Below are 70559 nucleotides of genomic sequence, written 5' to 3' on the forward strand. Positions count from 1 at the left end.
AAAAACCTGGATCCAAAATATGGATGAATGGATTTGCGAAGCCATTGTATAATCAAGTAATTATGGTTGATGCAAAATAGGAAAAAGTAATTATGATTGTGCAGGCTGACGAATTAGTGATGATAATGATATATATGGTTCACCTTAGAAAAGACACATGTGATACAAAATACGATTGTGTTATGTACAATTGCATCTCCTTTTAGTTTGTATTGCCCGGTCAATTACTACTAGAGTTGCACTCGGCTGTATTTAATTGAGGTCAACTTCAATTACATCTCCTTCACTTGTTTTGAAGAATATTGATTTGTAAAATTGTTCAAATGCTGATGTCGGCATTTAAATTTTCAACTCACGTGTATTTTTGTATTTGATATGTCTATTCTATCATTCTATAATGTTTATTACTCACTTGCGTACACGTGGATGATTAATTGTCGTATTTAATAATCTGTAATAGTTGTATATTTGTCAAAAAGCAGATAGTATTTGCAAATCTAATAGTTCTTTGAAGGGTTATGATATTGACTTTAGGTTTCTCAATCTTTCAAGATGCCCATCAAAATGGAAAGTCTAGCAAATGGAATGAGTTGCTTCATTATTGAGGAGCCGTCAAAGAGAGCATAATGATTCAATAGCTGAGGCCCATTACCATGATTTCATCTAGAAGATATTTACACATCACCTTAGATTGAAAATTGGTAGGTAATTAAAGGGCCGTAATTAAAATGTCATCATGATGAAGCTTTATGGAGGGTCAAAAGTTTAGAATAATTGGATTTGCTTTTTTTTTTTTATTGCGAAAAAAAAAAATTGTTTTCTAACTTTAAATTATCTCTTCGTGTACTTTACCAATTGGGTGACACATTATCCTTTCTTCTTCTTCTTTCCACTTTATCTTATTTTTCCCCACATCTCCAAGTCCACTCCAATATTAATTTTCTTTGATGGTGGTGGTGGAGGGGGGATGATTGCAATTTTAACAAATCCTTGCTAGCTAACTTAGTTTCGTATTTACGAGTCTTTTTATAGTAAGGATATTCTGGTTAAAGAAAAAAAAGTATTGTTATTTCCATCTTTTTTTTCTATTTCCCCACTCAACTTATTTTCCCATCCACCATGTCAATTTGAAAAAACTCAACTTATCTTTCCACCCACTATTATTCCTAAAATACCCTTTAATTGAATTTTCATATTTGCCATTACAATCCCCACCCCAAGTTGCCCTTGCCTTTCCCCCTCCCCCACCCCTCTCTTCTTAACCTCCTCCTCTGGCATCCACATCTCCTTCTCCCATCCGCAGTCATCCCCACCACCAATTTGATTTTCCCATCGCAACCCTCACTCCTCCTTCGCTAGATGAAATCCAAAATGAATAGATATATATCATTCCAACGCCACTGGGGCCAAAGTACAGAGCATTCAAAAGAGGAGTTTTCATCTGGAAGCGCTATGCCCCAGCTAAGAGAAATTCCCCACAAAGCATTACAATTAAGGAAGTCCAGGAAGACCATCCGAAACCAACACCTGAACTAGTGACAGAGGTTGCTGTACCGCCCCCTAAATTGATTGGAGATGGTGTAGGTTTTAGGACAAAAAAAAAGGGTGTGGTGGGTGCATGTGAGAGAGAGTTGTAAATTTGTCCTCAGAAGTCATTTTACAATGAGGTAAATGTCATTAAATTTTTAAAGATAAGGTGAGTGGAAAAATAGGAAAGGTGGGTGGAAATAGTAGTACTCAGAAAAAAAAAAATGCACGCATTCTTTCTAGAGTTATTCTATAAGATAAATTAACGATCGGAAAAATTTATATTTAAGGTCCTCTTTCAATTCTCTTTCAATGATCATCTCTAAAGAAAATTATGCAACCAGCAAATCATTATTTCAGCATAGAATTTTTCCAATCCGCAAGTCACATGGAACAACTATTATTTTACATGTTGGAAAGGAATTACCCTTTTGTTCCCCTCAATCTTTGTTGGGCCAGTTGGGTTGTTCACATATTTCATTTGGTTCCAAGGTCAAACTCAATTTTGGCCCGAAAAGGTATAGAATCCAAGATTGGGTTCAAAGATGAAAGTTCCCCCTCGCTGGGCCAATTTTCCCTTCTATTTCTGGAAACCACTTGGGAAGTGTAACAAAACCCAAAAAGGTATGTTTTTTTGATCTACTGCTAGCTGCTGTACCGGAGCTGCCAAATGAAACAAAACAAAAACACATATCTGCTCTCGTATGCATGAGCAAAAGACGTTACGCTACTGACAACTATTTGCACCAATAAACCGACCAAAAATAAAAAATGAAAAACACATCTCATCAATGAGTTTAATAATGTATCCAACATAAATTCAGATCACAGCTTTTCGAGACACGATGGCATGTTCACCCACTTGGAACCAGAGAAGTAAAGAATCGAGTAATTACCTCTCCTAGTTGATCCAATTTTTGAGGATATTGAAATAGTGATTTTAAAGTTGGACGCACATATTTCTTGATCTTTTATATTTGTAAATATTTAACATGCAAGAAAGTGAGACTCCTCTTTACATGAGTCGAATGATACCTTATAAGAGTAATGAATATAAACGAGCAAAGTAGACGTGGGGAAATCACGAGTTGGAATAATTCTGTTTTCTCTCGTACCTATTTATGATTAGTAAACATGTAATGTATAGTGGTTTAGATTATGTAGGTGTTATTAACTCATAGTATAAAGTTGGAACTTCCAAGAATATATGAGGAAAAATTCAAGTGCAGCAGTTGAATACTGTTCCCCAAATCTAATTTTATTTTATTTCAGAAAAAAAAAACTCAAATCATATCCTTAGGAAAACGTAGGGAAAAGGATTGGGGGATGATCTTCCCTGTTTCGACTTATAAAAAGCCGTTCAAAGGACCGGTCTGCATCTTCTGTTATTATAATGCTGGCAAATATTTTCAGGAACAATATTTTAAATTTTAATGGATGCGAGAGAGAGAAGGTGCATATGGATCTTGTAGTATTATTAATTCAAGTATTTATTTCAAATGAAATGCAAATCCAATGGAAAGCTTAGTGGCTGCACACAGTGTGGCTTGAGTTCAGGCATTAATTTAGGATCATGTTGCAGCATCATCTATGTTTTGTAGTTTCTTTAAAAAAAAAAAACACGACTCTTCTCTCGCTCTCTCAGAAAATGGTTGTATTGTAGTGTTTGAAATTTCGAAGGTCCATGGAATATATAAAGTTGAGGGCTTGTATTGCAGTCTTTGAAAATGGCTGTATTTCAAAGGTCGATGGAATATATGTAGTTGCGGGCTTGTATTGCAGTCTTTGAAAATGGTTGTATCTCTTCGTCGCATTGACTGGTCAATTGAAGCTGCAGTTGAGAGTGACTCTTTTATTTATTATTTTTATTTAAGTACCACGAGGTGTCCCCACACTCGAAGAATGGGAGTAATTTAATTTAATTAAACTGTTTAAATCGTAATCTGATATATTTGCGGGGCCGGCGAGGGGCCTTGTATGTTATTATATAATGTGGTGTTTGATGCAGAATGAGAGAAACCAGCAATTGGTAAACTCACAGGTTTTGCCATTGGGATGAGTAGTTTTGGCTGCAAGGTATGTGTTACAGGAGGTGCAGGCTACATTGGTTCTTGGCTTGTCAAGAAGCTTTTACAGAAAGGCTACACTGTCCATGCAACACTCAGAAACTTGGGTATGTCTGTATTGCTACACAGAAAAAGAAAAAAATAAAATAAAATTTGTCAGTTGTTGATTAAACTGATTCTACCACGAGTATTTTAGGTTGTCAAACTGTGAATTAGAACTATTGATTAAGCGCAAGCACGATGCGGTCTTGATTCACTGTTTGACAACACAGTATGTGTTTCCTCTCTATTTTCTCTCTGTTTTTCTGTTTCTCATAAAACCAAATTGCTTTGAATATATTTGTGAAATATTCACAGATGATGTGTCCAAAGTGAGCCTTCTGAAGAGCCTTCCTGATGCAGATGCAAGGCTTGTGCTGTTTGAAGCTGACATTTACAACCCAACTGAGTTTGAGCCTGCAATTGAAGGCTGTGAGTTTGTTTTCCATGTAGCAACTCCCTTACAACACACTGAAAACTCCCAGGTTGGCCCCCTTCATGATCACTTATACTCTTATTTAGTTTCACACACACACACACACACATATATATATCTGACAAAATTACAAAGCAGTACAAGAACACAACTGAAGCTGCTATAGCTGGGGCAAAGAGCATTGCAGAGTCTTGTCTGAAATCAGGAACAGTTAAGAGGCTAATCTACACAGCTTCTGTGGTTGCTGCATCTCCACTGAAAGAGGATGGGAGTGGTTTGGGGGACTTCATGGATGAAACATGCTGGACCCCTCTCCATCTTTCATTTGCTTGTTCTAATGTTCATCTCAAGGTATACAAATCTCCTAGCCCTAAATCAGATCTGTTTGCTCCTTTAAATTCAAAAGTTATGCCAACTGATAATTTAATGGTTCCTTACATTGGTAAAGTTTTATGATCATTATCAGTATAATTTCCCTTCTAGTAGTCCCTCAATTAAAAAAAAAAAGTTTAAAAATTGAGTCTTTGTGGTATATAATTGAAGGCCTATGTAGATTCAAAGACATTGGCAGAGAAAGAAATTCTGAGCTATGGGAACAGCAAAAATGCCGGACTTGAAGTTGTGACCCTGGCCTGTGGCCTTGTGGGAGGGGATGCACTTCTGTCATTCACACCCTTGAGTGTTGCTGTGTTTATTTGTCAGCTTACAAGCAGTGCAATTGAGTACCAATCACTGAGATTTCTAGAGGAATTACTTGGGAAAATTCCAATCATACACATCGATGATGTTTGCGATGCTCATATCTTCTGCATCGAGAATCCTTCGATAAATGGTAGATTTTTATGTGCAAGCTCGTCTGTTTCATCTGCAGAAATTGCTAGTTACTACCAGCAACATTACCCCAAACTTCAAGTGAAGCCAGAGTAAGTAGCTGATCTTTTTACTTTATTTTGTCTTAGCTGTATCAATTTTTTAAGATTAAATTTCAAGCTTAAACAACAAGAATCTGGAATTGGGTTTCAGGTATTTGGATGGACCAACAAGAGAAATTGGCTTGGGTTCTACAAAGCTTATTGAGAAGGGTTTTGTATACAAATATGATACCAAGACGATATTAGAAGATTGCATCAAATGTGCAAAGACAAGGGGTGTCCCTGGCCTCTAAGATCAACTGGTCCAAGAAGGCCTTGTAATTTATGAGTTTTTTTACGTGTACTATTAGAATTGAATCTCAAATTTCAATTTAGGTTTTTGTAACTTACCATCCTGGTTTTTGCTGCTCTGCTCAGCTGTGTTTGTAAACTAGTTGGAACCTGCGGTTTGCATTATTTGCAGGTACAAATTAGTTTAGCTATCCATCACCTTTCAAAACAGGACAACCACCCATTAATGGGTTCATTTATCTACCCCACAAATGCATGAATCATTTATCAAAAGTACAATACATGAACTTTCTTGAGAAATACATGAATTTGTCGGGTCTTCATCTCCATTCAAAGAGACAGGTTGCGCTGTATTTAATGATTATGCAGGAATCATTTTTTGATTATGTGAAAATCAGTACTAACGCCATCTCCAACCATGTTGGGGCTAAACTCAAATTTCCACCCTCCAAAATACAACTATTCATGTATTTTTAGGACTCAAAATTTTTTTCCCTTCGACCTTGCAGGCACAACTTTATTAAATTGTTTAAGAATGATTAATCCTTATTTTTTTTGTCATTAATTTTTCTTGACATTATTTTTGTTTCAACATTCGTGAATTAATTTTCTAAACATTTTAATCTAAAAAAATTAAAATTCCATAAACATAACATTTTTTTTCCGCTTAAAATTAAAATGAGAATGATTGTAGAGTTTGAGAGTGAGATCTCATTTAGAAAATTTAAAAATATTATTTTAACCATTTGATTTTAATTTTGATCATTGGATCTTCTTTTTCTCGTTAAAAATCAAGTTGAAAAAAATATGGGCTGTTTATATCTATTTGAGAAAGCTAGAAAAATGACAAAAAGTTGGTTCCCATTGCTTTACACGTGGTCAGCTTTTAAAGGCTCCAAAAGATTATATAAAGAATTAAAAAAAGAACAAGTAGATGCATAATTGGTTTTCAAAAGGAGCTGTTGTATTCCAACGTCCCTTTGATGTGAGCCTTTCACGTGTCCAGCAAATTTGCTTTGTCTTGTCATTCCTTCACATGCTGCACAAGTTGGCTTCAACTTGGTGCCCATAGAAATTCCACCCGGACTGGAAAGTTGGGCCAAATTCCACCCAAGATTTCAGTCCGAGCCAAATTACCACCCCTCATTATACATAGTTGGAGAAGGTTTTGGGGCTATAATCCTAAAATTTAGGTTTGGCCCTCATGGTTGGAGATGGCCTAACAATACTCTCTTAACAAAAAAGTTTACCAAATGCCAAACTGCTTTCTCTCACAGCAAATCTGACATTGATTATTTTCACAGCACAGCAATGCCAACCTGGCCCTAACAATACCAATATTATTCCCAACTTAATCACTTACAAAGCCTAGTAGGTATGAGGTTTTATCACAAAAGGTCTCGGTGATATTAGTAGTGGAACCATTCATTATATCTTGTATTTTATTTAGTTAAGTTTCCGATGTGAGACTTATATTATTCAACACATATATGGTAATTGATGTCCTGTCTTTCAATACTTTATAAATGCATTATTATTCCTTCATTGACATGTGAAACTCACCTAAATGCCACTGAAAACATGTGAATACATATAAAGCAATACATTTGGTCATCTCCAACCATATTGGGGTTAAACTCAAATTTTCATCCTCCAAAATAAAACTATTCATGTATTTTTAGGACTCAAAATTTTTTTTTTTCCTCAAACCTTGCAGACTCATAATTTGAGTCCGCAACTTTATTAAATTGTTTAAGAATGATTAACCCCTAATTTTTTTTTCTCATTAATTTTTCTTGACATTTTTTTTGTTTCAACATTCATGATTTAATTTTCTAAACATTTTAACTTAAAAAAATTAAAATTCCAAAACATAATAGAATTTCACTTAAAAATAAAAACAAGTACAACACCATAAGTATGTCCGGAATAATTTGAACCCTTCATTGAAGCCATTGCCATAATTGTCTTGTATTTTTACTTTTACTTTTACTTCATTGGATTCATTTATCCTCATTCAATGATGTTCTGAACTTTTGCCCACCTCCATTTGTGTTCTTCAATTATTTTCTGAACCCTCATCCCCTCTTGTCTTGTTTAAATCATGTTTTGAACCATTGCTCAACTTTGTCCATATCACTTTATTGGATTCCCTTATCTTCCCTATCTTTTCCTATCTTCATTAAATTATTTTCTAAACCATTTCCCATCTTGTCTTGTTTCAATCATGTTCTGAATCATTGCTCATATTTGTTCATCTCACTTTATTGAATTCCCTTATCTTTCCCTGTCTTTTCCTATCTTCATTTAATTATTTTCAAATATGTAGGTCATCTCATTCTCTTGTCTATTTAAGAAGTGTTATTCTACCGAATTGATCACACAATCTCCTTCAATCTCATTCTCCTTCTTACGTGGGAAGACTATACGAAATTTCTTCAATGATGATGACCTTCATCAACAGAGGGTTGCAATGGCCGTTCAACAGCATACGTTTTTGTTGGAGCAAAATGCTCAACAATCCAAACATGGTGGTTCTGTTGTAGGCCGTGAATACAAAAATTGGAAGAGAGAAAAACATCATAAGAGTCTCATGGAGGATTACTTTAGTGAAAGACAACTTTATCCTCCAGTGGACTTTCGCAGGCGGTTCCACATGAGAAGAGAGCTTTTCTATCGCATCTTGAATGATGTTGTTGCACATGAGCCATACTGATCGTTGATGTAAAATATAGCTGTTGGAATTTTAAAAAAAAAAACACAACTTTTGAATTTTTAGCATTTGGAATCAACTTGCATAAGGCTACCAGCTGTGTCGCATCACTCTGCTAGACAGACAGCAAAGCTGTCATGTGGGGCCCAGCAACTTTTCTTCTTCACATGGGCTTCCAAGTCAAAAAAAAAGAAAAAAAAAGCGAAGTTTGGGCCCCACATAAAATACCAGTCCAGGCAAAACTTGGACTGGAATTTCACCCCAAATTTAACATTTCTCAAATTTTCACCTCCCAAAATACATAAGCTGAAAATTTGGGTTTCCACCTCTTGGGTTGGAGATGACCTTAACATCTTGATTGTGAATGATAGACTTCATTATAGGACATGTTCCATGCTCTGCTTGCTAAGAGACTTGTAGCTTATTATTAGTTTGTGTAAAACTCACTAGGAAGGGCACTATTGACCACAAGTAAAGGCACTAGGTATATTACCGGCCAAATGAAGGCAGTGTAATCACTTTCTTGCATTCGAATTTGAATTCATTCCTCGTGTATTTAGAGCAGTTTAAAATATCATACACTTCAAAACCCAAAATGGTGCCAAAGCTTTGGCAATAATGTTCAGTATTATAAGTCTAAACAAACAGACAATCTTTAAATAAAAAAAATATCCTGTGATCATAATCAAGAACATTGTCTGAAGTTTTGTGCAATTCCACGTGTCCTCATATACCCCTTGGAACATTTGCCGGCCTAATAGCTTAGATTGTCCTATAAATCACAACTTATAAAGTCAAACTATAACATCAAACATAGCAGACTAGAGCCACAGAAATAATCATTGGATTCGATTGGCTAAGTTGCTCTGATTTGGAAATGGAGAACACCAAGGTTTGTGTTACAGGAGGCTCAAGCTACCTTGGCTCTTCTCTTGTCAAAAGGCTCTTAGAGAAAGGATACAGTGTCCATGCAACACTGAGAAATCTGGGTTATCTTCTCTCTCTCTCTCTCTCTCTCTCTTCCCTCCTGCCTCTGCTTCTCTCTAACTTCCATATATTTATGGTGAATATATTTGTGATGTGCAGGTGATCCATTTAAAGGGGGGCTTCTCAAGGGTCTTCCAAATGCACAGGAGAGATTAAGATTGTTTGAAGCAGATATATATAATCCTTATGAGTTTGAGCCAGCAATCCAAGGCTGCAAATATATCTTCCACTTGGCTACCCCTTTGCAGCATGAGCCCAAGGACACTCAGGTTTGCTTGTTCTTTAACTAGAAACTCTGAGAAGGGGTCAAAGAATTGTTAATTTCTTATGCTTCTGCCATCTGATTCAGAAAGTACTAGTGTTTAGATTGAGATTGCATCAATGTTGACCAAATACAATCACCTTAAAATAGTGTACCAGCAGCCGTTTGATTGAATCCAACGGCTGCAAACTATTGCAATGCAGACTTAAAGAGTTCCCTAATGCCAGAGTCTGTTTTGTTTTGCTATTGAAATAGTTCAAAAACACTTCTGAGGCTGCAGTTGCTGGGCTTAACAGCATAGTAAGGTCTTGCATCAAATCAGGCACCGTAAAACGACTCATTTACACAGCCTCTGTGGAAGCTGCAGCACCAATCAAAGACTCTGGAAACGGCTTCCAAAAATATATGGACGAGTCCTGCTGGACTCCTCTCAATCTCTTATATCCTCTTGCCAATCAAACATTGATGGTAAGCATCAAAGTTATTAAAGTTACGAAACTTTAATGGTTAAATTGAGTTGCGTTATATTGCCAGCCGTATATGTATGTGGGCGTGAGAAGAAATCTCAGCCATTGATGAGTGTGAGACTCACTATATTGCGTCACATGCCCATGCACGACTGACACTAGCGTATTCGTTCTTTAAGAATGCAATTATCAATTATTTGTTTAGCACATTACTTTTTTAAATAAAATAAAAAATAAAAAATAAACAATCTAAAAAGTGGGTAATATCTTAATATGTATTGTAGGATTATACACACTCAAAAGACCTTTTCTGAGAAAGAAGTGCTGAGGCACATTAGCAGTGAGCTTGAAGTAGTCAGCATTGCCTGTGGCCTTGTGGGAGGGGACACCCTTCTCTCTGTTATGCCTTAAAGCATGGGGTTGCTCATTTCGCAAATCGCAAGTGATGAAAGGAGTTACCAAATGCTTAGATTTTTGGAGGACTTGTTGGGTAAAGTTCCAATTGTGCACATTGAAGATGTTTGTGAGGCACACATACTATGCATAGGGAAGCCCTGCATCAGTGGCAGATTTCTATGTACCAGTGCATATTTGTCATCTGCAAAAATAGCATCTCACTGGAAAAAATATCACCCAGATATCAGAATAGCTGAAGAGTAAGTTATTAATTTACTATACATACAATTATTGGGAAGGTTTACAAGATTTTGGCCTCTATGGTTAAACCCTAACAGAGGATTTTGTTCATGTTTTGTTTCAGGTTTGTGGAAGATTTAGGGAGAGAAATTGTTTGGGGTTCCACAAAGCTAGAGAAAATCGGATTCGAGTACAAATTTGATGCCAAGGTGATATTGGATGAGACTCTAAAGTGGGCACAGAAGATGGGCGAGTTTGGTTCCAGCCAAGAAATTATTGTGTCCAAGTAATGACCATGCCAAAGTGCTTGCCTTTGATAAGTCTCTTGTGCCAGTTAAAAAGATGAAGATTTAATCTTATTATCTCAAGGAACACCAGCACCACTAATTTCAGAATATTGAAAATCTAGAACAGTTTAATTCGATCAGGAATCGAATTTTATTTGTTACAATCAGAAGAACTAATCCTCTTGGACCAAAGAATTTACAAATCAATGAGACTGGAAGTAAGGAAAACGTAAACTAAAGACACATAGAAACAGTAACTAGCACACTACATCTAGAATTTAACTACCTAGGCTGAGGAAAACTCTCTCTTCACAAGCGTCATTTCCTTCTCTCTGCTTTTTTTTCTCCCTCTCTCTTTCTAAAGGGTGAGGGAAAGTTATGACTCGTAAGCAAAACTTTCTGAGTTTTCAAAATGGTGAAAATCCAAATCATCAAGTGAGAAACCAAAATCCCCAATTGGTGAGTTGGTCACTGAAGTTGGGGCTGAGATGATCTCACTGAGACCAGATTCTGAAGTCTGCACATAATCAAGGCCAAGTCCGAAACTGCTCATTTGGCACGGTGACACTGCCTGCAAGTAGTCTGGTTCAAATGTTGCTGCTGGAGATGCAAATGTGGGAGAATAGCCATCCATCAAAGTTGCACAGAAAATATGGTCTCCGACATTTTCAGGTTCAATTGGTGTAGAAGGGAAGGAAAATGATGGAAATATATCATCTTCCCTTGTGTCCAAATCCTCAGTTTTAACTCTAAGCCCTGCCCCAAAACCGAAAGACATCTCTTGTGATGCTTCTGGTTTTTCTGCTTCTCGGGTTGCATTTTGATTTCCTGTTGAAGCTTGTTTAGCTAGGGATAATGCTGATGACCTGGCTAACTGAAGGACTTGGCTACAAGTATGTTCTCCTCTGTAGGTTACCACCATGGTTGATGGGTCTGCATCTGCCTTTTGGACTTGCTTGGTGGCTAAACAACCCTGCGTGCCACGATGTGTGCATCTGTAGTAGCCTCTGTAATGCAAAGAAAACAAAAACCTGTTTTTTGAGAAATATGGGACATGAACATAATTCATATGAATATCTCTGCAAATCTTACATGCAATTTAGACCAAATTCATCAACAGTGAAATGTTACATGACATTTTCTTCACTAAATATCAACATGGTCCCGGTTGAACTAAACCAAACTTAACACAAGATGCCAATAGGACCCGTTTTGGGAGTTGGACCGGTTGCCAGGACATGTTTTTATTTTTAATGCTAAAAGGTACTGTCTAGGCTGAAGAATTGTCAATCCTGGAGGCCAAACAAAAAAACACAAACAAGAGTGAATTGATTTAAAGACTGCTAACTGCTGGAGCTAGATACATTCACCTTTAGATAAGTTCCAAGTACTTTTTGTCTTCATTATGCCAGTTGTGAAAGAAGAAGAAAAAAAAAAGAGGAAAAAAAAGCCTCTTCATCGCAGCAATAATAAGAACTGTAATTTTTCATGCGCTGCATATATTTGAGGACATGAGCTGATGTCTGACCAATGATTAATCAGGCTCATGTGATAAATAGAAAAAGGTATTTTTCACTATGAGCAAAACAGAGACTTCACCGGCGGAGCATCCAATCCAACCACTGGTGGTTTTTGTGTTATTTTATTTGTATTAATTATGTAAATTGCACATGTACTGGTTCAAACTTCAAACTTTAAAGACTAAAAGTTCTCACCTTGGATAGGTAGCTCCAAGGATATCCTTTTGGCCATATTTTCTCCAACTGTAGCCATCATCAAGACTCCCATCTAGCCCTGTTCCAGAGAAAACCTTCACTTCTTCAGTCCACCTGGGCATTGTTTTCCTGCAACACAGAAATCCCAACAGTCAAAATCAGATCAATTTCAACCATAATTAGGCTAATCCAAAATTGCCTTAATTAATAAAATTAAAATCCAAGTTAAAAACTACCTTTTCTTGAAGACATTTTTGTTCTTGCAATCTTGGTCAGAGATCTCACTCATTGGGCTGCCATTGCCAAATGAAGTAGGTGATTCCAACATGGTGTTAGGGATGTGGTTAGACTCTCCATCAGAACCAACATCCGTTTTGAGCAGTGAGAGTGCCTTTTCATAGGAAAATAGTATTTTTGAAATCAGAAAGTCTCTTTTTTCTTGGGATGCAGAAGGGTGAAGATAGTTCATAAGCTGCTTTGCCAGCTCCTTCCCTTGGGTTAGCTCACTGGTTAGAGTCTTTTGCTCCCACTCCATGTTCTTCCTCTTCTCCATTTAGAAATGTGAACCAGAAAATGGTTCAAGTACTATATACTTGAAGAAATGCAAGTATTGAGCCGATGGATTAAAATTGAGGTAGAATTTAGATCATACCAAGGCAAAGTTTCACACTTTGAATGTTAGAAGCAAGGAAAATAACCAATCAGAAGCCACAAACATAGAACTAGCTAGCTGAAAGAAGTAAAATTGGCTGAATGTGAGAGTGGTTTTGATCAGAAACACCAAAGCTCCAATTGAAGATTGATGGGTAGTTTGCTTAAGTAGTAAGAGAGGGAGATTGCTTAAGTAGGGAGAGAGAGAGAGAGAGAGAGTTGTAAATTAATGAAGAAAGTAGAGGGCGAAGCTAAGGTAGCTATGTTATGCAGAGAAGGGAAATGTGTGCCTTGTTTTCTTTATGAAAGTGTGAGGAAGAGGGGGATGGATATAAGGGGCTGGAAAAGAGATGGAAAAGAGACAGATTTGACTCAAGAAAACCAATTAATTAATTTGATTTTTTTTATTCTTTTTTTTCTCACAAGTAGACTAGTTTTCTGGTGATGATCAACTTGGTTAGTGTAGACAAGAGAGAGAGAGAGATGTAAAGAGAAAAGTCCATTGCTGACCAATTCAACCCCAACAACAATTCACTATACTCACAAAAACCATTTCTCTCTCTGTGTCTCTCTCTAGTAGTGATCAGTGAGCGACTACGCGGAAGGAGGAAACGAAGATTCTTGGTCTTATCCTCTGGCCTTAATTAATCTCTGACTTTCCAATAACTTTTTTCTTACGAAAATGAAAAAACAAAACGTGATTTTTCTTTCTTGCTTTCTCTTAGTGTGTTATCAATAAACACTACGTAGAAAATCACTAATCTATATAATTGATAACATTAGAATTATCAATAACATACCGAATTGGATGCAAGAAATCGACTAACTGACCTAATTCACAGATAATTTTGTTACCTGTAATAATAGCGGTTGCAGTCTTATTTATTTATTTAATAAATAGAACAAAATAGAGGGAGAGAGAGAGAGAGAGAGAGAGAGTGGTGGTATCTGACGTAGGGTAGTGGCGTAATGTGAAAAGCTTAAGCGTACGTTGATGTTGATAGATAACGCAGTAAGGGAGGGCCATGTGGGCACGAAAACGCGCGCACACAGATATGAACTGCCCACTTGAACACTACTTTATATCTTCTATCTACTAAATATATTCGACTCTTCATCAAACGATCAAATTAAAATATTACTTGCGATTGGAACACATTCTTAATTTATTGTTATATCATTATCATATGTTCTTGATTTTGGAGTTCTCTAACTAACTGCTGTGTTCACACCTTATATCTTTCTCCAACTTTGTGTTCACACCTTAGATTTTGAAAGTTCTTATATACAACAAATGTATTTATCATCGCTTTAAAACCAAATCTTGTGACTAATACATGAGAAATTGTTGTGAGTTAAACGTCGTTGTACTTTCTGTTTTAGGTAAATCCGGTCGTGTTGAAATTCAATCACGAAGAAACTAACTAAAAACTAATATAAGTTGAGAAATATTATAAAATTCTTTAAACACAAAACAACTCACAAAATTTGAGGTCCAGATCCTTTTAGCTTTTCCTTAAGAGGGTAAATTATGATATGTTTGAGAGTGCTTCTGCTTATAAGTGCTTTTGGATCACCAAAATGTTTTTCAGAGAAGCATCTAATAGATGCTTCTTTAGGAAGTACTTTGAATTTTTAATAATTTTTTTTGACATTCTTCTAAAAAAGCACTTATGAATAGAAGTGATTCATTCTTACAAAAATATTCTCAAACTAGCCCTTATTGTCTCTAACTTAACTACCTAAGTTCATCAAAGTTTCGTCGACGAGGCCCATAAACTCATATGAATAAATATCGATTTAGAGACCATTAGCACAACTCTTCACAAGAAGTTGTAAAAACGTTGTATTTTGGTCCTATATGCATGATTTTTCTTATTTCTTTTTAAAATTGTGATCTCAACTTTTTGTTACCAATCACCACGTCAAAGAACTTTTCTTGGGTCAGTAGAAGATGGAATGTGCACAACTTTTATACATGGGTCAGAGCATGAGTTTATAACTTTGTAATACTTTTACAAATGGTAATCCGTCCAAAGAGATACAGCATAGTGAAAATGAAAGAATGCCATTTTCCTATAAATTATGAGTTTCGGATTTTTCACTATTTTTATTTATTTATTTATCTATCTGCTAGATTGCTGGCATTCTTCCAAAGTTTTGTACTCTTTTATTCCTCTTACATATCTTCACATGCTAAAACCTCTTTTTGCCAGGGCATAAAAAGTTTTTTGGTTTTTATGCTTGTAGGCCTCCTGTGTTGCTCAAATCAGATATGCCTTTTTCTTTTTAGGGAAATTTGGATGTTAATTGGATAGGCTTGTGAAAGTTGGAAAATTGTAAGTCTCCATCTAGCCCAACATGTGCCTTTTTCCCTTTTTACGTCTCAATTATTTGCATTTTAATACTCATATATATATATATATCCACTAGTAAAAAGAAAAAAAACTTTAAGTATATTTTTAATCAAAATTTTTTGTTTTTTTGGTAAAAAAAATTTAGGAGGAGATTGACTATTTCACCACCAGCGTCAGGCAAACCCACAACCTCGAAATAAAAAGTTAGATAGACATCTTAGAAATAAAATTAAAATATATTTATTTTCCATTCATTTATTTATATTTTTTTCACTATTTTCAGGTTAGGGATGAAGATAAAATACAAGATAATGATAACTCCTTCAAGTTTTTAATTTTAATACTTTTGAATTCATAATATTTTATTTTATATATAGAGATGGTATTGTTTACATGACTTGAGATTTGAAATTCTATTTAAGGGGTATTTACAACGCTTTTTTGTCTTTTTGTGACGGACTTTTCATGTTTATTTATTTTGCTATCTGGTTGGTTTCTTGTTTTTTTTGTTCTTTTCTACGTACTGACAAAACGCATTTATAAGATATTCTTCTTTTTCACATTTCTAAGCAAACCACCATTTCATCGAAGAAAAACAACTGAGCCATCACTAACATGAATATCTGAATTAACAAACTCATAAATGAAAAGAAAAAAAAAAAATTGTGTTCTCCGAAGAATGGTTGTTATAACTGAAAAGAAAAGTATCTTCAGAAGAAAATGATGTGAGTTAGAAGCACTGCATTATTTGTCTAACATGTGGTGATGGGAAAGCATGTGGTGATTACTTGTATTTAATTTCTGATTTGGCTTGCAATTAGGGAATCGCAAAGCTTAAGGTAAGATGCCATTGCCAACATTAATGACCCTGTTGCAATAGTTGAACTGTTAACTCTTTCTCTTCTCTTGATACTATTAAATTTCAAATTATCGTTAGCTCGTTGCGAAGAAAATAAGCACTTCAAATTTGAAATTTGTTTCCACACTTACCGCAAAGTTAAGAGTGAGTTGGTAATTTTGAATCAACTTGATCGCGTTGATGTGTGCATCACTTGCGTAATTATCAGGACTAAGTCGCAAGATCTTGACATGATTTAGATTCGGAAAAGATAATCTTTGAATCTACGGACTAGCAGATTGAATGTCGGCTGTCTACATTGCATTTTCTAGTTATTGGACCACATTCAAATTTACTGAGCAACTTTTTCAAAACTTTCCGTTCCTGTCAATATCAAAAAGAGACTAAAACCGAGTGAGTATAAATTTCCAAGAACCTGCCAAGTGATTGTGCAGAAAGAGAGGAAGAGCGAAATGAAGCATGAACTTTGTTGGGTCCCTTACAACTCTCCAGTTCTTTATATTTTGGGTCATGATGCAAACCGTGTGGGGCTTCTTCTGTTTTTTTTCTTCTGAGCTGGTGCTATTTTTTCTTTATTATTATTTTTTAATTTTCTTTGGGTTTCTGGGTTGGGATTTAACCAAGTCAAAAGCTAAAAGCGTTATAATTATGTCAGAGGAGAAAGAGACATAGCCCCGATGAACAAGTTCTGCCACTCGGTTTCAAAGACTCAGTCAGAGTATTCAAGGGGTTCATGTTGGTTCTTTCATCTGTAGGAGATTTGAATGCTTAATTTCATTAATTCATTGAATAGGAAAACGACTGTGTATATTCAACAACCATATGATAACACATGTGCAACTCTAAACCTAGCAAACTATAGAAGTGATTAGGTAAATTATGTAGATCCCAATTTTTTTTGTCCTAGTCTATGTGGTAGTTGATAGGCACAACAAATCATCACATCCAGATATGGGTTTAGCAAAGTTGGCTAGAGCGGATGTGCTCTCCATTCTACACTTGAGTTCGAATCTCACTCTTCATAATTTAGATTAGATTAAAGTAAAATATCACTTGTATTAAAAAAAATCATCACATTGGAAACATAAATGTGTCGTAAAGCCTAAGATGATAATCAATGATGGATCTATAATTTTTAGATTGGTGGTGCACCAAAATTTAAAACTTAGTTTTGAATTGAAAATACAAAGAACTAAAGAAGAGTTAAGTAAAATCAATTTGACAAAAAACAAAAACAAAAAGTAAAATCAAATTATATGACTAGTAATGCAGTATTAGTAATTCCCGAAATTCGATAGAAAAAGAAAGTACCATTGCTATGGAAAAACACAGTAAAATAGACTCTTTTCAATAGTTGCTGCCTTCCTTTCTTCCCTAGTCAATAAAGACACCTTTCCTTCTCCTTTTCTTTCACAACCTTTGGGAAAATGGAAATCACTTTATCATCTTAAATGGAGAGCCAACACAAGCTTAATTGTGATTTTCTTTTTGTATAATATCATTTTTTTTCTTCTTCCCAAATGTGAAAAGGGTGGGTAAAAGGGGCGGGGTGCCAAGGTCACTTCGGGCGTGGCTTTCACTCCTCCCCTAGTGGTAATGCCATTGGTGAAAAGCAAAGTTGAAATATGCAGCATACACGTGTTATAATATAAATAGATGATATCCACACGTCACAATAATTCTCCTGAATGTTTAGCCCTATCTACCTAAGAGCATGAATCCCCCAAATACGCAGACCAGAAAAAGAGAGGAAAACCTACTGACCAATTTGTGTTGATGGATTAGAGGAATACCTATTCTGGGTTCAAATTTTATTTCTCTGTAAGCCCACAACACTTATTGCTATCTCTGTCATCTTGACAGGCCTGGGTTGTGGCCCAGACCTTTCTTATATCATTCATCTGTGTCCTGACCTGCCAACTACTCACTGCTCCGCCGTTTGGCTTCACATAATGGGTTCTGTGCGCCTATTTTTGGACATTGTCTTGAGCCCTTGGGCTCCAAACCCCATGTGGTAAATTTAGTGGTGTAAAAATATCTTAAGGAAATACTAACAATAACAATTCAATTTAATGAGACTCAATCCCCTTTTGATTGAAGAAATCATAAGTTTTGTAGACGATATTTGTTGAGAGGAATAATTTTTTCTAAATTAAACTATATGATTAACAATTTTTATCTGAACCACATATATCATACGATCATTTTCTAAAATGTTACTGTTTAATGAGACTCAATCTCTTTTTGATTGAAGAAAATCATAAGATTTGTAGACGATATTTGTTGAGAGGAATAATTTTTTTCCAAATTAAACTATACGATTAACAATTTTTATCCGAACCACATATATCATACGATCACTTTCTGAAATGTTACAGTGAGATATGATCTGACATTAACAAAACCCATTTAGTTTAAACTTACCCTAACCAACAACCATAACCAGATTTTGGTACAAAAGTGTAAGAGCATGGCAGCATGAGTCAATTCATTTTGGGGTGGGGGTTGTGGTCACAGGCGGTGAACTGTGGCGCACAGTTTCTCGACATGTCAACCTGAAAGCTATAGCTTTACTTTTTGGACTGGTGGATAGCCCAGCCAGGCTGAGGCTTATATGCAAACCTTGGCACATATGGACACCACAAAAGCCAATTTCATTGAAGATCAGTAGGACCACAGCATCACAGCATCACAGCAAGAGCTGCTTCAGCAGCTTGCATTCAAGTTGCATCTTTGTGGCTTTAATTACAAACCGTACGATGATAGAAAATTTGTCCACTTTTACCTCTTAAATTTGAATCAGCAGAATTTTTTTGGGAAGAGATATCACTGAACGCTTGTTTTCTTGATGTTCACACTGAAGTAACTTCCCCCATGATCAAGATAAAAATTGAATTGAATTGAAATTCTTGCATGGAACGATTGTATACAGTGTTTCTTTTTACAACCATCCTTCGTTTATAAAAAATGCTAGGCTTACCACATTTTTCATACCACATTGTCTCATTGTATTGGTAAGCTCAACTTCTATTAGAGAGGTGGTACACAATGTGGTATAAAAATATGGTAAGCCTAGCATTACCCTTCGTGTATTTGTGGTACTGTATGGAAGAATGCTGATGATAAGGGCCAAGTGGTATTTACACATTTAAGTGAGTTCACTGTCAAGGACTTCGATTTGTATATTTAATCAAACGTGGTTATGCACTCTTCGAATAGAAATCAATTTTCTAAAAGATCCTAGCTTTTGTGCTTTGGTGGGTCTCTGAGATACGTTTAATGACCTATGTTGTGTTGAAGGGATATCTATATGATCTGAATGATTGCGTAAAGCCCGCAATAACAACAGAAACAGAGAAAGTATACAAAAAATACAATTCTTTTATATTATATTAGCATTTTCATTAGTATTAGATAGTATTAGTTAGTGATCTTGGCTCAGCCGCGAGTCCTTTCTTGATGAAGTGTTGGCACCATAGCATAAATGAGGAATTTAAGCCAATTTTGATATAACATGAGAACAAATAGACATGGATAAGTTTTTTGGTCCACGATACTTTTGATGAACCCCAATTTAAAGTTGCAAGGGGAAGATAGTGACCAATCATCTGCTGAAAAAGCTGAAAGGGACAAGCTGCATAGGCCAACCATAAATGTGAAGTACATGGGGGGATCTAAGTTCAAAGATCTTTTATTAATTTCAATCATTCTCCAATGTTGTCTTTGCTTGTGCTGTGTGTGTTGTGTAGTTGAGTGAGAGCGTGAAAATGTGTCAGAGAGAGAGAGAGAGAGAGAGAGAGAAGGCAGGCAAGTCTCAATAACTATAGCCAAACAGGTAAGTTACAACTACCTCACCTTGTGACACACATAGGTAGGAGTTAAAAAGGGAAAAATAAACACATGGGTAGGAGTTAAGGGGAAATTAAATTTGTTTAGCCTAACCTACTGGATTGCCGACTGACAAGGGAAATCATCATCAGGAGTTGTATCTCTTGTTGTTACTCTTAAGCTCTGTTCTTCTTCTACTTGCAAATACTTCTCCATGTCTCATTAACCAGAACCTCTCTATTTCTTCTGCTTTCCTGCCTGGAATCCTCCCAGCTATAAGACCCCACCTGAGCTACATACAAGTATTGTTAGAAAACCATTTTCCAAAACCACATCAATGTTTTGCACTGAATAAGATTAAAAATGCATTATTTGGTTGCATAGGATTCTTGCACACCACAAACATTTCTGGACAAATCATGTTCATGTACAATAATTGGTCTAGCTACTTCTCTCTCTCCACTTTGTTGGACCAAGTTTGTATCCCCCCTCTCTCTCTCAAATAACAAAGAAAACTATGAGAAGAGATTCAACAAGAAAAATTATTTGAGCTTGACATGTTATTGACACTCCAAAAAAATCATACTGGCATTCTCCTCTCTAAAAACGTAAAATAAATTTGTACGTATGAAAGTGTGCAACACAAAAGTTCTTCAGTTCTTTTTTGTTTTTAAAACACTTTCCATGACCACTAGAGCATGTTGTGAAGAATTCTTAAATGTGAAGGCTGGCAGACACATGATCATGAACTACATAAATGCATGAGGAGGAGTCACCCGGGACTCACTCACCAACTCAGATAATATCGTATGAGAAACTTTTTGTACTTGGCTATGGTGTGCCCACATTTCAATAACTATTTCTATTGCTCTGCTTCCCAAGTTTGAAGGCACATTTATAGTTTGCCTAAAAATAAAAAATAAAAACCAGTGTTTTTGAATTTGACGTTTTTATTTGTTACCTGTCTCCGACGAGCTTGTACATTCTGCAAATGAGATCTTCTTCTTGTTCAGACATGTTTATAAACTCCCACTCAATGCTGCTCACCTCTGCAAAACACATGCAACAAAGAACACAAAGACTTTAGTTATTGAAATACCCAACTGAAACAAAAAAGAAACCAAGAAGTTAACCCAAAGTTCGCATCTTTTTGGGTTGTTTTCTAAAAAGATAAAAACCCAGAAAGTAAGTTTACAGAGGATGGCATTTGTCCAAGAAAGAAACAAAACAAAAAAAAGACAGCAAAAAATGAAGAAAACCCGTTCAAGAACAAAGGAAAAGATGGAGAAACCATAAGGAGATTTGAGAGAGAGAGAGAGAGAGAGAATGAATTGGATGCTTTGCCTTCAGAGCAACAGGTGCTGGTCTTGGCTTGTTTTCTGCGGCGTTTGTCCATAGCTTGCTTCTCTTTTGCAGCAGTTGGTATATTAGCAAGTGAAATTTGAGAGAAGACAGAGAAGAATCTAGAGAGAGAACAAAGGGAGAGAAACCCAAGTAGAATTTTTTTTGAGTGATAAATTAAGAACAAGAATTGGGTTTAAATAGTTTCCCAAGAGGGATTTCAGGAAATATATAGATTGCTGGGTTTTCAATGAGTTCTGGTGTGTGTGTGTGTGTGTTTTTTTTATAAAAAAAAAATGTTCATTGAGAGAAGAGCTTGAACGCATTGGGGAAGAAAGCAAATGGAAATATGGAATGGCAGGTCCTACCGAACAAACAAATTAAAATTATGTTGACTTGTAGTTGTCTTTGTGGACGTATGTTTCCAAGGTCAAAGGGTTGTTGAATCCACTCTTAGTGAAATGACATAAACACCCTTTGTTTTTGTATGTGTTAGTTAATTTGTCTTCTGAGGTGCCTTGGGGCTTCATTGGTATTTTGTCAAGGGGATTTGTGATGTGTCCACTTGAAGATGGTGATGTGGCACACTCCCAAGCTTAGTGCATTCCTTGGGATGAAAATGAAACATGGAGAGTGGAGTGGAGTAGATAATTGGAATATAATCACAATTAACTAATTAATTAATTAATTAATTAGATGTTAATCCTTCAGGTAGTACTGTGGATATAATCAATTAGCACATAATTCGATGTGACTTCCGACGACTTGCTCCATATCAAAGTGGGTTCTTTCAAATTTTATTTGAGGAAGGCTGAAGCTGTCATGACAACTAGCTGCTGACATTGACTGACACACCAAGAAAAATACACATCAGGCATAGGAGGAGTGCTACAAAGCCTACAACAACAATAGCCATGCAATTTGGATAGACTGTTTATATCTCAGCAATTTGGATCTCTATTAAGTTTTCCTTTGTCCATTCATTCATTTAGTTAGGGGACCTAATTTATTAAGATTGGACAATAAGAGTAGTCTTAAATATAGGTAGGGTTATACTACTAGTAGGAATATTTCTCCACTCATCACATATTAGTCTATGATTTTCAACCGTGCATGCATGTAAGCTCTACACAATATGAAAAATTAGATTCACCAATACGAGTGTTAAAGACTTTCTTTGACCTGTCTCGTAATAGGATTCTCAAAAACAAACCGATAAGTTAAACACATATCCAATTATTAACTGATGTTGTTCTGTCATATCCAATGTCTAGACTATAGTTAGTTAGTTCTAATTGTAATCAATTTGTTAAGCAATGCCAAAAACTTTTACAGTTAAAACTTAAAATCTACTTTTAGTTGTAATGCTATTATGGATAATTGGTTTCCAGATCATTGTTTGCTCATACTCTACTCTCTTTTTTCTTGGGGCCAATCATACTCTATCTATTTTAACTTGCTATTTAGTCACTCCCCTTTTTAGCTTCTTCCCATCACACATTGGGGCTTGAGTGAGGGTGGAAGTCAGACAAAAAAAAAAATATGTCTTTCTTGTTTGTTCTATTTGGTGGTGACCATCACTTTCAAGAATTAATGGTAGAAAATGGATGTGGTTCACAAGATTTTATTCTGAATGCTGGTCATAATATCACATCAGTCCAAAAGGAAAAAATTTAAAAAATTAAAAGGCGATCCAAAGTGCAAGCTAATGTTGTTTTCACTCCTCAAATTTGGACTTTGATCAAAATAGGATGGGATTTTATCCCAAAAGTTGAAATTTGTTAGGGGGAAGTTGATAAAAATATAAATTCTAAGGTTTGTGTATGACTTTACACTAATTGTTACTTACAAAACTTTCTTAAAGGTTAGCCTTGAGAAGATTCTTGCATGGATGAATGTTTGGTAGGACAATTAGAAAGGTCAAAAAAGGAGTGAGAAAAGCCAAATTAACTTTCAAGATTATGTCTTATTCTTTCGTCTTCATGCTGGACCTTTGTGGTTGCCCTAAACCTGAGCTCCCTATAAATCACATTTGACAGCTTTTGCAAGGTTTAATTTAATAACTTTTCTGAGCCTTTCCAAGTTATATAACTTCAAAGTTCCTAAAGCAGGCTACTTGACACATTTTCATGAGCTCAGATCTTGGTTTTTTTATATCTATAGCTGGCTAGCCGACACCATGTTTTTATTTTATTTTTTATCACAGCTCCAAAAGTAGATTAATCGTAAACTCCAGAAGTAAATCATTGAAAATAAGAGTGCTAAGTACAAGATAAACACCAGAATCCCATACACTAGCGAGGACACAAATGGACATAAAATCTTTGGTTAAAAAATATTTCCCTAAATTTGATTTGCAAGACGAGAGACATCTTTCTCAAAAGTTTAAAAAAAATTTGCTAGTGGAGTATATAGCGCAATCAAACATTAATATGATGGCATGATATTACAATGACTTTGTCAAGATTCGGTTAATATATGCTAGTTCAAGCTTTTTAGAGTACATTTGGATGGTATGTATATAAGGTTAATGACGCAGTGTGATAAACGAAAGGCAATCAAACGATTAGCTTAAGAGAATCAAAGTCTGGAATCCACCGAAGTTGAGAAAACTTCAAAGTTTATTGAATAATAATAAGGATAACAACCCGACATCCTTAGTTAAAGTTGGTTTAAATACTACTCAAGTCCCAAAAACCCTAGGAATCCAAATAGAAATTAAAAACTAAAATAACAAAAATTCCAAAAACTAGCTCAAATGCTTCTTTGGGCTATTAAACTACGTCAAATGCCCAAAAAAACCACATAAGTCACAGTAAAGTAGTGAGTTTATGCATCGCTCCAGCTCCTCTCGATTGATTCCGCCATCTGTTCTACATTAGTATCCATTGCATATATTGATAAAATCCATATCAAGTGTACTATGTCTAGTTATTTCAAATATATTCAATGAAATATTTGCTAGTTTTTATAGTCTTCTTGTTAAATCCAAATCCTTTATTTCAAATTTATGTACTCAAATGGAAACTAACCGCAACTAGAACCAAAATTACAACCAAAGGCTTCAAGGTTAATTAGCCTAAGCGATGAAGGAAGGTAGAATTCGGTTAGAATTTAGGATAGATTTTGCCCACAATTGCAGTCTACCATTACAATTACAAAGGCACAAATCTCTTTGATCTCTATATATAGGAAATATGCACCCAGGCTTCTCTTCCGTGAGAATATTATAAATTTTGTGGGTAATTTTTAAATACTTGGTTGTGTGTGTGTGTTTTTTCTTTGAAGTACTAACTTGTGCGAAACCTGACACCCTCATTTTAAGTTTGATTATTTGATGGGAAATAAGAGAATGTCGTTTCACGGAACTCAAATATGTCAAGTTGAATTAGAAAATTGATATATCGCTACATGAGTTGATGATATATGATCGTCAATATCACTACACTGAAATAATATATAAAAATGAATATGTTCTGTGCACAAAAGAGAGAGAGACTCAGAGAGCAAGAGGAACAAATTAAAAGCAACTACAAAATTAGTTTTGACTTTGGGTTTGGGGGGCAAAGCAGAATGGTGGATGGAAAAAGGAAATGAACAGAAGTCATATCTGCTGTAAGGCCTGGCCTGCCATTTGTATTTCTTGGTGACATAGTTTATATTAACTTGGAAGAAAGAAATCCCTGGCTTGGATTCTCAAGGACAGTCCTAATTTTGTCTGCCTTTTTTCTTTTTCTTTTTTCCCAATATCCATACTTCAGAAGATGCTTTTTTGAACAATAAGAACAAGTGTGTGTATGGATTGTACTAGATATACATTTGGTTGCTGCACGCCATGAATGGTAAATTGGAATTTTCACTTTACAACATGCGCATATTCTTATGTTCAAGGGGGTATAAGGCTTAGAAAGTGGAGAGTTGTTGAAGGATATAAAGTCTTACATTGAAAACTTGACAAAATGAAATATGACACTACTTTTAATAACACTGATTTCTTTTGTGATAAAATTTCACACCTACTAAGCTTTGTAAGTGGTTAAGTTCGGAACAATGTCGATATTGCTAGTAGTGAGCCGATGACCTGTCTCTCTAATAGAACGAGAGTTGAACTCTAAATGTGAAAGCAAATATAAGTGCTTAATGAGTATCGCGATGAATTATATATCTTCATATCAACAAAAAAGACCAATCTGCGCCCAACGGTGTTCAGGGCTTAAGTTATGTGGTTCCTTTATAGAAAAAGACTTAATGGACTGCAACAGGAATGTTGTAATTTTTCCATAAAGGGGAACACAAATGTTGACCACAAAAAAAAAAAAAAAAAAAAAAAAAAACACACAACGAATTGCTTTACCCGTATTTTTGACCGCATATGCCAATCAAAATGCTTGATTTTGAAGCAAACCCAACAACTTATAGACAACAATCAAAGCTAACGAAAAATAAGGGGAACCCAATTCGCCCATGCATTTATTGGCTCATAGCTGCAATAACAAAGGCATGGCTAACAAGTATGGGGGCATATGATATGCTATATGTAATTCAATCATTACCAATTCACTGCTCATGTTCCTGCCTTGCCTACATTCAACCAATCATGAAAAACCAGTCACAATTTATGATGGAAGCTCTGGTTGAATTGAAGAGAGATAATTTGAGGGCGCAGTAAAAATCAAACACAGGTCCACAATCTGCAAGCCAACTGTTCTCACTCGCTCCCCTAAAAAGTTGGCACAATCTTCATTGGTTTAAATTCAATGCTCTAAGAAAGTCATATGAACTTACCAAACTCCAAGTACAATGAAATGATTGTTAGCAACCTGGAATTTGAACAGATTCAACATCAATATTGCAGAAACAATAAACCTTGGGCTGGATATTAATATGAACCTGACACAAGATCACCTGAAAATCAATGTAGGTAGGAAATAGGCTAATGAATCTTTTCTAAATAACCAGCTACATATGATTAATCTTTCGATTCGGATGTTGTCAGAATGTTACATATAAGCAACTCAATGGATATATCATATATGTCTTTTAAGTATGATTCAACATTGCCAGAAGGGATGCCAAATATGCAACTCAACACCACAATGCGATAAGGGGCTAACCAAAGTGAGCACGTTACAATCCATTGATGTTTGACGTTCTTTTCGAGCAACGAATAGATGGTCTAAGAAGTAGATTATGCTCAGTAAATAATCATAATATCTTTTAATTCTATAAGTTAAGCAAACAAAAAGCCAGTCACCAGAGTTGACCGAATGTGCACCCTACTGTGTAAGGACCACAACCTAGCAGGATGTTAATAGGGTTGGTTCAGGTTGAAATATACAACACAGTAGTGTTCTGACTTCTGGGACAGAGGCTGTGGTTTCTTTACCAAAATAAAATAAAATTGAGAGCTTGTTATTTTGCTATAAATTGGAACATAAAAAATGAGCTGGGTTTACCCATCCTTGTGGACCTTGTCCATATATGGCAGCCAAAATGGTTGAGACATAACTAATTACAAAGCAGACAAGCAGCAAAGTTAAAGACAAGCTAGTTAGTTGAAACTTGGCACATGGATTTATTATCTCATTGCTGCAATACAATTACAAGCAGTAATTGTTAAGGGCTGGTTTGCAAGAACTATGCAGACACTAGAATTCATGCATAACACCTCATGTTGTTGCCTATGTTCATCAAGGAAATAAAAAAACCAGTCACTATGATAGGGAAGTTTGTTGTGAAAGGATCCGGTGGACCAAAAGGCTTTCTAAGGGTCTATCGATCCATCGAAGACAACCCCGATGAAAATGACGCTTCAATCATATATCACATGGGTGGAAATCCCTGCCTTTCTGTAACATATGGAAGAAGTATACGGTGGGAGCTCGGTTTGAATTGAACGGAAGAAAACCAGCTAGTCTCACCTAAATGATAGCAGAATCTTAAATACTGATTCAGCTCTGAATATATGGTTACCTTGATGCTTTCCCCATCTCAAAATTCTATACCAAATGAACCAAAATCTTATATAGCTCTAATAATTTTTGCCTTCAAAACATATAGCTGGCTTACTTTGCATACACGAAACCTATTTCACCCATTTCCAACTTCAATATGATGTCAAGCTATTACAGCCTGTCTAGGATACTTGGACAAATTCAACCTAAACTTAGGCCTCATGAAACTGCCCAAGATATGATAGTTGGAACTCTTTAGCCCAGCACAACAAGGCAACCAAATAACGCAACAATCAAAGTAACATATAATACCAAATAAAAGTCATACTAAGCTTTCATTCAAACATAATAGTCTACCAAATTCCAACCCTAAATCACTACCAAAAAGGTGTAAGTAAAGTTCTACACCCCATTCCACTAAAAGGAAAAAGAAGAAAGAAAAAAGTTCTAAACCACATTAGAAATAGTAACAGATATCATCTGATCTTAAACGTCACCCCCACGAAGACGAAGTACTAGGTGCAGGGTAGACTCTTTCTGGATGTTATAATCAGCCAGGGTACGTCCGTCCTCAAGTTGCTTCCCAGCAAAAATGAGCCTCTGCTGATCCGGAGGGATACCCTCTTTGTCTTGGATTTTAGCTTTCACATTGTCAATTGTATCGGAACCCTCAACATCAAGAGTGATTGTCTTCCCCGTCAGAGTTTCAACAAAAATCTGCATTCCACCACGAAGGCGAAGGACAAGATGCAAAGTAGATTCCTTCTGGATATTATAATCTGCCAAAGTCCTGCCATCCTCAAGCTGCTTTCCTGCAAAAATAAGCCTTTGTTGGTCAGGTGGGATCCCTTCCTTATCTTGAATCTTTGCCTTCACATTGCCTATGGTATCAGAGCTCTCCACATCAAGAGTGATGGTCTTGCCCGTCAAGGTCTTAACAAAGATCTGCATACCACCTCGCAAACGGAGAACAAGATGCAAGGTGGGTTCCTTCTGGATATTATAATCAGCAAGGGTCCTACCATCCTCTAGCTGCTTTCCAGCAAAAATAAGCCTCTGCTGGTCAGGAGGGATTCCTTGTTTATCTTGAATCTTCGCCTTGACATTGTCTATGGTATCCGAACCCTCCACCTCCAGAGTGATAGTCTTTCCAGTCAAAGTCTTAACAAATATTTGCATCCCACCCCTTAATCGAAGAACAAGATGCAAAGCAGATTCCTTCTGGATATTATAATCTGCCAAAGTCCTGCCATCCTCAAGCTGCTTTCCTGCAAAAATAAGCCTTTGTTGGTCAGGTGGGATCCCTTCCTTGTCTTGAATCTTTGCCTTCACATTGTCTATGGTATCCGAACCCTCCACCTCCAGAGTGATAGTCTTTCCAGTCAAAGCCTTGACAAATATTTGCATCCCACCCCGCAATCAAAGAACAAGATGCAAAGTAGATTCCTTCTGAATGTTATAATCAGCCAAAGTCCTACCATCTTCCAACTGCTTAAGTCCTACCATCTTCCAACTGCTTTCCAGCAAATATAGGCCTCTGCGGGTCTGGTGGAATTCCCTCTTTGTCTTGAATCTTTGCCTTGACATTGTCTGTGGTATCCGAACCCTCCACCTCAAGAGTGATAGTCTTTCCGGTCAGCGTCTTAACAAATATTTGCATCCCACCCCTTAATCGGAGAACAAGGTGCAAAGTAGATTCCTTCTGAATGTTATAATCAGCCAAAGTCCTACCATCTTCCAATTGCTTTCCAGCAAATATAACTTAATAAGCCTCTGCTGGTCAGGCGGAATCCCCTCCTTATCCTGTATCTTAGTCTTGACAATATCAATAGTGTCCGAGCTCTCCACCTCAAGGGTTATAGTCTTGCCAGTAAGGGTTTTCACAAATATCTGCATGCCACCCCTTAAACGCAGAATCAAATGCAGAGTGGATTCTTTCTGGATGTCATAGTCTGCCAGCGTCCTACCATCCTCAAGTTTCTTCCCAGAAAAGATAAAGACTCTGCTGCTCAGGTGGTATCCCTTCCTTGTCCTTAATAAGGGCTTTGACATTGTCTACGGTGTCGTAGCTCTCAACTTCAAGGGGAATGGTCTTCCCTGTAAGTGTCAACCCAAAGATCTGCATCTGTACAGTACAACAGTTAGTAAGAATAATGACCCTTTAGAAGCCAAAATTTAGATTTGATTTTCTTCCACAGATTACAACAAAAAACCAAAACAGAGGCCTAAAATTCAAAGATATATTAATTCTAACTACAATCTTTAATAAGGTAACAAAGGTTACATACTCAAATTATCTACAATTCTTACGCAGATCACAAGCATAATCAACGAGCATGCAGTAGACGACGTACCTTGAAATCTGAAAACCAACAAAGAACAAACCCTCGAAATCCTAGTGAGAAAATTGAGATTTTTTGTTGTTTAGTCTCTGTGATTTTTGGGAATTGAGGGGTGAGAGGTACGTGGTATTTATAGGAACGGGTGGGACTTAAAACAGTTTAGGGATTGGAGCGCGCTAGCGGGAAGTCAGGTTATTTCTTCGTGCCCAAGACTTCTAGAACTTTCTGGACTCTCTCTCTCTCCACCTTTTGATTCTTTTGCATCTACCAAGTATTTTCTGAAGAAAACTGTTTCTGAAAAGGTTTGGTTTTTATGTAATTACATGGATGGCATAATTGTAAAATTCCATTTGATTTGATTATTAACCCAAAAGTGCTTTTTAAATAGCGTAGCTTACAATAGCCAACCCAAAAATAAACTACGCAACAGGAAGTTGAATTTCAATCGAACTTGAAGTCGAAGAGCCAAACAAACAAATGGTTTAGGGTTTAATGATCCAGTAACAATTGCAATAATACGTCCTATTAGGGGTGGCATTTTAAACCGAAAAACCGAAAAACCGCAAAAACCAACCGATATTTTACCGCAATAAAACCGCAATCGCGGTAAACCGAACCGCAATCGCAGTATTAAGAACCGAACCGCATTTACGGTTGCGGTTGCGGTATTTGATTTTCAAAATTTGCGGTTACCGCAAACCGCACACTCTATGAATAATTAAGTAAAATTGTAAACCCTTCTCTTCTCTTGAATTGGTGGAAAGGGAACCAAACAAGATATCCTATTCTTTCACAAGTTGCCAAGGATATCTTTGCAATTCCAAGTTCTACGGTTACTAGTGAAAATGCTTTTAGCCTAGGCAAGAGGATTGTGGATCCTTTTAGAAGCTCTTTGCATCCTAAAATGGTAGAGGCATTAGTGTGACTAGTGATTTGCTTAGAGCAGACGAATTTTCCTTTTATAAGGAACCAACAGATGATGAGGTTGAATTCTACAAGGAAATGGAAGATATGACAACTTGTAAGTGATTAGTTTATTTATGCTAATATTATTTATGCTTCTTCTTATAATAAAATGTATTAAACTATGTTGTTTTATTTGTAGATAGCATTGGTGCTCAAACAACACAAAGGGGTTCTTCAAATCCACTCACCACCAACACTTGAGTTTGTAACATTGGTGTATTGCATTTTTCCTTTTAGTTTGTAACTTTAATTAACTGTGAATTGGATTTTTCTTTTTGATTGTAACTTTAATTCATTTTGCTTTTGGTTTGTAAATTTAAAGGATTTGGAATTGGAATGCTTGAGAAGTTTAACTTTAATTGGAATGTTTGGAATTGTAACTTTAATTTTCTTAGGTTGTGAATGCGTGAGAATTGGAATCGATTGTGAATTTATATATGCTTGAGAAATTGAGGTTGTGTATTTATTTATTTAGGTTGTAAATTTATATTTTTGTGAATGCTTGAGAATTTGCGGTTTTAAACCGCAAATTCGAGGTAACCGACCGCATTTTTGCGGTTTACCGCAAAACGCAGTCGGTTTGCGGTTTCAAAAATCACCAAACCGCAAATAGTCGGTCGGTTTGCGGTTTGAGTAAAAATTCGCAGTTACCGAACCGCAACCACCCCTACGTCCTATTGATCGAAATCTGACATACAGGATGATTCCGAATCACAAGCAGTTTGGAAACAGATTATTTCAACTTTTGTTTTTTCTTTCGGTAACAGTATACATAACTACAGAACTATGAGTCGAGCCTGCTGCCTACTTCCTAGTTCTAAAAATTACAGGTACAACAACAACAATAAAATTGGCTACTACCAGAGAACAAATGCCCATTGTTTTTAAAATTGTTATGATCAGTGATTATGGTGTCGGTTGAGGTCGTGATGCTCTCACCACTGCCTCCCTATACCTCCAATTCGACGAGCCAGCTCGAAATCCTTCTTCACTGAGGAAAAAAAAAGCAAATGAAACGGGTTTGTTACAATATTGTGTGCAATGACCGTCAAAGACTGGCTGAAACTCAAAGTAGAAGATGTAACAGTGCCAACTGATAAAGGTTTGACACATTTAGGGCAATTACAGCAGCTTATCGGATGGTTAATCAAATGATACAGAAAGTAGTACTGCACATCCCTTTTGAGTGCATCAAAACCCATTTTCCATTAGTATAGTATTTAAAATCATGGTTCCAAAAGAGACTAGTGCTGCTGAAATAGGCATATGAAATGCTAAATCATCTTTCATTTAAGGAAGCTCCTCTAACACCAAAGATTCATTAAATTGAATATAATCTGTCCCTTGAAGGAAAAAAACACAAAAGAGTGCAAGCTTTCATAGTTTAGGCAATATCTCACTACAAGCATCAGTCACAACTAGTAACTTTTACATTAGCATTAGGAAAACATCAATTAATTACGCAAATTTCAAATTTACTTACTAAGAGTGACACGCTTTGCATGAATTGCACAGAGCATGGAATCTTCAAACAGATGAACTAAATGATCCTCTGCTGCCTACAAAAGAAGAAAATACCAACAAGCATGAACATGATTAATTTGTCTTCTCATAATTTATAGCAAGTACACAAACATGGTATGCTTGGGATAATGAAAAGAAATTCCTGCAACCAAATCCAAGCAGTTTGTTGGATAGGCTTGATTTGTTGAGTAGAACAATAGTGGTAGTAAACAAGAAACTATAGATTGTTATCAAGAAGAGTGTTCTAGTTTCAACAGAATGAGTAAGGCCTTAAGAATCTTGGGTTGGCAGCAATGCCATTGTGTAATCAAAGCATACAATAAACAGAAAATTGGAAGGAAGTATCCAATGCACGTCCATGATGCTTATGGTACCTACTGCATAGCATCACTCATCGAGTCTGAAATTGGATAAACAAGATGATGGATAAACAAAATTATGCTAGGACTTACTGAAATTGGAATGCAGACATTTACTAGTTTATTAAACAGATTGAAAAGAGGAAGGGAGTAAGACAAGTAGCCTTTGCATGGTTATTCTGTTACATGCAACCACATTCACTTGCCATTCAAATAAAATTAAAATATTTATTCACCTCTTGAATTGCCAATAAAGCATCAGGTGTCCAACGTATAGAACCACGAGACAGATTGTTGGAGACCTCTCTTACCTAAAATTAGTGACAAAATTGTCAGCATTGTGTGATTAAACCTCACTAGCATAATTAGTCCATCAAATTTAATAGGTAATATCAACCTACACAAAGTTAACAAAGAAAGAAAGCATATTCTTTTGCACAATCCAGTGTTAGCCTGACTAACAAAGCTTACTTAACTCTGAGATTGCAAAGATGTAAAGTTCAACTTGTTTATACAAATTAAAATGAGAAAATCAAATCGACATCAGAAGGAGAACAGAATTTGTTAAATCTGCAAGTACACAAACATCATGAATAAATTGAAAACACAAAACTGAGTTTCCATGCCAACAAATAAAAAGTTCTCTGATTGTGCAAACAGATAATTGCCAAAACTAGCTGACTCAGCATTTAACTCCTAGCACTAACACTACCTAACATTTCTTATCTATCTGTTCATGTCCTTTTGTGTGGGCCTCATGTACCTATTTGCACAAGCCCCTGTACATGTGGGTGCAAGTGCGTATATACATCAATCAGCGGGATAAGGACTCACAGCTCTGATGAAAGGAGCAGCTGGGATAAGCAACGAACATGTCTTCTGGAAGTGACGAATCTCCCGAAGAGCCACTGTTCCTGGCCTGAAACGCCGCTTCTTCCTCTGCGTTTCTGGAGCTATAGATGCAACGACAAATAATCGTTCACAATCAACTTATTTCCACTACTATCATTACCACCACAATTATCAGCATCAAACAAATAGAGAAACAGATAAATATATATGAAAAATATATATATATTTACTTGTGGGAGCATTCCTCTGAGGTCGCTTCTTCTTCTGTGTTCCTGGAGCTATAGATGTAACAACAACAATCATTCAAAATCAACTTATTTCCATTACCCTCACCACCTCCATTGTCCGCAACAAACAAATCCAAAAACAGATAAAATAAGGAAAGCATATTTACTTGTCGGGCTGTTCCTCTCTGATCTCTGCGTTCTTCCAGAAGGTTCCTTCAATTTATTAAAAATATAAAAGTAAAATAAGCCAATAAGGAATGTCAAAATCATAAATATAAAACTTTCGTCACCAGATTACAGATAAGTGATAAGTTTTGTTGGTTTACCACTACATTCAAGAGCTAAAACTATGATATAGACTAACTATAGATTCATATTCAAACACTCCCCTCAAATATGATTTTAACTCGAGTAGGTCAACTATTGATTTTATTCAAATAATAAGAAATGAGATAAAAGAATAGAGACATAAACCAAAAATAGAATACTAAGTTTTGTCAATGGCTTAAATGCTATAGAATTTGTTTGTTTTTTTCTTTAATTTTTAATTATATATATATATATATATATAATCAATGATATAATAGACATAAACCATATTCACCTTGCTTGAATGCTTTGCCTTTCTTATTTATATATTTTCTACTAACCAATGTTTTCGCAGCAACCAAACGGAAAAAATGAATAGACTAGTAATTTGTTCCACCAAATATCATTAAAGTGCAAAAAAAAAAAAAATACAAACAAACAAACCGGAGAATTAGCACCCAACACTAAGCTCCGTTCGGCAAATAAGTAAATGCAGGTAAAGAAATTTAATAATTCCCAAACTAATTTCCCCGCATCCCCTCCTCGCACTCCTCTTTCCCAACTTTTCCAAGTAACCAAACACATGAAAAACAACAGCCGAAATTAACGAGACATGAAGTACGAGAAAGAGAGAGAGAGAGAGTACCGGTTGTGTTGCAGGTGATGGCGCCGGTGAGCGTCCTCCTGTAGATCAAGACTGAGAAAATTAGGGTTTGTGAAACGCATAAATCATAATCCTCAAGGGATACGAACAAATTACAAAAGCATATAAAAGAGAGAGAGAGAGAGAGAGAGAGAGAGAGAGAGAGAGAGAGAGAGAGAGACCAGGTTGGTTGCGAGAAGATTTATTGTCTTTCCGGTTAGCTGTATGTTTGACTCTCGCCATTGATTTCTGGAGCGCGGAGTTTGAAGCACAGAAGGAAAGAGAGGGAAGGCCAGACTAAAGAGAAGACATCCTTTTTTTTCAGAGCAAAAGTCAGTTTTCTATTTGTTGAAGCTCTCACAGACTCAGAGCAAGAGCCTCAGAGGCATCACCTGCTCTGCACCTACCAACTTAGCAACTGCGAAATAGAAATTAAAACATTTCTGATTTTAGTAATTAAGTGAAAATAAAAATACTTCCCGCTCGATTGCATTTTGATTTCGCGTCCGTTTGAGAATGCAGTGCATCACTAACGGTGACGTTTTGTTGTCGTTGAGGCATAGGTCAAAAAAATAAAACAAAATTGGATTGCCACCTCAGCAAAATGGTCTCCAACGGTATCATGTGTGACAAATTTACAACGGGGATGGTGAACTGCAAAAGAAAATATATTAAATAAATAAATAAGATAAGATAACTGAAAACATCAGGAGTCCAACGGTAATTATTTTTCTTAAATGTGACAAGTTGACAACGGCCAGTTTTTTCGAGGCACCAATGCAATAGTCCAATTATTTTCCCTTGGAAATGAAGGAAAAAAAAACTTGTAAATTTCCCCTCATTTCTTAAACCAAATTGTTTACTCCCCCTACACTTAAAATTCAATAAGTTGCAGTGAGTCTGCTTTTGCACCTAATTTTAAAATTTAAAGAAAGGCGAAGAAATTTTGGACAAGTTTTGCTAATCTCTCAAGAATAAAACTGGTTTGCTTCAGTCACTGAATAAAAAACCCAATGCGGTAAAGTTCCATTCTATCTCCACCTATGTGGCCAGAGATTCGAAACCCCCTCCGCCTAATTGCTTGTACTAAAAAAAATTATTTTAATTATTATTTTTACTTTTTTATTTCTAGTAGTTGCTCTTAGGCAAGCAACCAGAGTCATATATTATGCCTGTTCCAAAAACCCTTTAGAGATACTATTTATGGAGAATCCAAACGGAGCTAATACATGAAGAGGGCTACTTATGGAAAACTACAAATATCCACCTGATTTTACAAATAGTGTATTTAAGCAGTAAAATAAACGCAAGAAAAGGGCTACTTATGGAAAACTATTTTATCCAACTCATGAGTGTTCTATATCTTCAGAGAAATGTAGCCTCCAAAACTTCATGTAACACAGCAACAGGAGCATAAGTTGCACAACTAATTGTGTAGCTCTGAAGATTCCTAGATAAACAGCTTGCTGCTTTGAGATATGTCTCTAGGGCTGGGATGGGCGGGGAGAAGCTGGAGGCTTGAAATCAGGATACTGCAACCATAAATACACAAAAGAATCAAAATTTGGTCAAGTCTTCCACAAAATATTCAATCACCATGAGGCTTGATAAAATTTTAAAAAAAAATTCATATAGCAACTGAAGTGAAGAATTACATAAGGGAATGGAGAAAGTGGTTTCGAAATCCCGGGAAGTGATTCTGCTTTAACTTCTGGTTTGGGTACTGAATTTATTTCAGGAGCAGCTTCTGCAGCTGCTTCTACTTTAAGCTCCACAGCAGCTTCTGCTTTCTGTACAGTATCATTAGCAGCAGTAGGCTCTGGGGTTGCTTCTGCCGGTGCAGGAAGACCTTTGCTAGTCACAGACACTGGCAGAAGAGCTGTGCCGATTTGCTGAAATTCAAGGAAATTGATAAGGACAATGGAATTTAGTATATTCCAATTGTTAAAAGAAAAGGGAACAACAAAAAGATCTCTAGTCTATGATGCATTTAATTGAAGAATCTGTTGAAAATGCTGAAAACACATTTATAATCTCGTACCTTTATGTCATCAACAAGCTCCTTAGGGGCAACCTTGGTGGTTAAGAACTTATCAACTTCTTGTAGAGTTGCTTTTCGATCCTATCAGAAAAAAACAACTTAGGTGATGTGAAGTTGAATGTTAATCCTCAAGTTTTCAATTCTTATTTAAGACAATAACTTCTCTCTATGATTAAGGAGATACATACAACACAAACATGCATGCATGAGCTTTGCAGCTTCAAACTTATGATGAGTTTGACCTTTATCAAAAGGATAATTTAAATTGAAGGGATGCAGACTGTAAGACTGAAAATAACTAAGGGTAAACATGCCGTATTAGCCAGGAAGATGAACGTTGGGTAATATGTGTTATTTCGAAGATTTACATTCTTATCAACCACAGTAAAACTTCCATCAAATAACTTCTTGAAAGTATTTATAAAATATATATATAATTAAAAAAAAAAATTTTAAAAAAAAGGAGACTCACCTCAGCAAAAAGGAGTTTCTTGCTCGCAAACTGAACTAGTGCAGCTGAGCCTAAGAGTTGGAGGATTGTTTCTAACTAGAAAGGTAGAGTGAAACAATCAGTTTGGAAGCTCTTCCATAAGGATACATATCACACCAAAAGGCGAATCAAAAGATAAATACAGTATGCAATAGACTTATCAGCCCAACCTCAGTAAAAGCCAATAAACCCAATCCAGTTGCTGCAGCAATCCCAAGGGAAACAGACAAGGAACCTGATCCCTCCTGCACATAATTTACCACATAGCTATGTAAGAATCCTGCTAAAAGAATCGAAATTCTTTTGAAGAGAATCATAAACTAGGGAATCAGTGAACAATGGCAGACATCAACAGCTCCTTTTTTTAAAGAAAATATGAACTAGGGGTGGTGTGGATGTTTCAAATACATGCAGATGTTCTATTATGACTTCATTTCGCCTTTTTGTTTTTTATTTTCACCAACATTCTCTATCTATCTAAGCATTTCTACTAAACTTTTAGGCTATCAAACTTTTATCATCTGTCTTCAACTAATAACATCCCTGTTGAAAAGTACAAGATAGAGGTCAAATGGCACCGTATAGTTCAACAAGGCAATAGTTTATGCATTATAATTGAAAATATAGCAAACAACAAATGAAAATCGTGATAATTACTCCAACGGCATCACCAATAGCATCCGCTAAATTGCCAAAATCAAGAGACAGTAATTTTGTTGGTGGTGTCCAAGGAAGACTGCTATTCTGCAAAATGATAATCAGTGTCAAGGTACTAAAACTTGTTAAGACTTGTATAGAAAGAAGGAGTAACTGTGGAAGGTAAATGGGACAGACCACCCATCCCCGGGGTCCTTCTGCGCCATCTTTTATGGCATACGCAGCTTTGAACCCATTTACAGTGACTAACTCTGCAACCAGTTCGGAGTTCCCATCAAATCTGGCTTCCATCAGAAATTAAGCAGCATTAGCTTCATATATTGGCTTTTGGAATAACAAAAATCCAGTCACAACATCACAAGCATGTTAAAATGGAAGTCAAGGAAACAACAATACAATCAGGATCCAGTTCATGATAGAACTAAAATTGGAATATCAACAAGCTGTTCTTTTCCCATCTCATTTATTTACTATACGAAGTTATTCAGTTCAGCTTGATTCCATCCCTTTTCCCCACCCACTGGAAGCATTGCTTGTCACAACCAAAGTTGATATTGTTGCACTAGATATGAAAATTTCTAGGAAATTGTAGGAAAACCAAGGTCTTTTAAGTGAAAAATGAGTTGCATTGTGTGAAATATCTTCTTCATGTAAATTGTTCCTTCTCAAAATTAATTGTTTGTGTGAATTAATTGCATAATGTACATTATCATGTAAGATTTCCTTTTGCTGTAAAAATAGTGATGCCTACATAAACCAATTGCATAATGTACACTAGCAGGCATTTGATAGTATCTTTTGGAATAACCTCAGCAATTGATGAGTAATTCATAAGGAATGAGGAAAGAAAAAACTATAGAATCGGGTGTTAAATCTTACTTATCTAGGACGAACAATGTGGTATTTTCTGGTTCCTTGAACTTCAAAGAGAGCTTCTTTAAGAAACCTGGCTTATCTTCACCTTTGTAAACAATTGGCACCGCCTTCTTCCCCAGACCCCGGACATCCGGTGTACCAACTTGCCTAAACTCAGCTGGTGATCTGATATCAAGCAACTGAGCATTGGCATCATCGCCCAATTTTGCGTAAGCATTTCTTGCAGTATCAACACCCCATGGCTTGGGAGGCTTCAGAACCTGAGACAAAACCAGGGGAACAGCCAAAATGGCAAAACCACCAGCTATAACTGCAGGGTTCTCAGTCACAAAAGCAGTAACATTATCAAGAATCCCACTTGCTTCCAAGTCTCCACCTGTACTGGTACTCACAGATTGCCCCAATGCTTCTTCATATGTCAAAGCTTTGGCAAACCCAGTATTGAAAACAGAAGATAAAAGCAACAGGCCACCATGAAAGCTCCTAGATGAAGACTCCTGTGAAGCTTGTGGGGTGGTGCTAAGACTTGTGGAATTTGAGAATTTGGGTAGGGAAATGGTGGGCAGTGATGGAAATTTTCTGGGTTCTTTTTTTCTGTCACCAAGAACAGATATGGGGGTCAAGCTTGCTGCATTGAGGGCCTCCATGGCATAATTATATGTAAGAAGCAGAGAAACACTCTTTGGGGGTCTCAGAAAACTGATGGAAAAGCCTGAAACATCATATGACCTTAGAGATGGATGGATGGTTTATGCAGAATTTTTGTTTCTTTCTAGGATGATGCAAGGCTTTACAAGCCTTAGCTTCAGCGGGTGCAAATTGACTGGTGCCTTTTGGGTGGAGGGTGGTGCTGACGTGTCATGCAGGATGAGAACTTGGCCATTCAACGCATGACACGTGGTAAGTAAGGATTGCGAGGTTGTTGATCATTTTATGTTGTTGATGGCAAGGGCATGATGACTTTGCGTTGTACATGTTTGTGTGGCTGAGAAAAAAAGTTCCCAGAAGTACTGAGAAACTGTGCAGCAGTACAGACTACAGTACGCCGGAAGTGGCCCTAGAGCCTTCCCCAAACCTTAAACCAAGGATTTAAAATTTGGGTTTAAATTAAAATTTGTGATTGGATAACTCTTTTTGAAATAACAAAAAATGAGTTTCATCCCAAACTTCCCATCTGTCTTCAGAAATAGTTAAGATGCACTGAAAGGGCTAGCCTGCCTGCTAATTTGATCAGGTGGATAGTAGCCTGGCCATTCAATTACAGTATGAACTTCGAAGGAAGGAGGAAAAACCAAATCTGTTACATTCATCCATATGATCATAAAATTCTTTACAAGAAGATGTAATCCTAGTATTATTATTTTTCTTCAAATGTAGTGACCTGAGAATTCTTCAAACTATTGTCACCTCTAACTAAAACTTTGTTATTCCGTGGACAGAAAAGTTCAACCCAAAATGAACAAAATTTTGTTACGTGTAGAAAGATCAAATGAGGACTGCTTCACAAAAGATCAAAAAAGTAATCCAGACCTTGCCCAATTTCCCATATCGAGACTCCACATCCCCATTTATGAGCTTCCTCTAGCCGCATGGAAATTGACATCAGGGATGGATAGAACACAGCGTGGTTGTTATATTCATCATCAGAGTAAAAGAACAAATGTTCTGCACTCTTTTTTTCCCATCGCATCACAGGCCCGTGCTTCTCCAACAAGGACAGGTAATCCCTTCCAGTGACAGCACCACCACCTGGACCTGCAAATTTTTTTTTTTAATAACATTGAGTACTCTCTTCATAAAATGAAAAACAAAGGAAGAAGTCATTTGCATGCAATTTCAAGTAAACTTCGAGAGATGTACTAGACAATGAAATGAATTTTTTTTAACCCAGAGACGATGGTAGACGCTTCAGATAAGTAATCAAATCTACGATGTTACAGATGATCAATCCAGATCCAATATAGTCGTCATGCAAAATTGCAATGTTTCCTTGTTCTCCTAATATGTTCCTAGGACAAATTGGATTGTAAATTGGACAGGCACTATTAAAACCTCTAACCCACCCAACCTGCCCATGGCCACCCCTCATTGAAACTCATAAGACACCCATCATATTTCACTCCCTAGGAGAAAGAGCAACCAAGAAATGATAAAAAAAATATAGATTCTCCAAATCGACAACAAAAATTGTATAGATAGAAAAGAAAAAGAAAAATACCTCCGGAGAGGGCAAAATCATTCCCATAGAAATTGATGCCAAGAAATATCTTGTGGGCCAGAGCACTGTTTTTATCAGTACCAAGGAGCAGCTGCAGGGTTGAATGAATCCACTTCAGAGGTGCATTGGGACCTGGATTTTGAGGCCCCGAGAAGTCATACATCATCAGTGAAAATCCATCCACAGCATCACCCAAGCTCCGAAGATCTTTAGGTCCAAAATCGTGCTCTTGGAGCTTCTCTGAATGTGGTGGACCTATAACATAAACCAACTGCAACCGTTGCTTATCATTCCTCTCTAAGCTCACAGCATGCAGTGCATCTCCAAGCTCTTTTATAAACTGCAATGCCTACACTTGCAGAACAATATATATTCCTCAGATCTTACATATTTGAAAGAGGACATTTTACAAGCTACTAACACACACACACGTAGAGAGAGAGAGAGAGAGAGAGAGAGAGCGCAAAATTAGTAATTTACCAAATTCCTCATGCTTGGATCATGCAAAATCCTGTAAGCTGCCCACCTTGACCAAGATTCCAGCACGATACCATCATATCCCATTTCCCTGAACAGAAATAAATCCCCCAAAAACCTAAAATTACACTTTTTTTAAATAAAAAAGTGGTTAGATATATAGAAAATCGACCTTAATATTGGTAGACTACACAAATATTAAATAGTAACCAAAGTCCAACACAGTCAGAAGCCTATTGTGTAGATTCCGGGCATAATATCTTAAGAAAAACATACAAAAACAGTCTAGATTGGAGGCCTACTTGCACTCATTTACTAGAAGAGTAATAGCTTTACTCCTCTGCTTCTTCTTTGTCAGCAGCTCGGCTGGAAATGCTTCCAGAACAACTCTAGGCAATACCTGTACATTAGAAAGGTATTGTACATATGAGACTATCGGTCCATCTAGATTAAAATGTGTCTCAAATAAAAGCACAGGCAATATATCGTCGAGAATGTATTGATGAGACCTCTCCAATTTTATAACATGCCTACCCAAATTTTTCAATCACAGGTCCTGAATAGAAACCAAATCAAGAGCAAACAAGCAAGATCTACTCCTGCTAAGTCTTATTCTGGCTTTTAATGTGTTCTTGCAGAATATACCAAAGCCAATAGTTTGCCATTTACCAAAAAGAGGAGTGTAGATATAAAAATCTTCTCCATACCCAAACATCTCCTGCCATTCTAAGCTCTGAGATCCATCCCATATCAGCATTATGCCTACCTTCCAGAATTAAGCCTGTCCCTTGACTGATGACAAAAAGAATAAATTACTAAAAACTCATCCAGCAATGAAATTGTTACTCACCTGGTGCAAAACAGACACCAACTACATCACTTTGTCAAACTAAGAAAACTGGAAGCGTACCTCTTTAGATCATACCATACGGGAGATAAATGTGTAAACTTCGAGTTGAACCTTTTCGCCATATCATAGCCCTTGGAATTCCTGCACAATTTGATGTGTGAAAAGGAGTTCACAAACATTTCAAGCTCACTAATGCAAATATGTCTGATATGATTATATGAGAAACTCAGCTATACAAACTACTAACTAGATACCTACGTTGTCAGACAACATCAAACTTTTATAACCAAAAACTGTGCGGAATCATATCAAATGCACCAAGCTATCTTAAACCAAAAGACCGGCACTTCGTATGGAGAAAGGCTAATAAACCTCGATTCAGAGTGTGTTAGGGACCAAATGACTTCCTCAACTTTTAAATACTTAAATTCCAAGTTCTTTTCTTTTCCTGTTTGAAATGTTAACTAAAATTCTTGTTGTATTTGGTTCCACAGGATGTGCTAGAGAATGGAATTCGAACACCTAAATTTTACAGAGAATAGAATGCAATCCCAAAAAGCATGGCCAAACAGACTGTAAGACATACCATGGAGTGATGTAGGCCAATACAGGGTACTTATAGTGCCTGCCAGAAGTATTTTCTGAGACCTTCGCATTTTCCTGAAATTCCACAACAAATTAACAATAATAACATGAACTTTATTTCTCAATTTCACGATTATACAAAACAGAGTGGTGGAGCATAAAATTTTCTGTTTGGCTGCTGAGAAATCTGGGAAAAGCTTGAGACAAATCCAAACACTAAAAATTTCTTATCTTTCGTGCATTTCCCGAGTAATAAAAGCTAAAAGATAGTATACTATAACTTCAGTTTCTCTCAGTTTCCCACATTTTCTCGGCAACCAAACAGACCAAACGCAGAACAGAACAAGCTAGTAACCAGTGTGGTACTTGCAGTGAGGATCTCTTGGTAATTCACATCAATCTTAACGAGGCCTCGCTGGTGCACGTAAGACTGCGCACGGTTCGTGATCGGATGAGCATATTTGATGCGGTACGCGAGCACAGCGGCTGCTGCAGCTACGCAGAAGGAGAGGACCAAGGTGATTGTGAGCTTTGGGTCTGAGGATTGATCCGACGATTCAACTCGGTCTTTGCCGCGGTTCGAACTCGGCGCGACTCGGCGGTCTCTTTTCTTGGCCATTTGTGTCGTTACTGGCTGGAGAGGAAACTGACAAGTATTTCTCAGTTGGTTTGTTGCTGAAAACGACATGTCATATATCACACTTCGCGTCAATGTATTTAAATGAAAATAAACCGCATGTCGCTCAGAATCCACTCTTTATCCTTTATAGGCTTAGTGCATCTTCATCCATAAGAGCAACTCTAGCGATCAGCTGAGTCCAAGGTTGGGGAGAGAAAAAAAAACCCAGTTTCAGCGAGGAGTCCAAGCCCGAGCGTAAGGTGGGACCCAGCAACTTGGGCTGACCCGAGCTCCAGCCCTCGTTTTGGTGCTGATGTCAGCACTACAGTGCAAGGGCTGCCACTATTCACGTGAATAGTGTCAACATTGTCATTTGTGGTTCCACCCATGAGGGCTAAGTCTAAGGTAAATACTATTCATTGTACTTTATTTCCTTTTTTTTTTTTTTTTTTACCTTTAAACCATTAATTTTGATAATCTTTTGTAATTAAATTTTCGGATAAGATTTTTGGTTGTCACGTGTCCATTATTTTTCAGAAAAGATTTTCGAATGAGAATATTGATTGCCACGTATCTTATTCCAGATAAATTTTTCGGATATTCATTCAAAAAAAATTATAATCTCATATTTCAGATAAGATTTTCACCATCTAAAATTGTGCCACGTGTCCCATGTCAAATAAGATTTTTAGATATTTTTAAAAAAATTATAATCTCAGATTTCAGATAAGATTTTCACCCTCTAAAATTGTGCCACGTGTCCCATGTCAGATAAGATTTTCATATGTTTTTAAAAAATTATATTCTCAGATTTCAGATAAGATTTTCACCTTCTAAAATTGTGCCACATGTCATCTCTATCTTCTGAATCCCTCTATAAAACTACACCATCAACTCATACATCTCACACCATCTCTTATCTATTCCTTCATTTCTCAAATTTTACAAAACACATTATAATCTCAATGTCAAACTTGAGGAGGGTGTTGGAGAGGCAACAGAAAAAAAGGGAAGAAATCCGGCGTAGATGTGCTGAAGAAGATCGGGACGCTGATGAAGAAGAGGAACAAATGCTTGCAACAGCGGTGTGTATGCTTAATTAATCAAGGCAAGACCGTTGTCGTCGTGTCCCGAATGTGGATAGACGTAGGGACTCTCGGGGTAAGAATCTCTTGGAGGATTACTTTATCCCAAATTCGTTATATCTTGTTTCTAAGTTTCGAGAAAGATATAGAATGCAGCCACATTTGTTCTAAAAAATCATGCATGATATTTATAATTACGACACATACTTCATTCAAAAGCATGATGCAGTTGGAGTTTTGGGTCTTATCCCGAAGCAAAAACTTACAGCTGCTTTGCTGATGCTTGCTTATGGGGCATCTGAAGAGCAGTGGATGAGATTGCAAGGATGGGAAAGTCTACTATCCTAGAAAGCTTGGTGAGATTCTGCGATGCAATGAAAAATTTGTACACAAGGGAGTACCTTCGCAAACCCACGCCGAGGGACCTGCAAAGGTTTCTACAAAAAGGCGAGGCTCGAGGTTTTCCAGGAATGATTGGAAGCATCGATTGCAAACAATGCCAGTGGAAGAATTGTCCTACTGCTTGGCAAGGAAAGTACGGGAATCGGAAGGGCCAAAAAAGTATAATTTTGGAGGCCGTAGCTTCATTCGACTATTGTGTTTGGCAAGCCTTCTTCGGGGTTGCCGGATCTCATAATGACTTCAATGTCCTTGGTCAATCCTCGGTGTTCGACGAGGTATTGCGAGGTCATTCCCCCCAGGTCATGTACCAAATCAACAATACCGTATACTCTGGTGTGTATTACCTTGCTAATGGAATTTATCCTAGGTGGACGACATTCGTGAAAACAATTCCGAATCCCCAATCCGAGAAGGACAGAAGCTTTGCTTCCTTTCAAGAAGGTTACAGGAAAAACGTGGAAAGGTGTTTCGGTATCTTGCAAGCTCGTTGGGCAATTATTATAGGTGCTACTTGGATGCTAGATGAGGAGGTGTTGCGGAGTATTATGATGACTTGCATCATCCTCCACAACATGATTGTGGAGGATGAGTATGATTACGATGCTCCAGAGGTGTTTGAACCCGATCCCATGAACACGGCGTTGACAAGAATATATGAAAGGCCGATGGGACCAAATGGACTACCAATGAAGCCCGAACCGTTACTTCGGGATGGTCGATTCAACAACCCCATGATTGATCTTTATCAAGAAATGCAATCTTCATATGTTCACGAGAGACGTCAAGTTGACTTGATCGAGCACTTGTGGGAGATGAAAGGCAATCACAATGGATGAAGTCAAGATTAGTGCTTGGTTTAGAATTATGCTTTGTTTTTAATTATCCTTTATTTTTTTTGTGGTGTTTTTTGGAATTATGCTTTTTTTTTTAATTATGATTTTATGTATGGTTTGTTTTATGTGTTGTTTGCAATAGATTAAGGTTTATTTTTAATTAATCTTTGTTTTGATGCTCAAATATTTTTAATAAATAGTCATATTATTTAATGCTTTTTTATTGAATAAAAAGGAAACAATGCAACAAATTAAAGGATAATACAACAATACAACATATGGCAAAGGTGTTTCAATACAACCTAATGGTTTTCATCATTTAACCAATCCGTATTGCTAGGTCCGTCGTCATGGAAAAGTTTTCTTCTCATCACATCCCTTCGTCTATGCTTCCAATAGGCCTTTATTTCAGGAGACATATGGCTCGTATCTATAGCCATGATTTTCATCTCTCTATCATCTATGTCTTTTTCTTGTGCTTGTTGCTGTTGAATTGCAAATGCTTCCTCTCGTGCCTTGTCCGCTTCATCTCTTTTCAAGTCTCTCTCAATTCTTAGTGAGGTGTTCTTAGCTATTTGCTCCAATAATTGTACACATTCATCGTTCGGAGTGCCCCCTCTCTTAGCCTTTGCCGCCTTTCTCCCAACAGGTCTCGGCGGACATGGGAGTGGTGACTCCGTTTCCATTGGGGAGTCTAATGGCGAATCGTGGAGCGGCGTCTCATTCAACACAACCGGCAGAACGGTGGGAATAATTTTGAATCTCGAACAATCCTTCACAACTTCCCAACATTGGAAATGCACGAAATTTTTTTGCCTTGCCCTGTGGCACCGAACCACATTTGTGTTTGTATGATCTATTAAAAATAAATAATTGGACGTGCAAGAAAAAAAAATATTATGCAAGAAAATATAAACTATTTTGAAATGCAAGAATAAAATTGATTATGCAAGAAAACATAGACAAATTGGAAATGCAAAAAGAAAAAAAAAAGGTTATGCAAGAAAAAGAAATAGAATATGCAATAAAAAAAAAAGTTACATTAAATTGATTAAAATGGCAATTATAAATATTTTACCTCATCGGATAGATTTTGACCGCTTCGAATGTTCTCCCTTGCTTTTGTCAAGGCATTTCTCCATTTCCCTAACTCTTTATTCAAAAGTTTTCATCTACTAGACACGGTCATTTCAATCTGAATGGAACCCGATCTTTGACAAAATTCTCCATAAATTTTGCTCCACATATGATGGAACTTCATCTCATTGCCCGTGATAGGGTCATGACTAACGTTCACCCAAGACTGACACAACGCAATATCTTCCGCAGTTGACCACGAGCCTCCGGTTTTGACAGAAGATGCCTTTTTTTTTTTTTTAATACAAATGGAAAGTAGTAGAAAAATGTGAGTGGAGAGTAAAAAATATTGGAAGGAAAAGAGTTTGTATGGAGAATTGGTGTGGAAAGAGAAAAATGTGAGTGGAAAGTAAAAAATATTGGAAGGAGAATAGTTTGTATGGAGAATTGGTGTGGAAAGTGAAAAATGTGAGTGGAGAATAAAAAATATTGGAAGGAGAATAGTTTGTATGGAGAATTGGTGTGGAAAGTGAAAAATGTGAGTGGAGAATAAAAAATATTGGAAGGAGAATAGTTTGTATGGAGAATTAGTGTGGAAAGTGAATAATGTGAGTTGAGAGTAAAAAAATATTGGATGGAGAAGAAATTGTATGAAGATTTGGTGTGGAAAGTAAATAAAATGGTTAGGTATTTATAGGGAAAAAATACAAAAAATTTTGGTATTTTTTTATAAAAAAAAATCAGAATTTTTTAGATTTTTTTTTGCCAAAAAAACGAGGATCATCGGATTTCTGGAAAAAAAATGATCTGAACGTCCCTGTTGCGACACGTGGCACATGCTCGTTAGATTCTGTCAGGGCTGACGTCAGCGCGTAGAAGTCAAATTTTTTTATCGTTGGCACGTGTAATTCACGCGCCAACAGTAAAAAAAATTTGAATTACAGTGCTGTGACGTTAGCGCTGACGTCACAGCGCTCGAGCTGAAGCCCAGTCAAAACTTGCCCTTGGGCCTGCCAAGGCTGGGGGGACCCAGCTCTTGCCCGGGCTTCTTCTCTAGCGCTGGAGGGCGCTTGGGCTGGCCAGGAGGGCCTTTCCTCTTGTTTGGGTTGCACGCTAGAGATGCTCTTAAAGGGAGGAAAGAGCTCATAACTCAAGTGGTTAAGACGAATTACCCTTAAACTTGAAGTCCTAGTGTTAATTATCAACCCGTCAACTTCGTAGTGATCTCGATTTTCTTATTTAATATACAAATAACAACGATGGAGAAAAATAAGAGAAGAAGTGAAGGAGACGTATTTAATAACAACTATTATCATAAATCACATGTTTTCAAGTTTTATCATCTCACATTTGAAGATGAACCCAACCAAAAAATGAACATCTTTTACTTTTTTTTATTGGGATCAACGTTAATTGTTGTGCAAGCACTACTACAAAAAAGCAAAAAGACGACGGTAAATCACCGTCGTGTATTTAGTTTTTCAATGGTCGTGGAATCCACCGTCATCTTTTCCCTCATAAACCACGACGCTAAATAACCGTCGTTGTTAAACAATACAACGTCATCAAAAAATACAAAACGACGTCTTTGTACTGCAAAAGATCTAAAAAAAGCAATCGATGATGATAATAGACGACCAATTCTCTAAAAAGACCGTCGTTAAAAAGGGAAAATATGACACATATTAAGAGAACAAGGCCGCAAGATAGACATACAACGACGACAATAAAAATACGCCGACGTTAAATATAATTTTCACGACAATAAAAAATATGACGTCTTTAAATACATTAGAAGACGACGTTATTGATACCTACTACGTCGCACATATAAACACAACCGTCGTACAATTAATTTTCCACTTCGATTTTTTGATAAAAGATGACGTGGAAATAGTTGTCAGTGTCATTATTTACGACGTATGTGTTTCTATAGTAGACGTTGAAAAACTAAACAACGTCAGTTACAAATATATGAGAGTCGTATTAAAAAATTTATACGTCCTATTTTCAGAAATAAACAACGACCATAAATATTAGACGTTGTTAAATACAACAACGTCGGAAAACAATAAAAACAGACGTGTTTAGTCTGCTAAAGTTCTACAACGTCTCTTATTTACAAAAAACCGTCGTGAAATAAATTTTCCACTTCGATTTTATCTAAAAAAGATGACGTGGAAATAGTTGTCAGTGTCATTATTTACGACGTATACATTTATATAGTCGACGTTGTATTTATATGTATTCATTACTCACGACGCACTTAATAATATAGACGACGTTGAACGTCTAAACAACGTCGGTTCCAAATAAATGAGAGCCGTATTACAGAACATATAGACGGCGTAGATTATGATGGGAGCCGTATTACAAATAACGTCGTTTAATTGTTATTAGACGGCGGTTATAATGAATTTCCGTCGGAATTAATTTCGTTCCTCTTCGTTTATAAAAGAACTTGCGACGTGGAAAATGTATGATGACGTCGTATTTTTTAACGTTCAGATTACATATCTCGTTTTTTAGACGTCGGTATTATGGGATTGGAGTCGTGTTATTTTGAATTACATGGCGGTTCTTTATCCTTCACCGATGTGATATCCTGAATAATTGCTTCACAATAGCGTCGTGGTTCTTCATTGTTACGTTGCTTTAAGACGTCGGTAAATATGCTGAATAACTGATTCACAATAACGTCGTGTTTTATTTGAACGTAGAAAGTGAAGAAATCACATTACAATATATTACAAAATTAATGTCATACACTGCCAATTACATAAGCATCATTCAATCCATATATCTTCACACCCATCTCGAATATTTTGACCGCCTAACTCACCTACCAGTTCATCAAATGTGTCAACATTTGGCATCCCTCTAGTAAATGGCTCACACTCAATTATCACATCACCTAATACTTCATCACCAATAACATCATTATATTCTCTACTAGGCATTGATAACACTACCGACCAACCACGATGCATCGGGTCGTCAACAAAAAATATTTGTTTGACTTGAGAAGCCAAAACAAATTGGTCATTCCTATGTCCAATTTTACTCAAATCTACAAGGGTAAATCCAAGTTCGTCGACTACAAGACCAGAACTATCTATCCAATCACACCTAAAGACTGGGATTGTAAACTTTTGGTAGTCAAGGTCCCAAATTTCTTGAATGACACCATAGAAACCCATATTTGAGAGAATTGGGTTTTTATCCTTGGCACTAGCAACTTGCATGGTATGTGCAAGTAAATAAACTCCACTATTTTGAGTTGTCCGCACATCATCTTGTGCCTTGATATTGAATTTAATACCTTTAATAAGATAGCTCCTATATAATGGCACTGACATGTTTGGACCAGCTGCTAGCCACCTTAAATTTTCTGATACGCCATGATTGTCTTCCTCAACTTCACTTTGAACCTGCAAATTAATCATATCTTAATTCATCCTAACATATAAATAAGAAGAAAATTAAAAGAGAAATACGTTATTCAACAACATATACCTTGAAGCGTAGCCATTGAATGAAAGTGCTATTGTGCTTATCCTGCAGCCACTTTGTTCTCTTTCTAAATTTTGGATAAGCAGTCTTGATGTGGATCATATGTTGCCTACATGACACGAAAAATTCAAGCATTACGGTCCCAAATATATAAGATAAACATAAGAAATAATTTTAAATGGAAACTTAAAGAATAAAACTCATACGTACTCGATATAAGGTAGGACTTCCTCCGTATTCTCCAAGACATATAGATGTGCTTGATTCAACAGGTCCTGATCAACTACGCTCACTGTGCAACCTGATAATGGCTTTGAAACTCCCATCTTTTGGCTTGAAGGCACTCCAACTGTACTAACATCAGATAAATGCTGAGTACAAAACTCTACCGCTTCTTCAGCTATATACCGCTCAGCAATGCAACCTTCGGGACGAGTACGATTCTGAACATACCCCTTCAGCACTTTCATATATCTTTCAAACGGATACATCCACCTAAAATATACTGGCCCACATAGACGAACTTCTCTGACAAGATGTACTACTAGATGAACCATGATATCAAAGAATGAAGGGGGAAAGTACTTCTCAAGCAAACACAGAGTAACTACTACATCTTCTTCCAACTTATCTAGCTTGGAAACATCAACAGTCTTTGCACATATAGCATTGAAGAAGAAGCACAAACGAGTTATTGCATACCTTGCAGGCTTCTCCAAAACAGAACGAATTGCCACAGGGAGCAATTGTTGCATTAAGGTATGACAATCATGTGATTTAAGGCCAAGAAGTCTTGAATCTTGTACAGATACAAGATTTTTAATATTTGAAGAATAACCTTCAGGGACCTTCATACCATAGAAAGAATTGCAAACCTCTCTCTTCTCTGCTCTTGACAAATTCCAAGGCCCAGGAGGCAAACGAGTACGTCTTTCTCCATACTCGGGTTGCAAATCAGTTTTGACCCCCATGTTCAATAAATCTAATCGAGCAGCAATCCCATCTTTATTTTTTCCAGGGATCTCCAGCAATGTACCAATGATACTATCGCAAACATTCTTCTCAATGTGCATAACATCTAGGGCATGCCTCACAGGAAGGTATCTCCAATACTCGAGATCAAAGAATATTGATTTCTTCTTCCAACAAACTCTGTCACCATTTTCAACCATATGCAGCACTTCTTCTCCGGTTAATGGCTCTGGAGGTATGCCATATTCAGGTTTCCCATTAAAAGCTGCACGTTGCCTCCTATATGGATGATTGATTGGTAACCATTTTCTATGCCCAATGTAACAAATTTTGTGGCCATTTTTCAACCTGTGACTAGGTGTATCATCGCCGCATATTGGACAAGCTTTATATCCTTTAACAACACAACCAGATAAGTTTCCATAGGCGGGGAAATCATTAATTGTCCACATTAATGCAGCTCTGAGTGTAAAGTATTCTCCATTATGTGCATCATACACTCCTCTAATCCCAACCCACAAGGATTTTAAATCATCAATCAAAGGCTCCAAGTAGACGTCTATATCATTTCCGGGTTGTTTAGGACCGGAAATCAATAAGGTTAACATCATGAACTTTCGTTTCATGCACAGCCATGGAGGGAGATTATATGTAACTAAGATAACCGGCCAACAACTATATCTGCTACTTAGAGAACTGTGGGGATTAAATCCATCAGATGAAAGAGCCAATCTCAAGTTTCTCGGCTCATTACCAAACTCAGGCCATTTATCATCAAGAAGTTTCCAAGACGGGGAATCCGCCGGATGAGACATCTGACCGTCAATTGATTTTCTAGCAACATGCCACCAAGTCAAACTCTTAGCTGTCTCATGTGATTGAAACATCCTTTTAAACCTTGGAATTGGGGGAAAATACCACACCACCTTCGCTGGCACACCCTCTTTCAAGATTGCATCTTTGCCTTCCTTCCACCTTGAGATACCACAAGTAGGACAATTAGTTGAATCCTCATACTCCTTCCTATACAAGATGCAATCATTGGGGCATGCGTGCATTTTCTCATAACTCAGCCCCAATGCACACAAAGTCTTTTTAGCCTCATACATGGAGGTTGGTATTGTATTTCCTTCTGGAAGCAAATCGCCTTGAAGTATCAATAATTCTGTAAAACAGACATCACTCATCCCATGTTTTGCCTTCAAATTATACAACTTCACTAATGCCGATAACTTCGTGTACTTTCTACAACCAGGGTACACTGGTTGATCTCCATCCCCAATCACATTGGCAAACTCATACGGATCCGAACCAAAATCACCAAAATCATTATCATCCATATCAATTTCTTCAGACACAAAACTGTACCTACTATGGCCATCATCTTCTTCAACATTTCTGCTAGCATTAGTAGTTGCTTCCCAAGGTTCTCCGTGAAATGTCCAATTCTTATAGCTTTGGTCAATTCCATTAAAGTATAAGTGATCCCTTATAATTCCAACCCCAAACAACTTCAAATTAACACATTTAACACATGGACAACGGATATGTGTTGTAGTTAGAAGATTTTCTACAGCAAAGTTCAAAAATGCTTCCACCCCAAACTCATATGCCTTCGATCTTCTATCCGAGTGCATCCATGACTTATCCATCTCCGACACTATAACCTATTATCTATAATAAAGTGAAAATACAGGCAATGACCATCACTATAGCAGATTATACAATGATCTAATCGCAAGTAATAAACAACAGAGACGACGGGTTTTAATCAAAAACAGACGTATTTGGCATATATAGACGACGGATTTTCAACAGACGTCGTCTATTATACGTAATACAAACGACGGTTTATGAAAAAACCGTCGTGTATAAGTAATACAACGACGGTAGTTTAAAAACACCGTCGTGTAATCGTCGTCGTACGCCTTAAAATTCGTCGTGTCTCAGTTTATTTTCAAGAACACAAAACCCATTAAGAACACAACATATATATGAAACCAAGCAAGAAACCAACATATACATGAAACCAAGCATGAAAACAATAAATCCATTCCCAATTCAACATAACATAGGGTGATTAAAAGATACGAAAAAATTAAATCCATTCCCAATTCAACATAACAGATAATGTAATCCATGAACCCATTAAACAGAAAATCCATGAACCCATACCTATAAGCATTGGTGCACTTTGCACCTTCTCCAGAGCGGAAAATGACAAGATCAAATAAAGGTGTCCTTTTGCTGGAAATCATTTGGAAGTTGGTGATGTGTCTTTTTGTGTTGATTTCCAGCAAAAGTACACCTTTATTTGATCTTGTCATGAACCCATTAAACAGAAAATCCATGAACCCATACCTATAAGCACATTATTAACAGATCGCAAAGCATATACCTAAAACCCTTTAACAAAACAACCTAATATCATTCAATGAATTTACAAGGGGAAGATAGGGTTTGTACTTACAGGTTGGACGAGCTCACAGATTCGACGAGCCTGGAGAGTGCAACTTTTAATTAGAGCAGAAGTGAGAGAGCGAAATGTTATGTCGCGTGAAATCTGAAATTTTAGGTTTCAGGGATCAAAGTATAAGACTAAGAGCCAAATCTAAAAAAATTTAGGTCGCGCGAAAATTTTTAGAGCGCGCGCGTTATAAAACGTCGAAAGAAAAACCAAGGCGAAAGTTCTACAAGTACCGACGTAAATTTAATATTCCACGACGGAAACTTCATTTTTCGGATTAAGAACGTAAGGCCGTTCATTTTTCGGATTAATTTTAAATTTATTTTGAATTTTTTATATAACGACGACTGAAAAACCACGTCGGTGTTAAGAAATTAAAGACGTTGTAAATTATATAAACCGACTTACATATTAAAATAACGTCGTTTAAAGCGTAAACCATGTCGTATGTTTTACTGTACGACGTAAAATATGTATTCCACGACCCAACCACCGTCGTTAAAAATTAATACACTAAACCCATAAAATTAAATTATACAATTTAAAAAATTAAGTTTATAAAAGGTTTTATGGTTTTAAAGCCTAACATATAACATAGACTACCCAAAAATTATACTTTAAAAATAAACCCCAATAAATAACAACACTAATCTCTAAACCCTAGACTCTAAACCCTAAACCATTAAACTAGAAGTGATTTTATGACTCATCAAAACAATTTTGTTTTGGATGGTCATTTTAAATTTTTGTTATTCAAAATGAATTTTTTCAAGGTTTATGTGGAAGAAAATATATCAATGACTTCATAGGAGTTGACTTTTCAATTTTCTGATTTATTTTATATTTATTTTGAATATTTTGATATAAAAATAATAAAATATTCTTACCATACAACAAACCACGTCGGTGTTAAATAAATTGTAGACGTTGTAAATTGTAATAGACTACTAAGTCGTTAAAATGACGTCGTTAAAATGAGAAACCACGTCGGTGTTAAGAAATTAAAAACGTTGTAAATTATATAAACCGACTTACATATTAAAATGACGTCGTTTAAAGCGTAAACCATGTCGTATGTTTTACTGTACGACGTAAAATATGTATTCCACGACCCAACCACCGTCGTTAAAAATTAATACACTAAACCCATAAAATTAAATTATACAATTTAAAAAATTAAGTTTATAAAAGGTTTTATGGTTTTAAAGCCTAACATATAACATAGACTACCCAAAAATTATACTTTAAAAATAAACCCCAATAAATAACAACCCTAATCTCTAAACCCTAGACTCTAAACCCTAAACCATAAAACTAGAAGTGATTTTATGACTCATCAAAACAATTTTGTTTTGGATGGTCATTTTAAATTTTTGTTATTCAAAATGAATTTTTTCAAGGTTTATGTGGAAGAAAATATATCAATGACTTCATAGGAGTTGACTTTTCAATTTTCTGATTTATTTTATATTTATTTTGAATATTTTGATATAAAAATAATAAAATATTCTTACCATACAACAAACCACGTCGGTGTTAAATAAATTGTAGACGTTGTAAATTGTAATAGACTACTAAGTCGTTAAAATGACGTCGTTAAAATGAGAAACCATGGCGGCTATTTAACTATACGACGTAAAATATATATTTTACGACTTAACCGCAGTCGTTACATAAACGTCGTCGATTATACCCTGAACCCTTAAGAAATTGAAGATATTGTAAACCATTAACGACTCAATTGTTCAAAGAACGTCGTCTAACTATTTTTTTACGTCGTATTTGTTTAAAACACGCAACAACAAAATACGACGGTTATTGACTTTATTAGGTCGTTGGAAAAGTATTACACGTCGGTTAAGCAATTTGTATGTTTGTTTTTTTTTTAATTTAAGAAAACCTCAACAAATTTTTACATTACATATTATAGAGAAAATTGGTACATTATACATAAATATCAAGTGTTCAATAATTGCCTTGTTTAATAATTTGGAAAACAAACTCTGCCCATTCATTCCGGACTTCATCAATGGCTTCTTGGGGGTATGAAGCTTCCTGGTTTCCCTTGGCATACTGCATAAACAATGACTATTAGGGTTTATAAATAAAAAGAAATTCAATCACAGACGACGATATTTTTCATAACCGACGTAGTATATCCATTCAACGACGTTAATTTTACACGACCGTCGTTGATAATACAAAAAACGACGTGAAATGTATGAAGGTAATTTCTTCTTACCTTATTCTCAAACCCCAAGGAAGGATCCATGATGATGTCCCTCATGAAGCGCATTACATAATACCCGCATTCGACATTGCTGGGTTGCTTTGGTGTGCCTGAGAGAGTTTTCCAAATTACATTTTTACGTCCTGCTCGGGCTATGTGGGTATTATATATTTTTAAAGCACTGTTCACGATGTTTTTGGCCTCTTCATCGACCACACGATTTCCTGGCAGAGGATCCAGAAAATAGACGGTTTCTCTCTTTGCTCTTACAATCAGCAAAATCCAATGACGGCTGCACAAAATTAATATAAAAACGACGGTTATTTACAAAAACGACGTATTATAGTATTTCACACGACGAAGTAAAGTAGCTAACGACGACATTATATATTTATCACGACGATAAATAAATACCGACGTGGTTAGTAGTTTCAAACGACTAAATAAAATAAAACACCGACGTGGTTAGTTTATAAGCTGTCATTTATTGAAAATCATAAAAACAAAATCCTAAGGAGACTAACCCTGGATTGTAAGGCATCATGAAAATCTGTTCACCGTCTGTCTTCTGAAGTCGAGCTGCTACGAGTCGTGATCTTTCAGTTATTGTGCCAGAGTTGGCACTAACTGTAGCAGGGTCGATAAAGCCAACCATACTGCACATATTGGCTTTTTTCAAAACATCGTGTAAGTACCTAAACAAATAAAATAATATAAACAAGTCAGCACACAAAACACGACGGTTATGTATAAAAAAACGACGTATTATAATATTTCACACGACGTACTGAAATAGATGAGGACGTTATAATATATTTATCACGACGGTTGTTAGTTAAGACGACGTGGTTAGTTAGTTAAGACGACGCAATATATAAACCAACGAGTTATTATTTTAGAAGTACAAACCTCATATATACAGCCAATACAGTAGCTCCAATTTCTTCCATGCCTGCAAATTGTGTAATATCTTCAGGCAGGAGGAAGGTATCGCGCTCACCACCAAACACCTCCTTATCAATTGTAAATTGGACTGTCTTATCCTCAGGCAGGAGTGTCGTTTCCACAAAACGACAAAGGGTTTTTAAAGAAGATGGCGCCTCCATTTTTGAATAAGCACCAACTTCAATAACCTGTTTAAAGAAATAAAAAAAATGACGTGGTAATTCAATAAAGACGACGGTTTAAGTAATAAAACGTCGTCTTAAAAGTATTTAAACGACGGTGAAAAAACTGTCGTGGTAATTCAATAAAGACGACGGTTTTATGAATAAAGCGTCGTCTGAAACCATTTAAACGACGGTGCAAAAACCGTCGTTTAAATATTTTATTACGTCTTAAAAAAATTCCGCCGTCTAAGTTTTAAACAAACGACGGATTAAATAAAAATATCGACGTCTGAAATTTTGAAAAACAAATAAAAAAGGCAAAGTTATGTGAACATACCTTGTCGTCATGCTTTTCTTCATCTTCTTTCTCCTTTTCTTCTTCCTTCTCTTCATCTCTTTTTTCTTCTTCCTTCTCTTCATCTGGCTGATGTTTCCCCATTTTGGCAGTATCATCCTCCAAATGTAGGGATCTCACATCACCTCCAGAGCAGCTAGCTTTGTCAGACATTGGATTTTTGGGGCTTTGGCTAATTCTTGGTTTAAGCATGCTTGGATCAAAATTGGGAATTAATTGGGAAAGCTGACTCAGGAAATGCTCCCTCTCAGCCTCTACCAATTGTTTTGTCCTAGCCTCCATCCTTAAGGCCTCTTCCCTTGCCTTAGCCTCCATCTTTTTAGTCTCTTCTTGAAGGAGAACTCTTAAACTGTCCTTCAAACGGTCGTCAAAGCTCACCCTCTGTGGTTTGGGCAAATTGAAATATTGCCTTGGGGAAACACCAGCACCAACTCCCCTCAGTCTGCCTGGATGCTCGGGGCCCAAAGCCATGGTCAGCACATCATTGCTGCCATCTACTCTGACTTTGCCTTCCGAGACTTGTTTCTGCAATTCATCCTAAAAAAAGATAAACAAAAAAACACACGACGGTTATTTATGTACAAACGACGTATTATATAATTTCACACGACGCAATAACGTATAAACCGACGTTATTATAACTTATCACGACGGTAGTTATACCGACGTGGTTATTTATTTAAAACGACGAAATGAATAAACAACCGACGTCTTATGCTATAATTAAAGATAACAGAGTAGTGATTCCTATTTAGACCGTTAACGACGTTTTTAAAAAATTTTCGACGTGGTAATATCATTCACACGACGCGAAAATGAACCACCGACGTCTTATGCTGTAATTACAGAAAACATAGTAGTGATTCCTATTTAGACCTTTAACGACGTTTTTAAAAACTTTTCGACGTGGTAATATCATTCACACGACGAAAAATATAACATACGACGTAATAAGAATAATTCACAGTTTAATAAAAATTTAAAACAGAGTGATAGTAGGCTTACAATTAATTTTGCTTTCTCTGCCACCTTTGGATCAGGGATGTTACCATGTTTGTCCTGTCTAGCTCTCTTCCATAAGGTAGATCGATCAATTTCTACCCCAGGCATGGTTTCCTCCAATTGATCCTCCAATCCAGCATATCCTTTTCGAGACAATCGATGATTGTACTCGAGTTTCTCCCTAATCTGTGCATGTTGAGAATGCACAGACTCAAAATCTTTGGATAGCCTTGAAGCTACAAAGGCATCCCATTGTGCTTTCTCTATGAATTTATATGTTTCAGGGGGTTGGCTTAATTTCTCCCTGTCATTGGTGTATGGAAGGATATAATGCCTCGTTAGTGTAGACTTGAAATCCTTCCATTTCTTGGAAGCAGAAGCTAAAACAGAGGTCTTGCCCCCTTGGCCTACGACAAAAGCCATGTCAACTGCTTCCCAAATCTGCTCCTTTATATCCTTGGGGATTTGGGACCATTTCTTGTCCACAAGTGGGATCCTGGAGCGTGCCAACACACCAATATACGACTGCATCTCAATATGTGCTTGGCCAACACCTTTCCCCCTTTTATTGTACTCAACAATTGGCCTCAGTTTCTGAAGCTTTCTCTTCACAACACGAGGCATTGTGCTCATACCTCGACCAGTCTTTGAATCATCTGAGATTGTTGTCTGGCTGGTTTGTTCTGTCTCAGCAGATGATGAAGCAAACTTCATCTTCTTCGAAGACTTCATCTCCTTCGAAGACTTATCTTGAGGAGCTACCATTCCAAGCTTCTTGGAGCCAGAATCCTTAGTTTGTTGTTGAGAAACCATTTTAACAGACAAAACTGCAAGTGAAAATATTTCAGGAAAACATTAAGAACACAAACGACGGTATTAAAAAAATACGACGTATGATATGATTTTAGACGACGCAATGAAATAATCTCAGACGTAATAAATGTTTAAAACCATTATTTATATAACGTCGTGGTATATATGTTCACACGACGTCAATAGTAATACACCGTCGTGGTAAACTATTATTTATATTTTATCGTCTATATTAGATACCAACCCTAGTTTCTTTTTCTTTATATTTTATCAAATAAGGGAAAAACAAAAACCATTGTTCAGCGAAATCAAACCTGCAATTAAACAAGCATATAAAAAAAGACTATTATTTTAAAAACAACTTTGTCAATTTTCAGACGACGCTAGAACAACTGACGAACCGTCGTGGTCTACCGTCGTCTTATTTAGTTGATGTAGTTGTCTTCAAAGTTGGAAACTTTCTCTCTTTGTCTGTATATTTTATCAAACTTGGAAAGAAGTAAAATGATTTTGGCCAGAAAAAAGGTAAAAAGATTTTTCAAACAAAAAACGTATGAGCATGCAAAATAGTGAAAATGAAAGCTTACCTTTTGCGTGCAATGAAAGCAAGAGGAAGATGATCGATGTTTAAGTTCAGAGACGACGAAGAGACGACGAAGAAGACGAGAGGAAGACGATGAGAAACTCTGACAAGGAAAAAAGACGAAAAGGTTTCTCTGGGAGATTGAAATTTTTAATCGGGTTTGGAAACAGTGCATGTGTAAGTCGAAAAGTTGCTTACATATAAAACCATTTCAAAAAAATAATACGGCGGTTACATTTAACTACGTCGTTTTTAACTAAAACGACGCAATATTTTTCATTCGACGTGGAATCATTTCATTTAACGTCGTTAGGTTTAATATAACCGACGTGGATTTTAATTTTTAAATTATGAATAGAATTTTTTTTCCCGTGACCTTTCAGTTTATTTTTCAATTACAGTGCGTTATAAATAGAGTTTTTTTTCCGGAGGAAATTTAAAACGAAGGAAATTAATATTCTGCAATATGTAAAGTTTCTTTTTTGGATGACAGATTTAAATAAAATAAGAATATAAAAACAACAAATGTGTAAGTCAAGTAGACGAAAAGTTGCTTACATATAAAACCATTTCAAAAAAATAATATGGCGGTTACATATAACTACGACGTATAAATTACAAAATACGACGGTACATTTAACTTCGGACGTGGTAAATAAATACGACAGTAGTTTGTAGGTACCGTCGTAGTAAACTCAAAAATTAAAGTACATAAGTAATAACTCGCGTCATGGTATATTATTTAACACGTCGTTTTTATTAATTTACCGACTTGGATTTCTGTAATATACGTCGATCATACCGACGTTGATTTTACAATTTAAACGGCGGTTTGTTTGTAAGGACCGCCGTTGGTTTTAAAAATTTATTCTATAAATTTGTCGCTTTCATTCATTTTCGGTTTACATTTAAGGTTCCAAGTTCTTCCTCTCTCAGTCTCTCATGTCTCAAAGATAATAATTTGGATGTTTTCTCAAAGAGAAATTGAGCTTACTCGCATCAAATATATGTCCACAAGAAGAAGCTTGTCAACTAGCCTTCTCACTTCCTTGATCAAGCCTGATAGGACACTTAGTGCTTCTGAATACTCCTTGCTTTCCATCAAAAGAGATGCAAGCCTGGCCTCCACTCGCTGTCGAAGGAAAGTTCGCTTCTCAGGGAAATCTGAAGATCAGATGTGCCTGATCCTCTGCTTGATTTTCTTGCCTAAGAAGATCCGTCGGATTTATTGTGATAGCCTCTTCCTTTATCCGTAGAGCTTCAGAAGAAGAAGATGGGTTTCAAGAATGCGATAAAGAATAGAAATGGCTTCAGATGGCCTCTAAAGCATGAGCAATTGAATCAGTAGTTTCTGGGAGATATGATGAAGACATTGTCAATGCTTTGAACTACACAAGTCCTGCAGAAAGATATGTTAAAGAAACTGAAACAACGGCGGTTTTCTGTTCTACCGTCGTCTTTTCTCGTCGTCTATATTAAGTTACGATGGCGGTAGATTTATAATTACCGACGTAGATTATTTTGTTAAACGTCGTTAAGTGTACTACAACCGACGTGGATTTTAATTTTAAATTATAAATGGAGTTTTTTTTCCCGTATTCTTTCAGTTTTAGTTTTCAATTCCAAAGCGTGATAAATAGATTTTTCTTTCCCGAGGAAATTTAAAATGAGGGAAATTAATGTTCTAGAATTTGTAAACTAACACGACGCAATATTTGCAAATCTGTGTCATCTGTTAAGATTATGATGTGGAACAGAGTTCCATCTGGTAAGATTTCGTAACCCTTGGGATCTCAGACAAAACTGATTATGTCGGCGGTGTTCTATATAAACCGTCGTGGTTATTTCAATTCTTGTCATTAAGTAGATCTACCGACGTAGGATAAGAAAATCAAAGAAAAAAATTGTTAACAAAAATTCTTATTAAGACGACCGTTAAAATTAAAGGTACGACGTATAAAATGAATAAATACGACGATAAATTTTATTGTACGATTTAAAGATAACGTAGTAGAACTATACGAGAATGACGTCGATATATTTATATTTTCCGTCGTTGTAAATTAATTTAATACGGCGATATTTTGTATTTTAAAGCCGTGGATTTGTTTGTAATTATACGGCGTCTTATACGAAAACCTCGTCGTGTTATTTTATGAGTAAAAACGGCAGTTTTTATTGAAATCGTCGTCTTTACTTTCTACGTCGGTCGATTCATAACTTCTGCCGTTCTTTGTTGGCATTGATTTTACACTGAGGAAATCTGTTTCAAATAGACGTCGGTTGTTTAATTATGTACGTCGTTGTTTTTGAACAGCCATTTGAAACTCCATTTTTTAGTTGTCTAAGGTTGTATTACACGACGGTGTTTTTAGAACCGTCGTCTTTTTATAAACCACGACGGTTTTCACTTAGACCGTCGTTGTTTTCTGGTCGTCTTTTTCACTTTTTGTAGTAGTGAAGTACATACAAATGAAACTAGAATGCATACAAGGAGTAACCTAAGTAGGTTAGGGTTATGGTAAAGTACAATCCCAACGAAAACAAAAAGATAAGCTTAACTTAGATTGTACTTATATGCTCATCACTTGTTTTGATGTGAACAGCTGCATTTAGGTGAACTAATCTAAGCAGGTAGGAAGAAACCAAAAACATTAACAATCATCTAAGCATATGTAGGACAATCCGAATGAAACAAAGAGATAAATGATGTGGCCACATGCAATTGGCTCTTAATTATTTTATGTAAACCTCTCCACTAATTGTCAATTCGTTATTCATCATGCTAATTAATCAACTAATTAACTAATTAATTACTATTAGTTAAGTTGATTTCAACTTTCAAGTGAAGCTTAGGGGTGTGAGATGCGGCACAGCGTGCAGTCTTTCTAAGCATACCATTTGGGATTGGTGAAGAGGTGTTAGGTGTTAGGTGTTAGGGTTGAAGGAATATTTTGTTTGAAGCAAAGATATTCAAGAAGATTTGGAAGCTGGTCATGATGATATGTGATGAGAGGGAATCTAAGAATCTTGGGGGGTTAACAAATTGTGGTTCAAATGTTTGTGATTGGATTAAGAAACTTGCAAACCCTACAAGTTCCAACTTGCAATGTGAATATATATCACATGGGGAGGAACCATATATTGCTTTGTTCTCCAGCTGTTGTGGATTTTGGTTGATTTGCATAGGGCTCCAAGGCCACTTGGTTTTGTCCATTTGGGTTTTGAGTGACCCTGAGGATCTTATTATGCCACTCATGTCACCCACCATTGTTGTATCTTCCTATTTTCCATCACCCAATGCTCTTCCTATTTTCTATCACCCCAAAATTATTGTATGTGCCGATTATATCTAACACTTCTCTTGCAAACATGAATGCAAATCCTAGTATTATATGAGAGGTCCTACATGCATGCTATAAAAGGAAAGTTATATACAACCAAAGCATACAATAAGCCCGCATCTACCGGCTATAAATATGTACATATTCCCAACTCACAATTAAGAAACATAACAAGAGCTTGCATATCTCTCATTATGCATAAGGCTTCTTCAAGGCACTGGTTGTTCCCTCCCCCTCAAGGGCTTCCGACTTTGCCATCTCTACCGCACCAAGTGAGACATAGCCGGAGGCCATTGTCGGGGTATGGACAAGGCTTGCCTTGCTTCCATGTATACCTATCTGGTCATCCTAAGCTCAGCACTTGTTGCTCATGCACTTAACTAATTACTCAAAGGCTCCAAGTCTTCAGGGAGAGTGAACAGATATGCGCTTTAATGTAAGTGCTCCCACTTCAAGTTCTATTTTTTTTTCCAGTCAGTCGTTTAAGTCTTTCATCTTAATATAATCAAACATTATTGTGGGAGCGATTTTCTTCCCACAAGAATATTCGTCTAAGATTCCTTCGTCTTCTTTGCTTATCTTTCTCCCTGCAAAATAAATCGGAGTAAAATGACCACACTCGGGGGTGTTGGCCAAAGGCCCTCTGGTGCCTAAGTTAGGTTGGGTGTTTGTAAGAAAACTGGGTGGCCGGAGCCGTGTGTGGTGGCCGGAGCCTTGTGTGTGTGAGAGAGAATATGGCGGCTAGGGTTTGTGAGGGATAATTTCTGCAAAGTTTCAGTAGAAATTTAGACGTACCTTAATCCTTGTGCGTAGCCATATCTATTTATAAGGGGCCTCGGAGGCTAGGGTTTCAGAAGAATAATTCCGTAGATGGAAATGAATTATTCTTCCCAATTTGGCGAGGTTGGTGTAATTAGGGATTTGATTTAAATCAAATCCCTAATTAAGGCAAGAATCAAATACATCTCATTTAAATCAAATAACCTCCCAATTAGGTCAAATAATTCCCAAATTGATTGGCTTAATTATTTGACCTATGAGAAAATATTTTGCTTCCACAATTATCATGTAAGCATGTTTCCTTTCAAGATATATAAATGAACCAAAAAAAAAAAAAAACCAGTAAAATTATTATGAGAAACAACAAAACTATAATAGAGAACTTGATACATAAAGGACCTTATGGTTATCATATGCAAGAAAAAAATGGATTAAAAACGTACAAGTTATAACCCCATGATGTTGGCTGCATCAACTGTTCACTGAAACATCTCTGCAAGTGATCAACTACTCTTTAGACGACATGATTTCTCAGCCCAAGAAGCAGAGAAAAAATTGTATATATCAGAATCTCCAGCTCCATGAATTGGTGCCATATATAAGCCACCGGCAGTCACAAGATTGAATTCAAGGCTGAGCACTCACAAGATTGATGTTTCTGAGAAATGGCAAAGCGATTGACATCTCCGATCTTAAAAACGCGAGTGAAACAAGTGAAAGAAAGCGGGGCTCTTCTTCATCATGAAGGAATACTTGTATTGAAGAAGATTCCAAATTTCTTATTGATAAAGTATTGTATGTACAATTAAAGAAATAGTTTTAATATGTACGAATATATCTTACCAATAGTACATTGTGAGACTTTGTGCAAATCGTAAGTATAGATGGGCTTGTTAGATATACCATTATAGTTAGTAAAATATGTGACGAGTATAATATGTATGTGTATTATTGGGCAAAATTTTAAAGATTATACGGTGAAATTTCAACCATTATATAAAAATTTAATGTAAAAAAATATAGATTAAATAGGCGAATAATGTGTGTCGTACTCTAAAATGTGCGAAAAATGTGGATTATTGGTGAAAAATAATTACACAAGCATATGATATGCGTACAATATGTTTGCTAGAAAAATGCATCTTTTTTGTTTCAAATAATTGAGAAGTGTAAGGAAAATGAAAGTGTTTTATGAAGAAATGTATGTATGCGTATATTCATGAATTTATTAACAAGAGATATCACCGAACATGTAGCCTCATCCTAGACATGGAGGGACATTCAAATGTTCACAACGTAGGTGCAAACCTTAAATCTCTAAGAACTAAAGTTTTGATACCTCGTTAAACAACTCCTAAATGTCAAAAACCTGATTGTCAAAAAAATTAGTTAACAATGTATATCAAACTGACGAAGTTAATCAAGAAGCTGATTATATAATTATTAATATTATTTTGGCACATATGGCTCTTTAAGTATTTATGTAAATTTCTATTTTTAGTTTTAACACTTAGATGTACAAAAGTACACCTCATCCCTGAAAAAAGGAGAAAAGGAAAAACTATAAGAGCATCCACAATTGGGGGGTGTAAAGCCACTTTTACATCCCCTTTACACCTCCAGGGAGTGTAAATACTTTTTTTGCTCCAATGAAAAAAGATGTAAATCTAAGATGTATAATTGTTTGGTTGTCTTAATTCGTTTTTGTGTTAAATTTGTATTTTATATTTACTTTATAAAATTATTTTTTTTTGTATTAGGTTAATTTTAATTTTTCCAACAAATAGACTTAAAAATATTTAAATTCGGAGAAGATATGATTTCATTCAAAAACATTGGGGGAGTATGAAAACCACAAATGAGCAAACAACATGTGAATTTTTTTTTTCTAGCAATTACTGTAGCCGTGGGTCCCAGTCTCTTATGATGACTTTTCTTTATTTTTCTTCTCTTTTCTCGAGTGGGTCCCGCCTGCAAGGGATGTAAAAATAGATGTAAATATACATTTTATTTTACATCCCCATGATGGTGATGTATATTTATATCCCTTTATATCTCCCCATTAAAAACGATTCCGGTGACAAATAGTATATATTTAACATACACTCCCATATACACTATCCCACTGTAGATGCTCTAAGTAACCAACAAATAAAAAGACCACACCAAAATCTGACTAACAGATAGCAAGTATAAAGTATCAAACTCAACCAATTAAATTGCTTGCCACTTGATCACTTATACATACTCGGAGGCATAGTGACAAATTTGGTATGTACAAAGGCTTAGTACTCCGGTCGGGCCGGGGCAACAACCACTCTGACTGAACCGGCCGGTTCAACAGACTTATGTAGGAGGATAAACCTTATCCAAAAGAATCCAAATTTCCATGTACTTTCCAGTTTCCAATTGCGGCACAAATGAAAGCTCCACAATATTTCTCTCAACTGCCATTTTTTCACTGCCAAACTACCTTGGCCTTGTTGGTTAACTATCAAACCTCCATGGACAAAGTAGTTCCATTTCACATCCTTACCACTCCTTTCCTTCAAAACCCACTAAGCTCCAAGCCTCCCACAAGCCACTCACCCCCTTCTTTTGCTCCTTGTGATTCCCAACTCTGCGCTTCTCTTCCATCTTCTTTGCCAACACTTTCTTCAAGCTTTAACTTCTTGGATGACTTAGGTGAGCTAAAAACTTTGAATTCAGTGAAAGCAATGCATGCCCAGATGATAAAAATGTCTAACAAGAATTGTATTGATACCAAGGGAAAAAATTTGGTCACATATTACTTGGAATTTGGTGATTGTAGATCAGCTGCAATGGCTTTCTTTGTGAGTTCTGCACAAGATTACCGTTCATGGAGTTCTTCACTAGAGGAACTTAGAAGATTTGGGGGTGACCTACAAATTCTTGAATTTTTTTGTGAGTTTCATAGTGGGGGATTGATGATTGATAGCAAAGTTCTTTGCATAGTTTTGAAACTTTGCACAAGTTTGAAGCATTTGTGGCTTGGGTTGGAAATTCATGCTTGCTTAATCAAAAGTGGATTTGATTTGGATGTGTATTTGAAGTGTGCATTGATTAATTTTTATGGGACTTGTTGGGGAATAGAAAGTTCCAATCAGTTATTTCATGAAATGTCTGATCAAGAAGACATTGTGTGGAATGAGATAATCAAGCTCAACTTGAAGAATGGGAGAACTGTGGAGGCTCTGGAACTGTTCAGAAGTATGCAGTTTTCATCTGCTAAAGCCAACAGTACTACAATTGTCAAAGCACTCCAAGCATGTGGCAAACTTAGAGCTCTCAAAGAAGGAAAGCAAATTCATGGGTATGTTTTAAGATGGGCATTGGAGTCAAATTTGTCAATATGCAATTCACTTATTAGCATGTACTCCAGAAATGACAGACTAGATTTAGCTAGGACACTTTTTAATTCAATGGCAGGTCATAATTTATCATCATGGAATTCAATTATCTCTTCTTATGCTGCACTTGGTTGTTTGAATGATGCTTGGATTCTTTTCGATAAAATGGAATTGTCTGATGTGAAGCCAGACATTGTGACTTGGAATTGTCTTTTGTCAGGACATTCTCTTCATGGCTCATATGAAGCAGTCCAGGCCATCTTGCAGAAAATGCAAGACGCAGGCTTCAAGCCAAATTCAAGCTCCATTACAAGTGTTCTTCAAGCAGTTACTGAATCATGTTTCCTGAAACACGGGAAGGAAATTCATAGTTTTGTTTTAAGAAATGGGCTTGATGACTATGATGTTTATGTAGGAACTTCGTTAGTGGACATGTATGTGAAGAACAATTGTTTGTCCAGTGCTCAAAATGTCTTCATTAACATGAAGAACAAGAATATTTTTGCTTGGAATTCATTGATTTCAGGGTATTCCTTCAAGGGTCTTTTTGAAGATGCTGAACGGCTATTAGATAGCATTGGTGAGGAAGGAATCAAACCCAACTTAGTCACATGGAATGGTCTGGTTTCAGGGTATGCAATGTGGGGTCGCCATAAGGAAGCTTTATCGACGATTCATCGGATTAAAAGTTCAGGGTTAACCCCTAATGTGGTTTCTTGGACTGCTCTTATATCAGGCTGTTCACAAAATGAGAATTACACGGACTCCCTCAAATTTTTTATCCAAATGCAAGAAGAAGGTATCAGGGCAAACTCTGCCACCGTATCCATCCTACTTAAAGCTTGTGCAGGCCTATCTTTGTTGCACAAGGGTGAAGAGATACACTGCCTCTGTATCCGAAAAGGTTTTGTTGAGGATATATTTGTAGCCACAGGACTTATCAACATGTACAGTAAGTCAGGAAAGTTCAAAAGTGCCCATCAGGTTTTTAGGAAGATTAAGAACAAGACGTTAGCTTCTTGGAATTGCATGATTATGGCATTTGCCATTTATGGCTTTGGGAAAGAGGCTATTTCTCTGTTTGATGAAATGCGAGGAGCAGGTGTGCAGCCAGATGCTATAACCTTCACAGCTCTGCTCTCTGGCTGCAAGAACTCAGGTTTAGTTGATGAAGGATGGAAATTGTTTGATAGCATGAGCACAGACTATAACATAGCTCCAACAGTTGAGCATTTCTCTTGCATGGTAGATCTTCTTGGAAGAGCTAGTTATCTTGATGAAGCTTGGGATTTTATTCAAACGATGCCATTAAAGCCGGATGCCACTATATGGGGTGCTTTTCTTGCATCCTGTCGAATCCATAAAAACTTGGCATTTGCAGAGATTGCAGCAAAGAATCTTTTTGAGTTGGAACCTCATAACCCAGCCAATTACGTCTTGATGATGAACTTATATTCTATGTCAAATAGATGGGATGATGTGGAGCGTCTTAAAGCCTTGATGAAGAATACAGGGGTGAAAAATGGACCTGTGTGGAGCTGGATACAAATTGATCAGGCAATTCATATGTTCTCTGCGGAAGGGAAGCCTCACACTGATGCAGGAAAAATATATTTTGAATTGTATCATTTGGTTCATGAAATGAAGAAATTAGGCTATGAGCCTGATATTAGCTGTGTACATCAGAACATTGATGAGGTGGAGAAGAAGAAGCTGCTGCTAAGTCACACAGAGAAGCTGGCCATTACCTTTGGACTGATGAATATGAAAAGTGGAGAACCTATCCGGGTGATTAAGAACACGCGAGTTTGTTCTGATTGTCATACAGCAGCAAAATACATGTCATTAATACGTAAATGTGAGATTTTCATGAAGGATGGTATCCGGTTTCACCATTTCAGGGAAGGAGAGTGTACCTGCAATGACTGCTGGTAAGAAGGGAGTTAGATGCCCTCTTGAATCCTACATTGCCATCACCCATTCTGAAGGGGAGGATACTGGATGCTTCAATCAGCTCCAAAAGAGCTAAGATCAAAGCAGATGGGGTGAGAATTTTGACCTCAAAATTATCCTGTCTCCAGTGAATGGTCATTATAATGCACGAACCTTTACAGCAAGAGTTCAGGTTGTTGTGAAGTGTACACACTATTCTTTCACCTGTGTGATGACTGCTTAAGACAGTTTGTTAATAATGGAGTCCCTAAATAGGTATAGGGCTCAGCGATGCAGGGGTGCTGGACGGTTGAGATTAAATAATGGAAACTTTCTGTAGCATCTCAACCTATAAATGTTAATACAAGGTTAATGGAATTCAGGTTACCAGGAAGACCCTGACATGTAAAAGTACCTCAGGGTTCCATACTTCACCGATATGTGCAGTGAGTTTCATTGAATTCTACAACATTAAAATTTATATAACAAAGAATATGTCATTTTTTATTGAAACTTCAACATATAATCCAAGTAGTAAAAAAAAAGAAGTCAAGCAATTACAATAATTTATTAAGAATGCGAATACATAGGTATATACAAAACAAACAACTGCAGCAGTGGTTCTTTCCCCCTGAATCCTCCCTGCACTACAAGATGAAAAACCCCCAGTCCATAGATACCATCTCTTTCCAAGATAAATATTTACAGATCAGAGTCATACTAACATTAATACCACCATGCACGAAACCCAGGAACAATAAAACTCACAGTAGCTTTCCCTTTCCATTCATGGAGAGCTTATAAAAACCTTGAAAGCTCATCCTTCAAATACAAATACGAGAAACCCCAGCGTCATTTTGAGAGTAAGAAAGACTATGCATGAGCAATTGGAAAGAGAGTAGGAGCTTCATCGGTCAGAAATGCAAAAACCAGCAATGTTCCCAAAACTTCTGTGAATGGAAGGAAAGCTTGTACTATCTCTACACAGCATCTGAGACAAAAAAAACATGGATGGTATAGCTATAGTCATCGTACTCCTGTGCCATCCCCCAAATCCACTAATGATTGATAGGTTCGGTTCGGTCCTGGACAGCCATCCTCTCTGAGACATCAGCCAAAGACTTCAGGTTGCACCTGATTAGGGCCTCAACAAAGTAGCATGTCTCATCCTTGGTATTCCCATCAGGCACATCCACTACAAAGGATTCAATAACAAGTGTCCCTAGTCTCCCATCAATAACCTCAGGGTGGACAGTAATAATTGACGAGTAATTCTGCAAATTTAAAGGACATATAGAAATGAGGTTGGATAGGTGTTCTCTTGCCACATAATAATACAGGAGTATAGAGAAATTTTCAAATATTAAG

The 70559-nt window shown here is 36.6% G+C and overlaps 8 protein-coding genes and 2 pseudogenes across 10 annotated transcripts in view; 3 read left to right on the top strand and 7 right to left on the bottom strand.

The window, feature by feature from the left end:
* Positions 3526–5533, top strand: LOC18784872 (anthocyanidin reductase ((2S)-flavan-3-ol-forming)). 2 transcript variants are annotated; one of them, XM_020556147.1, is made up of 5 exons: positions 3526–3700; positions 3996–4117; positions 4207–4419; positions 4612–4991; positions 5092–5533. In XM_020556147.1, the coding sequence occupies exons 1-5, from the start codon at positions 3583–3585 to the stop codon at positions 5231–5233; spliced, it is 975 nt and encodes a 324-aa protein (XP_020411736.1). In that variant the 5' UTR covers positions 3526–3582; the 3' UTR covers positions 5234–5533. The 2 variants fall into 2 exon arrangements, with proteins under 2 accessions (XP_020411736.1, XP_020411735.1); XM_020556146.1 differs by having other exon boundaries at positions 3528–3700; positions 3951–4117.
* LOC18786953 lies at positions 8737–10744 on the top strand (annotated as a pseudogene).
* On the bottom strand, positions 10920–13472 carry LOC18786341 (probable WRKY transcription factor 46). Its single transcript, XM_007218131.2, has 3 exons — positions 12535–13472; positions 12299–12427; positions 10920–11590 (listed from the first exon to the last, which is right to left on the bottom strand). Exons 1-3 carry the CDS (start codon positions 12849–12851, stop codon positions 10960–10962), a joined length of 1077 nt encoding a protein of 358 aa, XP_007218193.1. The 5' UTR covers positions 12852–13472; the 3' UTR covers positions 10920–10959.
* LOC18784803 (transcription factor CPC) lies at positions 19959–21664 on the bottom strand. Its single transcript, XM_007220029.2, has 3 exons — positions 21338–21664; positions 20955–21042; positions 19959–20280 (listed from the first exon to the last, which is right to left on the bottom strand). The coding sequence occupies exons 1-3, from the start codon at positions 21387–21389 to the stop codon at positions 20142–20144; spliced, it is 279 nt and encodes a 92-aa protein (XP_007220091.2). The 5' UTR covers positions 21390–21664; the 3' UTR covers positions 19959–20141.
* On the bottom strand, positions 27575–29372 carry LOC18786640 (annotated as a pseudogene).
* LOC18785732 (histone H3-like centromeric protein HTR12) lies at positions 31318–34944 on the bottom strand. Its single transcript, XM_007219106.2, has 8 exons — positions 34693–34944; positions 34514–34551; positions 33726–33771; positions 33562–33609; positions 33314–33432; positions 32716–32790; positions 32080–32155; positions 31318–31587 (listed from the first exon to the last, which is right to left on the bottom strand). Exons 1-8 carry the CDS (start codon positions 34751–34753, stop codon positions 31532–31534), a joined length of 519 nt encoding a protein of 172 aa, XP_007219168.2. The 5' UTR covers positions 34754–34944; the 3' UTR covers positions 31318–31531.
* LOC18785717 (rhodanese-like domain-containing protein 4, chloroplastic) lies at positions 35680–39429 on the bottom strand. The gene is made up of 8 exons (XM_007219237.2): positions 38578–39429; positions 37876–37978; positions 37699–37785; positions 37212–37286; positions 37024–37098; positions 36552–36632; positions 36166–36402; positions 35680–36042 (listed from the first exon to the last, which is right to left on the bottom strand). Exons 1-8 carry the CDS (start codon positions 39219–39221, stop codon positions 35995–35997), a joined length of 1350 nt encoding a protein of 449 aa, XP_007219299.2. The 5' UTR covers positions 39222–39429; the 3' UTR covers positions 35680–35994.
* LOC18785848 (chitinase domain-containing protein 1) lies at positions 39851–43440 on the bottom strand. 2 transcript variants are annotated; one of them, XM_020556939.1, is made up of 8 exons: positions 43060–43440; positions 42706–42779; positions 42180–42260; positions 41977–42061; positions 41572–41669; positions 41273–41360; positions 40793–41141; positions 39851–40329 (listed from the first exon to the last, which is right to left on the bottom strand). In XM_020556939.1, exons 1-8 carry the CDS (start codon positions 43390–43392, stop codon positions 40076–40078), a joined length of 1362 nt encoding a protein of 453 aa, XP_020412528.1. In that variant the 5' UTR covers positions 43393–43440; the 3' UTR covers positions 39851–40075. The 2 variants fall into 2 exon arrangements, with proteins under 2 accessions (XP_020412528.1, XP_007218049.2); XM_007217987.2 differs by having other exon boundaries at positions 43075–43439.
* On the top strand, positions 66199–69895 carry LOC18786122 (pentatricopeptide repeat-containing protein At4g01030, mitochondrial). Its single transcript, XM_020556982.1, has one exon. The coding sequence runs from the start codon at positions 66309–66311 to the stop codon at positions 69192–69194; it is 2886 nt and encodes a 961-aa protein (XP_020412571.1). The 5' UTR covers positions 66199–66308; the 3' UTR covers positions 69195–69895.
* The window catches only part of LOC18785845 (abscisic acid receptor PYL9), a 3351-nt gene continuing 2518 nt past the window's right edge, over positions 69727–70559 (bottom strand). The window contains exon 3 of the mRNA XM_007218426.2: positions 69727–70465. Coding sequence (XP_007218488.1) covers positions 70250–70465 — 216 coding nt within the window. The 3' untranslated portion in view covers positions 69727–70249. The remainder of the gene's footprint in view (positions 70466–70559) is intronic.

This window comes from Prunus persica, chromosome G2 (assembly GCF_000346465.2).
Source record: "Prunus persica cultivar Lovell chromosome G2, Prunus_persica_NCBIv2, whole genome shotgun sequence".
Lineage (NCBI taxonomy): Eukaryota > Viridiplantae > Streptophyta > Magnoliopsida > Rosales > Rosaceae > Prunus > Prunus persica.

Excerpts from the sequence above, each read along its gene's own strand:
- LOC18784872 (XM_020556146.1), top strand. The coding sequence starts at position 3,583 with ATGAGTAGTTTTGGCTGCAAGGTATGTGTTACAGGAGGTGCAGGCTAC. Across the intron at positions 4,118-4,206 it reads AACACACTGAAAACTCCCAG|TACAAGAACACAACTGAAGC; the intron begins GTTGGCCCCCTT and ends ATTACAAAGCAG. Across the intron at positions 4,420-4,611 it reads GTTCTAATGTTCATCTCAAG|GCCTATGTAGATTCAAAGAC; the intron begins GTATACAAATCT and ends ATATAATTGAAG.
- LOC18786341 (XM_007218131.2), bottom strand. The coding sequence starts at position 12,851 with ATGGAGAAGAGGAAGAACATGGAGTGGGAGCAAAAGACTCTAACCAGT. Across the intron at positions 12,428-12,534 it reads AAAAATGTCTTCAAGAAAAG|GAAAACAATGCCCAGGTGGA; the intron begins GTAGTTTTTAAC and ends TCTGTGTTGCAG. Across the intron at positions 11,591-12,298 it reads CTTGGAGCTACCTATCCAAG|AGGCTACTACAGATGCACAC; the intron begins GTGAGAACTTTT and ends TTTGCATTACAG.
- LOC18784803 (XM_007220029.2), bottom strand. The coding sequence starts at position 21,389 with ATGGACAAACGCCGCAGAAAACAAGCCAAGACCAGCACCTGTTGCTCT. Across the intron at positions 21,043-21,337 it reads CAGCACCTGTTGCTCTGAAG|AGGTGAGCAGCATTGAGTGG; the intron begins GCAAAGCATCCA and ends TGTGTTTTGCAG. Across the intron at positions 20,281-20,954 it reads TACAAGCTCGTCGGAGACAG|GTGGGGTCTTATAGCTGGGA; the intron begins GTAACAAATAAA and ends TATGTAGCTCAG.
- LOC18785732 (XM_007219106.2), bottom strand. The coding sequence starts at position 34,753 with ATGGCGAGAGTCAAACATACAGCTAACCGGAAAGACAATAAATCTTCT. Across the intron at positions 33,610-33,725 it reads AGAGAGGAACAGCCCGACAA|CTCCAGGAACACAGAAGAAG; the intron begins GTAAATATGCTT and ends TTACATCTATAG. Across the intron at positions 33,433-33,561 it reads TCAGAGGAATGCTCCCACAA|CTCCAGAAACGCAGAGGAAG; the intron begins GTAAATATATAT and ends TTGCATCTATAG.
- LOC18785717 (XM_007219237.2), bottom strand. The coding sequence starts at position 39,221 with ATGGAGGCCCTCAATGCAGCAAGCTTGACCCCCATATCTGTTCTTGGT. Across the intron at positions 36,403-36,551 it reads AGCTTGTTGATGACATAAAG|CAAATCGGCACAGCTCTTCT; the intron begins GTACGAGATTAT and ends CTTGAATTTCAG. Across the intron at positions 36,043-36,165 it reads CACTTTCTCCATTCCCTTAT|TATCCTGATTTCAAGCCTCC; the intron begins GTAATTCTTCAC and ends TTATGGTTGCAG.
- LOC18785848 (XM_020556939.1), bottom strand. The coding sequence starts at position 43,392 with ATGTCGTTTTCAGCAACAAACCAACTGAGAAATACTTGTCAGTTTCCT. Across the intron at positions 42,261-42,705 it reads TTGGCCTACATCACTCCATG|GAATTCCAAGGGCTATGATA; the intron begins GTATGTCTTACA and ends CAAATTGTGCAG. Across the intron at positions 41,670-41,976 it reads GAATGGCAGGAGATGTTTGG|GTATTGCCTAGAGTTGTTCT; the intron begins GTATGGAGAAGA and ends TCTAATGTACAG.
- LOC18786122 (XM_020556982.1), top strand. The coding sequence starts at position 66,309 with ATGAAAGCTCCACAATATTTCTCTCAACTGCCATTTTTTCACTGCCAA.